General features: G+C 50.1%; 2 protein-coding genes across 8 annotated transcripts; both read right to left on the bottom strand.

Annotated features, from left to right (window-relative positions):
- Positions 1-14,510: 14,510 nt before the first annotated feature.
- Positions 14,511-25,370, bottom strand: MRPS23 (mitochondrial ribosomal protein S23). The gene is made up of 5 exons (XM_054460168.2): positions 25,227-25,370; positions 24,501-24,671; positions 16,215-16,292; positions 15,958-16,084; positions 14,511-14,960 (listed from the first exon to the last, which is right to left on the bottom strand). The coding sequence occupies exons 1-5, from the start codon at positions 25,268-25,270 to the stop codon at positions 14,808-14,810; spliced, it is 573 nt and encodes a 190-aa protein (XP_054316143.1). The 5' UTR covers positions 25,271-25,370; the 3' UTR covers positions 14,511-14,807.
- An 11,414-nt stretch (positions 25,371-36,784) lies between these two features.
- On the bottom strand, positions 36,785-60,931 carry CUEDC1 (CUE domain containing 1). Of its 7 annotated transcripts, XM_063657167.1 has the most exons (11): positions 56,816-56,957; positions 55,048-55,175; positions 51,326-51,374; positions 48,751-48,877; positions 47,825-48,017; positions 46,449-46,532; positions 44,285-44,356; positions 43,326-43,419; positions 42,532-42,590; positions 41,649-41,719; positions 36,785-38,477 (listed from the first exon to the last, which is right to left on the bottom strand). In XM_063657167.1, the coding sequence occupies exons 1-10, from the start codon at positions 56,929-56,931 to the stop codon at positions 41,652-41,654; spliced, it is 990 nt and encodes a 329-aa protein (XP_063513237.1). In that variant the 5' UTR covers positions 56,932-56,957; the 3' UTR covers positions 36,785-38,477; positions 41,649-41,651. The 7 variants fall into 7 exon arrangements, with proteins under 7 accessions (XP_063513237.1, XP_063513235.1, XP_054316141.2 ...); XM_063657165.1 differs by lacking the exons at positions 51,326-51,374; positions 56,816-56,957 and adding an exon at positions 60,599-60,931 and having other exon boundaries at positions 36,785-38,550; XM_054460166.2 differs by lacking the exons at positions 51,326-51,374; positions 56,816-56,957 and adding an exon at positions 60,599-60,931.
- Positions 60,932-70,271: the final 9,340 nt, after the last annotated feature.

The raw sequence follows: 70,271 nt of genomic DNA, 5'->3' as shown, positions 1-70,271 counted from the left end.
TCCTAATTGTATGCCCTGGCTCAGAGGGACTCTTCCTTGCACACATGTACAAAGAACAGGGATAATAATGTTCCCTGCAACATCCTAGAGACAGCAAAAAAAACAAAAAAACTGGAAACAACTGAAACCTCCAAGAGGAAAATAAATATATAACAATAATAGCCAACTCTCTTTTTAAAAAATCACTTTTTGTTTTTGAGACAGGGTCTCAGCTCTGTCACCCAGTCTTTAGTGCAGTGACACAATCATAGCTCACTGCAGTTTGAGGGATCTTCCCAAGTAGCTGAGACTACAGGTGTCCATCACCACACCAGGCTAATCATTTTGTTGTTGTTGTTGTTGTTGTTTTTATTTATTTATTTTTTTATTTATTTTGAGACGGAGTTTTGTTCTTGTTGCCCAGGCTGGAGTGCAATGGCATGATCTCGGCTCGCCACAACCTCCATCTCCTGGGTTCAAGCGATTCTCCTGCCTCAGCCTCCCACGTAGTTGGGATTACAGGCATCCGCCACCATGCCCGGCTAATTTTTGTATTTTTAGTAGAGACAGAGTTTCAACATGTTGGCCAGGCTGGTCTCAAACTCCTGACTTCAGGTGATCCACCCGCCTTGGCCTCCCAAAGTGCTGGGATTCCAGGCGTAAGACACCATGCCCAGCCAAAAATCACTTCTAATGTTTATTTTTTAATTATGAAAATAACTCTTTTTAATTTATTTGCATAGTGTTTTTATTCTACTACATACATAAAAATAGAAGCTACAGGTGAATTAAGTTTATTAATGTGGTCTTGAAACATCTTCCTGTTCAGTCTGACATGTCTGAATCCCTTTCAGACTCAGTGTCATTGATGTCTGTGCTTTTCTACATACCTTCCTGTTCTGTTCCATGAAGGACATTAGTGATATGGCATTTTTTAAAAGAATGTTCCATTAATGCTTATGAGACCAAGTCTTACACTACATACCAGGAATATTTTCAATGCTTTTCACCTATTAAATCATTTATTTTCACCTCTATTAGGTAGGTGGTATCATTAGCCCCACTTTACAGATGAAGAAACAGAGACAAGAAGAGGAGGTTAAGTCACTTGCCCAAGGTCACAGAACTAGTAAGTGGCAGGGCTGGGGTTTGAACCAAGGCAGCCTGGCCCCAGAGCCATACTCTTAAAGCCTACGTATTCATACATCTAGTCTTAGAATAGAATATTATACAGCAGTGAAAATGAATTAACTAGAGTTACATGTGGCAAAACAGGTGAGTTTCAAAAGAAAACTCTTGAGTAAACAGATCAAATTACAGAGGGATATACGCAGTATAAAGCCACTTTTATAATATTTTAAAATGTGTAAAACAATACTGTATGTTTATTATAGATGCATATGTTTGCAGAAAAAATTATTATTTTTTAAATGGGGAAGATAAACACCAAGTCCAGGAAAATATCCACCACGAGAGTAGGGACAAAGAAGAAAGGGATCAGGAATGGATACAAGAGGCTCATGTCTTAACCTGGGTGATGGGTATGTAGATATTTGTTGTATAGTCTCTGTAATTTTTGAATGCCTGAAATATTTCATAATAATCAAAAACAATGCCATCTCCTACTCCAGAGCTGCATGCAACTGTAAATTAAGCTCTGAATTTCCCCACAGCCAAAGCTAAGAGGGAAACTAAGACACCAAATCTGCCAAGACCACAGAAGCAAACCACCCCAGTTGTTCAAAAGCAGCACAGTTTTTTTTTTCCTTAAGCTAAAACGTGAAAGATATTTATCCCACGGGTCTTCGTAGAGGAAAAAATGGTCAATAACATTCCTACAGAAAAAAACAAAAGTATGCCTCATACAAACATTTCCTAGCATCCCTCGATGCATTGTAATGGCTTAATGTCAAAGCAGGCTTCAGAAGAAGCGGCTCAGCTGGGCGAGGTGGCTCACACCTGTAATCTCAGCACTTTGGGAGGTCAGGCAGGAGGATTGCTTGAGCCCAGGAGTTCAAGACCAGGCTGGGCAACAAAGAAAGACCCCATTTGTACAAAAAAAATTGAAAAATGAGACAGGGTCTCGTAAACCTGTAGTAGTCCCAGCTATTCAGGAGGCTGAGGCAGGAGGATTGCTTGAGCCTGGGAAGTTGAGGCTACAGTGAGCTTTGATCATGCCACTGCACTCCAGCCTGGGTGACAGAGCAAGACCCTGTCTCCAAAAGAAAAAATAAAAGTAATTAAATTTTAAAAAAGAAGAAGCTGCTCTATAAGGGGAACTGTCTTTATTGCCAGCTTCTGGGACATTTCCAGAGAGGACAGACCTTCATGAGCAAGAGGGAAGCAGGCCGACTTGGCCACGGTAGCCTGGGGACTGACACAGCCTTAACTCTGGGAAGGACCCTCCTTCAGACTCCTGCTCAGGGGCCTGGGACCCGTAGCTGCAGACAAGCCATCAAGATATCCTACAGTCCTGGGATCTGAAAGCATTCACCCTTTGTTTAGTTCTTCTCATGATCACTCAGACTTCTTGGACCCTGAGACCATCCAGCTGTCTGTTCAAACCATTGGCTCTTACCTTCATCTTACAATGGAGGGAGCCAGCTAGGCGCGGTGGCTCACACCTGTAATCCCAGCACTTTGGGAGGCCGAGGCGGCGGATCACCTGAGGTCGGGAGTTTGAGACCAGCCTAACCAACACGGAGAAACCCCATCTCTACTAAATATACAAAATGAGCCGGGCCTGGTGGCATATGCCTGTAATCCCAGCTGCTCGGGAGGCTGAGGCAGGAGAATTGCTTGAACCCAGGAGGCAGAGGTTTCAGTGAGCCGGGATCGAGCCATTGCACTCCAGCCTGGGCAACGAGAGTGAAACTCCATCTCAAAAACAAAAAAAGCTGATTATTTAGAGATGTAAAGGTACCCACCAGACGCACTAAAAACAGAAATGGTTAAAACTAGTTGGCCCCAAGAACAGGCCTGAGGTTGGAGGGGTGGAGAGCCTGTTCAGAAAATTGTGGGGAAATTTGAAAATGGACTGAGTATGAGGAAATCTTCAAAAACTGGCTGTTAAATACCATGTTGCTGGGTTTGATAATGGTATTGTATTGATATAAGAAAGGGTCTTATTTTCCAGAGAAGCAGGCTGAAGCCTTGGGTGAGAGAGGTTTCGTGGGAACTTGCTTTAAAATACCTCAGAAAAGCTGGAAGCTGTTGCTCATGCCTGTAATCCCAGCACTTTGGGAGGCCAAAGTGGAGGGATTGCTTGAGCCCGGGAGTTCGAGACCGGCCTGAACAACATGGTGAGATCCTGTCTCTACAAAAACTCAAAAAATGAGGCGGACGGATCCCTTGAGCCCAGGAGGTTGAGGCTGCAATGAGCCATGATTGCACCACTTGCCCTCCCGCCTGAGTGACAAAGCAAAACCCTGCCTCAAAAAAACAACAACAAAAACTCTTCAGAAAAAATATAGATAAGCAAAAATAGCAAAATATTAATAATGGTTTAGTTTACATGATAAACATATGGAGGATCTTTATATGATTCTCTCTCTTTTTTTTTTTTTTTTTTTTTTTGAGATGGAGTCTTGCTCTGTCGCCCAGGCTAGAGTACTGAGGCGCAATCTCGGCTCACTGCAACCTCCACCTCCCGGGTTCAAGCAATTCTCCTGTCTCAGCCTCCCGAGTAGCTGGGATTACAGGTGCACGCTGCCATGTCTGGCTAACTTTTTGTATTTTAGTAGAAACAGGGTTTCACCATATTGCCCTGGCTGGTTTTGAACTCCTGAGCTCAGGCAGTCCACCCGCCTCGGCCTCCCAAAGTGCTGGGATTACAGGCATGAGCCACCACACCCAGCCAATTCTCTCTACTTTTATGAATGCTTCCATAATCAAATTTTAAAAGTGGGTTTGTTTTGTTTTGTTTGAGACAGGGTCTTGCTCTGTCAGTCAGCTTGGGGTGCAGTGGCATGATCATAGATCGAGGTTTCAGTGAAACCTCGAACTCCTGGCCTCAGGGGATCCTCCCACTTCAGCCTCTGGAGTAGCTGGGACTACAGGCACACACTACCACGCATAGCTGGCTAATTTTTTAAAAATTTTTTGTAGAGATGGGGGTCTCACTATGATGCCCAGGCTAGTCCTGAACGCCTGGCCTTAAGTGATCTGCCTACCTTGGTATCCCTAAGTGTTGGGATTACAGGCATGAGCCAACATGCCCAGCCTGAAAAGATTTTAAAGAAGTATTTAATAAATCTTGGAAGGTGCTGATTCTGCTCATCTTGGAGCTCCGCTTGGACCCATGGACCTAAAGAACAGGATTTCAGGGATCTTGTAGCTCAACCCCCTCATCTTACAAATGGCTAAAAAGGTTTGAAGACTTACCAAAGTCATACAGCCAACGAGTGGATGAGCTGGGGCCAGGCTGGGGTCTCCAGGAGCCTTACCCAGTGTCCATCTACTGTCTCATGTCTGCCTTATTTTTGGACAAAAGGAGCTATTTTTAAATGTCAATAAGCAACTGGGGTACACTCAGTTCTTTTTTTCTTAAGGCAGACATTGCCTGTGGGTCATTGGGTTCTCATACGTAAAAAACCCCTGACTATACCCGGAAAGTTTTATTCTCTTCAACATAAGAGTAAAGTATATTCAAGTCCTTTAGATCTTAGAGCCACTCCTTTGGGGGTTGGCAAAGCATGTGTCAGTCGAGCAATAAACATCTGTCATCTAGAGCTCATTAATATTAATTACAAGTGGCCAGTGGCTCAGGGGACCTCAGTACTACAGATGAGATTTTCCTAAATTTGACCTTCTTAGACTTTACAGGTGTTTAAACTGGTTCTTTTAAGAAGCCAGTCTATGGCCAGGCACAGTGGCGTATGCCTGTAATCCCAGCACTTTTGGAGGCCGAGGAGGGTGGATCACTTGAGGTCCGGAGTTCGAGACCAGCCTGGCCAACATGGTGAAACCCCGTCTCTATTAAAAATACAAAAATTAGCTGGGTGTGGTGGCACATGCCTGTAGTCCCAGCTACTCAGGAGGCTGAGGCAGGAGAATCACTTGAACCCAGGAGGTGGAGGTTGCAGTAAGCCAAGATCATGTCACTGCACTCCAGCCTGGGCTACAGAGCAAGACTCCATCTCAAAAAAAAAAAAAAAAAAAAAAAGAAGGCCGAGGGCAGTGGCTCATGCCTGTAATCCCAGAACTTTGGGAGACCGAGGCTGGCGGATCACCTGAGTTCGGGAGTTCAAGACCAGCCTGACCAACATGGTGAAACCCCGTCTCTACTAAAAATACAAAAATTAGCCAGGCGTGGTGGCAGCCACCTGTAATCCCAACTACTGGGGAGGCTGAGACTGGAGAATCACTTGAACCCGGGAGGCAGAGTTTGCAGTGACTGGAGATCACACCAGTGTACTCCAGGCTGGGTGACAACATTGAAACTCGGTCTCAAAAATAAATAAATAAAAATTTAAATTAAAAAAAAAGCCAGTCTAGGCCCATTTCAGTAATCAAAAGGGAAGAAATAAACAGTCCCAAGTATCAGAGGTTAGGTTGCCCAATAAGCCAGGAGGGGCCTGGCCAGAATGCTACAGGACTGTGGGACATTCTGGTGCCTTCTGTCTGCCTGGAGCTTGGGTTGCCAGATCCTCCTCCTTAGCTGGCCCATCTCCCACAGCCCTTTTCTCTTCTCTCACATACAAAAGTAGGAAAGTTGGGGATGGGGCAAAGTTGCCAAAGACAAGCTTTACCTTCTCGTATTTAAATTGGAATTTTTCTGGGATTAAGCCCACTACCTCTTGTTCTAACCTTGGGGGCCCTCGGAGGGTGGGTAGGCAGAGAAACCAGATGTGGCTCAGGCACACTCACTGAGGTGACCTGGATCCCGGGCACTGAGCCTTCCCTTTTCCCATCTGAAAATGGAGCCCCTGCCCATGCTATGGGAGTCAGCCTGTGGCTGCTGGCAGTAGTGGCAAAGCCATCCCCTTGTCCCTGACGTCACACTCAAGGGGGCTGGAAGCCTTGAGGAGCCAGCCAAGTGACATCTATACCAGCCTGGTTCTCAGCGGGAAGCCAGACCCAAGAAGGCAATGGGCTCCGGGAGGGCAGAGGAGGTCACCTGAGCTGCAGAGAAGGGGCAGGGCCATTTCGCCCCACTGGGCGGGAGCCAGCAGGGGCTGATGATAAAGCTCAGGACCTCCTCATATGCACTGAATATTCCAGAGATAACCCTGAGCACGCCTAGGGTTTCCACTGAGCACCCGGGAAAGGAGAAGCTTTGAAGAACAATCCTGCATTTCCTGCAGAATTTTCTAGAAGGCAGAGACTAGAAAGCTGAACTTTTCTACTAGTTGTCCCTCATCCTGCCACACTCCCTCTCTGGAGGCCCTCATCTTGGAATCTACACTGCTTCTGGGTTGAAGGCCAGTAGCATCACCACCAGCCCCACAGCCATGTTCTTCTTTCCTGCATCTTTATTTTGTGTTAACAGTAGAAGGCTTGAGAGTTTACAGAGTTCTGCACACCAGCATCTTGTTTGGGTTTTGCACCCCAAAACATACTTGGTGCTAATATTATTTTCCCCGTGTTAAAAATAGGGAAATCATTCATTTGTTCACTTGACAAATATACTTCCAAAAATCTATTAGGTTCCAGATTCTCTCCTGGGGCTGGATGCGGCTCAAAATGGTCAAGTGATTTCTCCAAAGCCATGGCCACAAAGGAGTGCCAGCAACAGGATTTGAATCCAGTCCTTTTGACTGAGACTTAGAGAGGAAAGAGGTCAGAGCCCTTCCCCTGTAACCCACCTGGGTGGCACCCTTAGCTCTGTGCTCCTCTGGCCTCACATCCCAGGTAATTCAAGGCAGAGGGGCCCACTATACACTGGCAGACCACCAGGGTGAAATAGAATGGGAGGGTAGGAAAGTCAAGGATAGATATTTCTGGTCCTCTAGGCCTCACCCTCACCCTGCTCACCATTTCTGCCCTGGCACCCACTGCCTCCCCATGCCCTTCATAGGGAGAAGCTCCAGAAGGGGTTTCAGAAACTCCTCCCTAATTGCTGACTAGCCCCAGGTCCCCAAAACAATGGCTCTGATGTTGGACCTATTTTCCCTGGCTGGACCTCTAGGTAGTGACCCTCTGGATTTCCTCCATAATCTGGGGTAAAGAGGGTGGAGAAAGAAAGCAGAAAAGTGTGCTGAAAGGAAGGCGGTGGGGGGGAGTGCAGGCGGGCAGCAAGGAGGCAGAAAAGGGCGGGGCATGGTGGCTCATGCCTATAATCCCAGCACTTTGGGAGGCCAAGGCGGGAGAGTCGCTTGAGGCCAGGAATTTGAGACCAGCCTGAGCAACATAGGATAGAGACCCTATCTCTACAAAAAAATTAAAAATAAAAAATTAGCTTGGCATAGTGGCATGCACCTGTAGCCCTAGCTACCTGGGAGGCTGAGGCAGGAGAACCGCTTGAGCCCAGGAGGTTGAGGCTGAAGTGAGCTATGATTGCACCACTGCACCCCAGCCTGAGTGACAGAGCAAGACTTTGTCCCTATTTTTAAAAAAAGGAAGCAGGAAAAAAGAAACAGAACGAGTGTCATTGAGTGTCATTTAAAATGTTGGTTTCTACACACACGCTTGCCCACATGCATACACAATCCAAGAAGTTACTAAATAAATGCACATTTTCCAGTGAAACCTACCAGCATGGGATAAGTTCCAAAAGTGGATAGTTCCCAAGATGTTCTCTAGTTTCCTCCTTTGTTGTTATTGTAGTTGTTTTTTAATTTGATTCATTTACTTGGTGCTAGAAGTTTGGAAGGAGATAAAGGACAGAGTAACTACTGGGGGTAGGGGATAGAGAAAGCTGTGTTTAGACGAATGGCTGAGTGAAAGAGGACACAATACCGCTTCTCGTTTCTTCTCGGTGTTAATCTAGCGCATGTTAATTCCTCCCCACCCAGTGGGAATCGACAGTGGCTGAAAGCCTTCTAGGCTTTGACAGCAAAGACGGAGTACTCGCCAAGAACTTTGTTCACGTTGTCATTCAGTCCTCACAGCAACTCAGTGAGATAGACGTTATTACCCTTGTTTTACAGATAAGGAAACTGAGGCTCAGACGGTTCACTAACTCCCCTAATGTCACCAGACAAAGCAACAGATCAGGGTTTCAAACCCAGGTCTGTTCTCCAAGGCCTGGGTTTTTTCCGCTGCTCCGCCTCCCTGCCTGCACTGTTCTCTCTCCCGCTGTCCTCCACAGCAAATTCGCAGATGTGTCATTGACTGCAGAAGGTTAGGAAACACTGCTCTGGGCAGAGTCTCCAGGGGCTCAGCTCAGTAAGCTCCTTCCTCTCCAGCTCCTATTATGGTGCAAACAGTGCCGCTTCCCCGGCAGGCCTTTGTCATTTGTCCCGCGGCCTGTCCCCTCCCATCTCTACCCCATCCCAGTAGCACCCCAGGACCTCAGCTTCCTAAATTTCAGCCAGAACATTATTTTACAAGGACACTCTTCAACCTTGAAAGGCAAGGTACCCCGAGGCAAGGAAATGAAATGACTGTAGTTGAACAGCATGAGAGTGCAGCGCCATCTAGTGGTGCTGAAACTGACAAGTCCCTGGCGGTGACATTTTCAAATAATCAATATCTCATTATTAACCATAATCACAACCTGATGTTTACTTTTGAAGAAACGTTCAGCAGCAAGGGATGCACATGCACTTTTCTGCATGTTTCAGAGGCCTGCGATCCTAAATGCCACAATGACTATTAAACGGTGTCCTGCCCATGAGCAAACAGGAGAGATTGATTGTGTATCTTTTTCATCCAAGCTGCTCACCAAAAACAAAGCTCAGTTGAAGCCAGTGACCTTTCACTAACTGCTGGAAGGAAAATGCTTGATAAATAATAAATAGACCACTACTGGATCTTGCTTAGAACTATCTTTTAATTAAAAGAACTGAGCAGCTAGAAGGTCCGGTGACTGACATTTATTTCAGTTGCAGTCCAGGAAAAGCATTCATTGAGGGTAAAATGATACTTGAAATGTATTTTCGTTGTCAGCTAGTATTCCCCAAAAACCCTGTCTGTAGACTGTATGGATGGAGGGTGGTGGTGGTGGCTGGCAGTAGCAACATTTTGTAGGGAACATAACACTTAACTTCCTGCCTTCTCTGCCTTCCCCTAGCAACCTTTTCTTTTTCGTGCTGCAGCAATAACCACTTGTCTGGTTCAGCATCACCACAGAAACTGCTTCAGTGCTGGGCTCATCCAATCAGAGACCCGCCTGCCACATTGAGCGCTACCCTAGGAGTGACAGGAAAGCCATTTCCCGTCTTTTCCACAGGAGGGCAGGTGCCCTTCCTCTGCCAGCCAAGGTGACCTCGACCAAGTTGCTCACTGAACCTGCTCAGCCATCCCTCATCTCGCCCAGCATGGTCAAAGGCTCAGAACGCATGACTAACTTAGCCCGAGTCAGGCTCCCACCTTTCGGCTATTCTGGAATTGAGCTCAGGAACATAGAGACCAGGAAGAAAACAGCCTCAGCCTTCCCCATCCCCTCCTCCACTCGCCTTTGCTTGCTCCTAGCTCCAGTCTTCTGGCTGAGGCCGTGCCAGCTTGCGTTGACTACCAGCACCACATCGTGTTCTCTGCCCTAACTCCCATGTACTCAGGAAAACTGCCAGCCCATTCTGAGTCAGGCTTGGTCGCAGATGAAAGCTGAGGATGGATGAGGCCCAACTCCAGGTGCCACGTCTGGATTCCCCGGAGCAGAGGCAGGCACCAGTGCCAGCCTCAGAGAAAATCTTACTGTCCCACTTGAGTGACTTTGTTTAAAAAAAGAAATCTGCTGAAGGTTTTTAAGTGGCACGCCATCATTTATTTACGGAGAAAGGTATCACTTTAACAAAATCAGGAATCCTTCGGGGGCAGATTATTCTGTAATACCACTTTCATTATCAGAGAACTCTCGATACAAAGTGTTCTACAAAACTACAAGAAGAATCAGGCCAGCCTTTTAAGGACATCATCAAAAATCAGGGCTACCCAATAAAGGCAGAGGCAGAGCTCTATAAAATTTGGTGAATCCAGGACCACTTAAACAAGTCTGGACATATAGATGATGGAAGACATGGGACGTGAATTTCTTTTGCTGGCTTTCTCATTCCTCCTATTCTATCACTTAAAGCATTTACCTGCCAGCCCCCAACATCCCAGGTCTCTCTCCACTACCCTTGGAGAGCTCATTTCTTCTCCTGGCTCCAAATCTTGCCCCTGTAGACACCTATCCCTTATCTCTGTCTGCCACTTAGACATAGCACCATCACCTTCAACTTAGTAGGTTGAGAACTGAAGCTCTCTCCCGGGAGAGCACCAGTTCCACGTCACCAACTGGGTGTTAGTGATGCTGCTAAGTTTTCTAGTCACTCAGGTTTGTGACCTTGGGCTTGCTGCCTCCTTTTTGGTCCCTCTGACGTGTCTCCTCTTTCCTCCTTCCCTACCCACTCCTCCATCCCATTCTTTTTATCACTCCTAGGCAAACCCTTCTTTGACCTCAAACCGCTTTCACTACATTCTTTCTTTCCCTGCTCAAACCTTCCCATACCCAACTGGCTCCTCCATGTAGTTGTCAAGGCCACCATGATCTTATCTCATCCTATCAGTTCAAATGGTCTTTTCCACTACTGCTCAAAATAGTAATAAAACCACCTGCCACACATTACAAATGAGCTTTGCACTCATTATCTCAATTAATCCTCACAAAGCTAACTGGAAGCCAAAAAGGCAAACATTGTCCATATTTTACAGGCTGAAATACTGTGACAGGCACAGGGTCACACAGTAAAAACTGCCTGGAGTATCCAGATCTAGAACCCAAATCTTCATTACTTGTCTGGTGCAAACTTCACTGTAACCTGGATATATGCCTTCCTCGCCTTGGATTCAGCAAACCCATAGGAAGGTCTGCTCCTGACAGGCTGTTTAATGTTTCAATGGGTTAAAAGAATAAGAATTTCTACCCTCCTTTATACTACCTATTTTTTTTATTTATTTTTTTTTTTTTTGAGACGGCATCTCCTCTGTCGCCCAGGTTGGGGTGCTGTAGCATGATCTCAGCTCACTGTAACCTCCACCTCCTGGGTTCAAGCGATTCTCCTGCCTCAGCCTGCCGAGTAGTTGGGATTACAGGAGGCTGCCACCACACCCGGCTAACTTTTGTATTTTTAGTAGAGACGGGGTTTCATCGTGTTGCCCAGGCTGGTCTCAAACTCCTGACTTCAGGTGATCTCCCCATCTTGGCTTCCCAAAGTGCTGGGATTACATGCGCCACCATGCCCACCCTATACTCTTAATAGGTAAAGAATCTTTACTACTTGAAGGCCACAGTAAATGAGGCAGGAGTACAAACAGCAGGCCAGGCAGACCAACAGCAGTGAAGCACCTTATGAACACAATCTGCAGGGGGTTCAGTAAGGGACTTGGTATTATGTAGTTTCTGAGCACAGACAGCGTTTGGAAACGGCACGGAAGGTTCAATTCCTACAGACCATGGTAGAAGGGAGGGTGTTCCTGCCCAAAGAAACTGCATGTACATGTCCATCCCACTGCCTTTCCAGGCTCTCATGCAGTATTCCTAGACAAATCCAGAACTGATTCCTTGCCCTTGAACCTCTACTGTACTTTTATATCAAAGTTTAAAAGGATTCCTGTTCATCTTGCTGTTTCACAAGTCACTCTTGTAGCCCCAACTCGATTTTAAGCTTTTTTTTTTTTTTTTTTTTTTTTTGAGACAGGGTCTTGCTCTGTCGCCCAAGCTGGAGTGCAATGGCACGATCTCGGCTCAACTGCAGCCTCTGCCTCCTGGGTTCCAGCAATTCTCCTGCCTCAGCCTCCCGGGTAGCTGGTGTTATAGGCACACGCCCCCATGCCCAGCTAATTTTTTTGTATTTTTAGTAAAGACGGGGGTTTCACTATGTTGGCCAGGCTGGTCTGGAACTCCTGACCTCAGGTGATCCGCCCACCTTGGCCTCCCAAAGTGCTGGGATTACAGGCGTGAGCCATGGAGCCCGGCCTGATTTTAAGCTCTTTAAAGCCAAGAATGCGGTCATGCTTCCATTCTCTCCAAAACATGATGGGGATCTGATGACAGCTTTTGCCCAAACTGTGGAAACAGCTCTGAGTTTCCAAAGTAAGCTTCATATCTTTCACTATGTTTTGATCACTAAGACTTAACCTAAAGAAGTCAATGAGTGACAGCAGCTTTTTCCCCATCCAGATATTTGCTATACAAGGGATGGTCTTTCCCTTCTGGTCCAGAGTCCCAGTCTGGTTTAACAAGATCAGAATGTGTAGGGGACTGCATTCTCATACATTGCTATGAGAGTATAGTTAAGCACAATTTCTATGGACAAAAATATCAAAACTCAAAATGATCTGCTCCTTGATCCAGCACCCCGTAACTCTAGCAGCCCATTTGCAACACAGTAAAACAACATTTTCTTCAATCGGACACTGATTAAATCACAGTGGATCTCTGAGACATATTAACTAGAAAAGCAAGGTACAGAACAGTATGCATAGTGTCCTGTCCATGCCCAAAATATTTCTGGAAGAGCACACAAGGAAATGGTGATAGTGGTGGCCTCAGGGAAGGGAAAAAGGGTGGCTGGGGAACAGGGGTGGGAGACTAGCTTTTTACTGTTAAGTTTTGAACCATGTGCATGTATAATTTTTTTAAAGAATTATGCAACAAATAACTTCTTTAAAAGTCTTCAGCCCCAGTACGGTGGCTCAGGCCTGTAATCCCAGCACTTTGGGTGGCTGAGGCAGGAGGATCGCTTGAGGCCAGGAGTTTGAGACCACGCCAGCCTGGGCAACATAGCAAGACTCCATCTCTACCAAAAAAAAAAAAAAATGTTAAAGAGCCAGGCATGGTGGCACATGCCTGTAGCCCTAGCTATTCGGGAGGTGAGCCAGGATGGCTTCAGCCCAGGAGTTAAGACTGCAGCAGGGTATGCACCACTGCACCCAGCCTGGGTGACACAGTGAGACCCCCATCTCCTAAAACAAAATTAAAAAAAAAAATTAAGGCCAGGCATGGTGGCTCACACCCGGAATCCCAGCATTTTGGGAGGTTGAGGCGGGTGGATCACTTGAGGCCAGCAGTTTGAGATCAGCCTGGGCAACATGGTAAAACCCCGTCTCTACTAAAAATACAAAAATTAGCCGGGCGTCATGGTATACACCTGTAATCCCAGCTACTTGGGAGGCTGAGGCAGAAGAACTGCTTGAACCTGGGAGGCGGAGGTTGCAGTGGGCCAAGATGGCTCCACTGTACTCCAGCCTGGGAGACAGAGTGATACTCCATCGCAAAAAAAAAAAAAAATTAAAAATCTACAGAGGAGGAAAACAAACAAAAATGGGACATCAATCCAGACATGAAAAAAACATTTTTTAAGTCTTCATCATTGTGGCAAAAAAAACCTGCCCTTAAAAACCCAGAAACCTAAGGTTTAAAGAGATGAGTGACCCCTCAATTGTTCCTCTGAGAAAAGACTGTGTCTTTCACCTGCTTTTTAAGTCCTCTTCCCAAGGTCTGGCCCGATGTTTGGTCTCAATGGTTATGTAATGTCTTTGAATGGATGAAATTTACTTCCCTACCGAAAAGTAAAGCATTCTCTAAATGCAAGCAATTGTGAAACAGTGATAAAGGTCGAGGGGGAAGCAGCACGGCTGAGAGCTGCTTTTGCCTCACGTATTCATTCACCTGCATGAACCAAGCACCCACGTGCATGGATGTGTACCATATACAGACTGTGAGATGTGGACCTGCCTCACAGTGTACCAGGAGGGATGAGACCATACACAAAGAACCACTGGGTAGAAAATCTACACGAGTTTTAAAATAGGGAATCTCTGAAGCAGCTTACTACTAACAGCTGAAAACCACTGGCTTGACCACATATACAAAGGCTGCAATCTCAAGAGGGATATTTCATGTATTTAGTAAAACCTGGGGAAACGAGGAAGGCAGGGCAGTTGATAAGGACTTGTAGGCACACTTTGGCCCCAGGGAGGCAGGTGGATGCTGGTGGAGAGCATCACCTAAATTAGCTGCCTCCTTTCTTGGCAATCCTGTTATCTACACCATATGAATCCAGTCTTTAGCTGGATATAACCATTCATTCACTCATTCATTCAACAAGTATTTACTGAACAGCCTAGTGTGTGCAGGCCTATGTTAACTGTCTCCAGCACACTCAATCCATGACATTAAAGTTACAGTTTTGGCCTTTGTGCATCAGCAATGACAGGTCCTCACTCTTACCACAAAGCGCAAGTCAGCTTGGACTCTCAAGTGGAGAGATAATCGTTCTATAGCAAGAAGTACAAAGATTCTCTACAGACAAAACCAGCTAGCCAAGGTTCCACACCATGTGTACATGTAGAAGTCTGATGGATCAGAAGAAATATGTACCCGGGAATCAGATGTAGCCAGCCCACACACTAACAAACATCAAAGCAAGCCTAGTCAGATTGAGTCCCATTTGAACAATCTTTATAAAGGTTTCTTCATGTTATTTACAATTCAAAGTAAATTTGCTTTATAAGCAGCTAGGGAATTCTTTATTTAGTAATGTCCTAACATAAAAGTTCACATAACTGCTTCTGTCAAACCATGATACTGAGCTTTATGACAACCCAGAAATAACTAAGAGAAGGCAAACATAATACCTTAGAGATCAAGAAACATTTACACAGTTCAACTGTTTAAAAATAGCTCAACATTCAGCCAGTGAGTAGAGTGTGAATGCCAGCATACATAGTATACAGGTCCTTCAGGGAGGCGAGAGACCTTTCGACTGGTCTGCAGGTGCCTCCAAATGCTGGTCCTGTGGAACTTCTTTCTGAGTCTCATTTTCTTCCAACGCAGTCTGTGGTCTGACATTCAAGTGTTCGGATTTCCAGGAAACGTGACTACCTCCGTGTTGCTTAAAAGACCAGATGTAAGTATCACACAGATGTTATCATTTTCACTCAATTAATTGGCTAAAGATATATAACTAGGCACATTCTGTCACTGAGTGAAAAACTTAGCACTGATATCTCAGATCCAATTCTACTATAACAAATAGTAAACATAATTTTAAAAAGTTTACAGGGCCGGGCGTGGTGGCTCACGCCTGTAATCCCAGCACTTTGGGAGGCTGAGGTGGGCGGATCACGAGGTCAGGAGATCGAGACCATCCTGGCTAACACGGTGAAACCCCGTCTCTTCTAAAAATACAAAAAATTAGCTAAGCGTGGTGGCGGGCGCCTGTGGTCCCAGCTACTCGGGAGGCTGAGGCAGGAGAATGGCGTGAACCCGGGAGGCAGAGCTTGCAGTGAGCCAAGATCGCACCACTGCACTCCAGCCTGGGCGACAGAGCGAGACTCCGTCTCAAAAAAAAAAAAAAAAAAAAATGTCTATAGAACCACAATTTCAAAAGCCCTAATGACAACTCACTTGTTTCAAGTAGCAATCATTACCACAAAATTCTAGTGTATTCAGTGTAATAGTATTTGACCTGGAGTTTAAGAACATAAGCCAAGGTTAGGGAAAGAAAACCAAGTCTCTCTTTAACTTCCATCAGATTGGCAACTCTGGTCAACCCTCTGCATCTACAGGTTCCACATATGCAGATTCAACAAACCACGGATCAAAAATATTTTAACAATAAATAAATAAAATAAAAAACATAAGTTTTTAAAAGTAGAGTATAACTACTTATATAGCATTTACATTGTGTTATGTATTATAAATGATTTAGAGATGATTAAAGTATATGGGAGGATATGTGTAGGTTATATGCAAAAACTACAGCACTTTATAAAAGGGATTTCAGCATCTGTGAATATTGGTATCTGCAGGGGCCCTAGCACCAATCCCCTGTGCATACTGAGGGACAACTATAAACCCAATAACAATTTTAACAATGAAATACTCACAGTCCTTGCTTCGCCTACTCGTCTTAAAATGACACCTTCGGCCAATAAAGCCTTCCCTGTTTCCACAAATAACTTCTCTTCATCTGTTTCTCCAAGTTTCTGTAGCTCAGCGTACTTCTCCACAAACCTGTAATTCCAAGCAGTCACATTTTAGGTCTGTTTATAAGCATTGTTAAGACGCTGTTACACAGTATCAAATGGATAACGAAATCCTTAAAAAATAATATGAATAGCCTAGGACTTATAACATGGCTTACCGTTGACAGGTAGACTTGAAGTTTGGATTGAATAGATCAAAAGCTCTTTGACCAGACCCATACACTGAATAAAACTTCCTAGAAAATGCAAACAACATAATATAAATCTCCGATTATAGACTGTGGATGAGAATGGAATAAAAGAAATAAAGAATAAGTGCTAGGCGCTGAGGAGTTAAGTACAGTACAACCCACATAGCCTAAGCTGAACAGTTTTGTTTTTTTAGATAAGTAATGCACACATGCACATGGTAAATATACCAAATAGCACAAAAGGGTGGCCAATGAAAAGTAACACTCCCTCCCACTTCTGCACCCCAGCCCCCTAGTTGCTTCCTTCCCAGGAAACAACACTAACAAATTTCTTGTATATCCATCCAGAAATATTCCACTAATATACTAGCATATATGCACTATCATTCCCTGTCCCCAGCCACATTTTTAACCCAAAGAATAGTAAACCTTGCTCTACATCTTGCCTTTTTAAAAACTGAGGTAAGGCTAGGTGCAGTGGCTCATACCTGTAATCCCAGCACTTTGGGAGGCTGAGGCAGGCAGATTACTTGAGACTGGGAGTTCAACATGGTGAAATCCCATCTCTACTAAAAATACAAAGAAATTAGCAGGCATAGTGGCATATGCCTGTAGTCACAGCTACTTGGGAGGGTTAGGTGGGAGAATCACTTGAACCCAGGAGGCGGAGGTTGCAGTAAGTGGAGAGCACGCCACTGCCCTCCAACCTGGGTGACAGAATGAGACTCCGTCTCAAAAAATAATAACAAAATAAAAATAAATAATAAAAACTGACGTAAAATTCACACATCATAAAATTAACTTTTTTTTTTCCAAAGAGACAGGGTCTCACTGTGTCACCCACGCAGGTAGCGGTGCTGTGATCATAGCTCACTGCAGCCTCAAACTCCTGGGCTCAAGCAATCCTCTTGCCTCAGCCTCCTGAGTAGCTGGAACTACAGGTTCACAGCACCACCATGCCTGGCTAAGTTTTAAATTTTTTGTAGAGATGCAGTCTCACTATGTTGCCCAGGCTGGTCTTGAACTGCTAGCCTCAACAGATCCTCCCACCTTGGCTTCCAAAAATGCTGGGCTTACAGGCATGAGCCATTGTCCCCAGCCCACATTTAACATTTTTCACTGTGCAATTAAGTGACATGTAGAAAACTCACAAAGCTGTGCAACTAGCACCTCTATCTAGTTCCAAAACATTTTCATCATCCCCAAAGGAGGCACTGTATCTGAGCAGTCACTCCCCATTTCTCCTCCCTACATCTTGCCTTATCAGTGCATGGAGATTGTTTCCAGTCCTTTACTACTCTAAACCACGCTGCAATCATTATCTCTATTTATAATTTTAGTGCACCACGTAAATAAGTCTGTGGCATAAATTCACAAATGTGGTACTACTGGATCAAGGTATGTGCATTTGTAATTAAGCCTTTCAAATTGCCAAAATGCTTTCCCAAGTGGCTGTACCAATTTACATTCACATAGGTAATATATGAGTGCCTATCTCCCCACACCCTGACCAAATGACATTCTCCAGCTGAGCATAGAGGCTCACGCATATAATCCCACCTGCTTGGGAAGCTGAGGCATGAGGATCTTTTGAGGCCAGGAGCTCACCACCAGCTTGGGCAACATGGTGAGACCTGAGACCCTGTCTCTGAAAAAAAAAAAAAACAAAAAAAAAAAACATACACACACACACACACACACGAGCCAGGTGCAGTGGCTCACACCTGTAATCCCAGCGAAAAAATATATATATATATTTAGACCAGGCGTGGTGGCTGATGCCTGTAATCCCAGCACTTTGGGAGGCCAAGGCAGGAGGATCACTTGAGGCCAGGAGTTCAAGACCAGCCTGGGCAATATAGTGGGACACCATCTCTACAAAAAAATTAAAAATTAGCCAGGAATGGTGGCATACACCTGTAGTCCCAGCTACTCAGGAGGCTGAGGTGGGAGGATCACTTGAGCCCAGGAGGTCAAGGCTGCAGTAAGCCATGATAGGCGCCACTGCATCCCAGTCTGGGTGAGATCCTGCCTCAAAAAAAAAAAATACACAAACACACACACACGTTCTCCAACTTTTTGATCTTAACCAACCTGATAGGTAAGAAACCAGAACTCTTTATAGTTTTAATTTGCTTTTCTTTTGAAAGAGACTGAACATCTTTTCAAGTTTAAAAGCAAACTGAATTTCCTTTTCTGTGAACTGTCCAAGTTCTTTGTCCGCTTTTCTATGTGGTGGTTGCTATGGACTAAATGTGTCCCACCAAAATTAGAATGTTGAAATCCTAATCCCCAATGTGATGGTATTTAGAGATGGAGCCTTTGGGAGGTAATCAGGTCATGGTAATCAGCCCTCATGATGGGATTAGTGCCCCTATAAGAGACAGAAGAGAGCTTGCTTCCACTCTCTGCTCCCCTCAATTCGAGGAATCAGGAAGACAGTCCTCCCCAGAACCTGACCCTGCTGGCACCCTGATCTCAGACTTCCCAGCCTCCGGAACTATGAGAAAGAAATTTCATTTGTTTATAAGCCACCTGGTCTATGGTAATTTGTTACACAGTAGTCTCTTTCTTAATGATTTCTAAGCAAACTTTGTAGCCATATACATAGAAAATTAGTCCTTTGTCATAACATTGCAAAGATCTTTCCCAGTTTGTTGGCTGTCTTTTGATTTTGCTTACGGTACTTTTTTATACAGAAAATTTTAATATTTTCTTTTTATGGTTTCTGAGTTTTATATCATGCTTAAAAAGACCTTTATCACTCAGATTTTTTTTTAATTCTCCCATGTTTTCTTCCAGTACTGTTATGATCTCACTTTTTACACTTAGGTTTTAATACATCTTTTTTGTTTGTTTTATTTATTTTGTTGTAAGTTCCTTTTTCTTTTTCTTTTTTTTAAGAGATGGGGTCTTGCCATGTTGCCAGGCTGTTGTGAGCACAGTGGCTATTCACAGGTACAATCACAGTGTACTACAACCTTGAACTCCTAGACTCCAATGGTCCTCCTTCCTCAGCCTCCCAAGTAGCTGGAACTACAGGCATGCACAACCACTCTATAAGCTTTTTTAAATATCAAAAACACCAAAAAAAAAAGAGGGCCACAAAGATAAAGGTTCAATAAATTATATAAATACAAGATAATATTTTGGCATTAATAGAAATAATTTTTATATGTTCTGACAATAGTAAAAAATTAAAAAATAAAAAAAGAATTTAAAGAAATAATATTTAACAGGATGGGCATGGTGGCTCATGCCTGTAATCCCAGCACTTTGGGAGGCCGAGGTGGGTGAATCACTGGAGGTCAGGAGTTCAAGACCAGCCTGGCCAACATGGTGAAACCCCGTCTTCCTGAAAATACAAAAAAAAAAAAAAAAATTAGCCGGGCGTGGTGACACAAGCCTGTAATCCCAGCTACTCGGGAGGCTGAGGAGGAGAACTGCTTGAACCCGGGAGGTGGAGGCTGCAGTGAGCTGAGATTGAACCACTGCACTCCAGCCTGGGAGACAGAGACAGAGCAAGACTCCATCTCAAAAAAAAAAAAAGTTAATATTTAACAAGAGGGACAAGTAAACTATTCTACATTCTCCAATCATTTATCATCCAGTTCCAATGCTACCTACAGCAGAAGCACAAATGATTTTTTTTAATTTTTATTTATTTATTTATTTCTGAGATGGAGTCTCGCTCTGTCACCCAGGCTGGAGTGAAGTGGTGCAATCTCGGCTCACTGCCACCTCCACCTCCTGGGTTAAAGCGATCCTCCCACCTCAGCCTCCAGACTAGCTGGGACTACAGGTGCATGCTACCACGCCTGGCTCATTTTTGCATTTTCAGTAGAGATGGGGTTTCACCATATTGCTCAGGCTGGTTTCGAACTCCTGACCTCAAGTGATCCACCCGCCTCAGCCTCCTGAAGTGCCACGATTACAAGTGAGAGCAAAGCACAAATGATTTTAATGTATCAGTGAACCACAAAGTGCATGCAATGGGTCTGAGAAGAAAGGTGCTGAAAAAGCATTTAATCTCCTCAAAGATCTCATGTCGTATGCCGAAAATTTCCAAGCAGAGCAAGAACATACCTGTTCTGCTACTTTAAAAGAGTGTTGGTGTTGGGGGTCCCGGGGGAAAAGCCTGGGCCCCAATTCAGAACATAATGACCTTATAAATTCCATTTTCTAGCAGCCTGAAATAACAGTAAGAATAAGGGATGTGTATCAAAGTCAATTAGGCACACTCGTCGGTCTAAATATTTAAGAGAAAAAGGAACTAGACAAATTCAAGGTACTAAAAGCTAATTAACATCAGTATTCAAGGGGAGGGGATTTGTCAGTAAACTCCCAGTGAGAGATTTACCACTTACTTAGATCTTACATAAATGTATAGAGATGCTAAATGTGGCCATAGAAGTGGTTTCTAGCCCACTGTTCCTGAAATCGTTTCAGAAAACTAATAAAACTCTGATGGCCATTCTCCAAACAGTCCCAGTCCTGGCCCTCCACCATTCCTCTCCAAGGAATTTTCTTTCGTTTCTCTCTACCAGCCTCGTAGTTCATCTGTTCATTAATCCATTAGCTTCTTCATTCAAGAGACAATTAATAAGCAACTTATATGCCACACACTGGGCTAGGCACTGAAGTTACAAGAATGAATTTGACAATGCCTGGCCCATGACAGTGCTTAATGAATGTTTGTTATTCAATAAAGACAGGGCATTTGGAATGTAGAGCTATTAAAGACAGGCTAAGGCCACAACAGGGGCAGTATGAACAAAATTCAGGGCACACAAAAGGGGAAACATGAAAACAGAAAAGGAGTCCCAAAAGAGTGTGACATCTTTTTTTTTTTTTTTGTATTAAAAAAATAGAGAACTTTAAAGATATTTTTAAGAATGTTGCTAGGAGGCCGGGCACGGTGGCTCACACCTGTAATCCCAGCACTTTGGGAGGCAAGGTGGGCGGATCATGAGGTCAGGAGTTCGAGATCAGCCTGACCAACATGGTGAAACCCCATAGCTACTAAAAATCCAAAAATTAACCAGGCATGGTGGCGTGGCCTGTAATCCCAGCTACTCAGGAGGCTGAGGCAGGAGAACTGCTTGAACCCGGGAGGTGGAGGTTGCATGGGGCTGAAATTATACCACTGCACTCCAGCCTGGGTGACATAGCAAGACTCCATCTCAAAAAAAAAAAAAAAAAAAAAAGAGAATGTTGCTAGGAAACCATTAGGAGCACATTTTCTGTGACTATTTAAGTTTTGGAAAAAAGAGAGTAGAGAAGCCAAGCGCGGTGGCTCATGCCTGTAATCCCAGCACTTTAAGAGGCCAAGGTGGGTGGATCACGAGGTCAGGAGATCAAGACCATCCTGGCTAACACAGTGAAACCCCATCTCTACTAAAAATACAAAAAATTAGCCGGGCGTGGTGGCAGGCGCCTATAGTCCCAGCTACTGGGGAGGCTGAGACAGGAGAATAACATGAACCCAGGAGTCGGGGCTTGCAGTGAACCAAGATCGCGCCACTGCCCTCCAGCCGGGGCGACAGAGCGAGACTCCATCTCAAAAAAAAGAAACAGAGAGTGAAGGAGGGAAGAAGATTAAAGAATGAATATTTCTACTAGTTTCAACCCCTCATCTGCACTTTGAAAGATAACTCAGAAAAAGAGAGTTGAGTTTACTGAAAAAGACTTTTCTAAACCCTCTAAGCCTAAAGGCAATGAAGCCAGCAAAAAGAAAAAATGGGTAGATTTGAATACGTAAAATACCTCAGTGCCTAGCACAATGTTTAGTGCAATGCTTACCATGTAGAAGGCACCAAAAAAATTAGTGGAATGAAATAACGAACTTCTATAAATTAAACAAGCATTATTAATAACAAGTAACATATAAATAAATGTCTGGAGTGTATGTCAAAGACTTAGTATCTTCAATTCTATAAAGAACTCTTACTGATCAATAATAACAATTATTAAAATAGGTAAAGAATACAGATATTTCAAAAATAAATTCAAATGGCCAATAATCATGAAAGTAGAGAAACTTGTCAAAAGAAACAGAAATTAAAATCTCTAGACACAATTACTGGTTTTTTTTCCCCCAAGATAGAGTCTTGCTCTGTCGCCCAGGCTGGAGTACAGTGGCATCATTTCAGCTCACTGCAACCTCCGCCTCCCGGGTTCAAGCTATTCTCCTGCCTCAGCCTCCCAAGTAACTGGTATTACATGCGCGGGCCACCACACCCAGCTAATTTTTTTATTTTTAGTAGAGACGGGGTTTCATTATGTTGGCCAGGCTGGTTTCAAACTCCTAACCTCGTGATCCACCCGTCTCGGCTTCCCAAAGTGCTGGGATTATTATTTTAAAACTACCTAGATCAGCCGGGCGCAGTGGCTCACGCCTGTAATCCCAGCACTTTGGGAGGCCGAGGCAGGCAGATCACGAGGTCAGGAGATTGAGACGATACTGGCTAACATGGTGAAACCCTGTCTCTACTAAAAATACAAAAAATTAGACGGGCGTGGTGGCGGGCGCCTGTAGTCCCAGCTACTCAAGAGGCTGAGGCAGAAGAATGGCGTGAACCCGGGAGGCAGAGCTTGCAGTGAGCCGAGATCGCGCCACTGCACTCCAGCCTGGGCGACAGAGTGAGATTCCGTCTCAAAAAAAAAAAAAAAAAAAAAAAACTTAGATCAGAAAAAAAAAAAAATTTTTTTTTTTTTTTTTTGGAGACATAGTCTCCCTCTGTTGCCCAGGCTGGAGTGCAGTGGTGCAATCTCAGCTCACTGCAACCTCCACCTTCTAGGTTCAAGCGATTCTCCCACCTCAGCATCCAGAGTAGCTGGGACTACAGGCACCCACCACCACGCCCGGCTAATTTTTGGTATTTTAGTCTAGACAGGGTTTCACCATATTGCCCAAAGTGGTCTCGAACTCCTGAGCTCAGGCAATCTGCCCACCTCAGCCTCCCAAAGTGCTAGGATTACAGGCGTGGGCCACCGTGCCTGGCCCAGAAAAAAAAAATTCTTAAATAATCATTATCAATACTGACAAGGACAAAGTAAGAACTCTCAGAAACTGCTAATCAGAGTGTAAACTAAGACAACTACTTTTTTTTTGGTAGAGACAAGTCCTGCCATGTTGCCCAGGCTGGTCTCAAACTCCTGGGCACAAGCTATCCTCCCTTACGCCTCCCAAAGCACTAGGATTACAGGCACAAGCCACCACATCCATCCTGTGATTTGTTCTTTATGCTTTCTTCGTGTATCTAAATTTTCTACAAGTAGCATGTGTTGCTTTTATAATAAAAGAGGAAGTATTCTTGCCACTGAGCTTAAGAAAAAGAAAAAAAAAGAGAAAAGGGATGCTAAAAAAAAATAAAGAACACATGATTTTCCTTCAAATTCCTAGTGACTGTCTCTCTCTATTGCCCAGGCTGGAGTGCAGTGGTGGGATCTCGGCTCACTGCAACCTCCACCTCCTAGGTTCAAGCAATTCTCCTGTCTCAGCCTTCCGAGTAGCTGGGACTACAAGCACCCACCACCACGCCCGGCTAATTTTTGTATTTTTAGTAGAGACGGGGTTTCACCATATTGGTCTGACTGGTCTCGAACTCCTGACTTCAGGTGATCCGCCCGCCTTGGCCTCCCAAAGTGTTGGGATTACAGGCGTGAGCCACCGCGCCCGGCCTCTCTTAGACTTTTAAGCATTCTTTCATCTGAGTGGCTTCAAAGATCCGGACTACTAGATCCATAGACCATGTTCCTCCTATCTCCCTCCACTCCTGGAGAAGGCAGGCATAATGATCACCGTAAGCTTGGAGTCAGAGACGTGATTCCCAGATCTGCCACCCTCCTATGTATTTAGTAATTACAAGAAGTTAGCTAATTTCCTTGAGCTTCGCAGTCTCCTTGAATAAAATGGAAACAAGAATACCTTCCTTACAAGTTAGAGTAAGGCCTTTAGAGAATGAGATAATGCTTGCAAAGAGCTTAGTACAGTGCCTGGCCCAAAGCAGATGCCCAGAAACATGCAGCTATAATTGCAATGATCTTTCGGTTGCTGGGCTCCAGATTCCACTTTTCAGAACTTCAGTTTCACTATGGGGAAAGGGTGCTGACTCCCTAATTTGGCTAGATAAGCCTTCTCCACAGGGCAAACCCCTGACTCAATTTCGTATTTGAATTCCCAGACTGCTACCGAAACCTTCCCTTCTGAAGTTCTGTTGCCTCCTGTCCACTACAGGGCTGAGCACTCACGCTCTAATCCGATCCTCGTGGTACCAGATGTCCTGGATGGGAGCTTTGGCTTTGCCATATCGCAGTCGGGGCCTTTGGAAGACGGGCTCCCTCAGCGGGGGAAAGGCGTTATATACGTCAAACCACAGGGGCTTCTCCTTTAGCACCTCAGCCCGAATCAGGTCCCGAGTCCTTAGGGAGGGAACAGAACGAAACTGGGTCACTTGCAGTAGCCTGCCAAAGCCCCTGAATCAGTCTAGCACAGCTTGGGACATTAAAGGTATTATGCGGTCTGCAACACAGAACGGGGGAGGACTCCTCCCCACCTACAGGGAAGGTCTGTCCACATCCCAAACCAAACTAACAACGCTCAGGGGTTAAAATCCCTCTATCTTCTTTTGTGCGTCCCACCCACGTTCGGTCACGGGAAAATGCAAAAGCGGTCTTGCATGACCTGATAAGGAAGGCCCATCAGGCTCTTCCTCCCTTCCTCTTCCTAGAGACCTCCACTCGGGGAGAGGCAGCTGCAATAATCCTTAACATGACACATAAATTCAAGGAAAGGCATCCTCAGGCACAACTATTCGGAGCCAGGAGAAAACATGAGGGAGGGCCTCACCCAGCTCAGCCCCCGCACCCTGCAATACGCCTCGCCCTGCTCAGGTCCGCCCCAAGGAAGAGCGTGACCGGCTGAGAACCCCAGCCTGGGGGAGGCACCCTCAGCCCACCGCGGCTCGGAGCACACACCGCGAGAAGATGCTCCCTACGGTTTCCAGCCGGCTGCCTGCCATGATCTGCGCCTGGGACCGAGCGTGACTAGATGCTACCGGAACCGGAAGCGGCTGATCCGGGTAAAGGGCGCATAAGTTGCTGGCCGAGCCAAGGATCGCTGTGCTTTCACCGTGGCCCCTGCGGGAGAGCGGCGCAGGCAGAAGCAAGTGATAGGCCGAACGGGCGCGCTCCGAGGTTGCTAGCCAGGTTCAGGCAGGAGCACTCGATAGCCGAGCCAAAAGGGCGGGAGCGAGCCAAAGCCGGACAGAAGTAATAAATGACCGAGCTGTGGGAGGGATTCATCATGGTGGTTGCTTTACTCTCTCTCGCCTTGTTGAGCCAACTCCTCTGAAAAGGTGGGGACGCGCGGAGGAGAAGTAGTGGGGCAGAGCGGGGGTGAGGCGCAGCCTACGGTCCTGGGGGAGCCAACAAGGGCCGAGATTTGAGGTCACCAGCTCTAGGCCCATGCTGAGCCTAATGTTGTTTAGAGTCACAGACTACGCAGAAGAAAACCAAGGCCGGGGAGGGGCCGTCACTTGCCCAGCGTCGTGCTAGATCTCGGGCCTCCGCCTCTGGCTGTGTAGTGCTCCCCACTAAGCCCCTCATCTCCGGAGTGCCACCTGCATCCACGCTAACTAGGATGCTGGCTGCAACTCCCGCGGCCGGCGTCGCGGGCTGCCTCCTCCTTGGAACTCGAAAAGTGAAAGTGTCCGGAACAAACAGACGCCGAGAAGGAAACGAAAAAATCTGGAGAAAGTCATCTCTCAGTGTTAAACTGTAAAATAATATAAACTGTGTGTAGCATATGCTTTGACCCAGTAATCATATTTCGGGGAAAGAACCCGTTAGAAATTAAAGCATCAATTCATGAGGATGTTTGCGCAAGGATCATCGTTGCAGCATTGTTTGTAGTGGGAAAAAAAAAATCCATCAGATGAGAAATAGCTGGAAAATTATTGTTCATACTTTCTTTGGAACCCTATGCAGCTATTAAAATGAATGAGCTAGATCCACATGTATTTACCTAGGTTAACGTACATGACTTATGTTTAAATGAAAAATGAAGTGGCAAAGAAACATGTTTAGTGGAATCTCAACTTGTTAGAAAAAAAGAAAAAGAAACACCTCTATATATGTTTGTGTTTGAGGATAGAAATTCTGCAGAAGGACACCCAAGGCTGTGAACATTGGATATCTCGGAGTGAAATTGCAGGCAGGGAAGGGAGAATTTTTTCTTCCTTTACACATGCTTCAGAGTTTGACTTGTAAAGAGATTGTATTCATATTTGAACTTTTAATCCAATGAATGTTTTGAATCACACACAATGTCTCCTGGGAGCCTAGTCAAGTCATCCTAGAGTCCTCCCACTCTGAGGCTGGTGAAGGGGAGGAAGGGACTGTTTGATGAGTAGTTACTACTTGTGTGTGTTATCTTACTGAATCCACATACCTTCCCATAAGGTAGCTATTAACATCCTCATTATAGATGAGAAAGCAAGGCCTCAGGAGGTTAAATAATTTGTCTGATAAGCAACTGATAGAGCCAGCCTTGGGGGGGATGGGGCAGCCAGGGCCCTTTCCAGGACCTCAATGCCGCCTAAGCTATGCCTAAAGCTCGAGGCTGGTAGGCTCAAGAGTCCAGCAGAACGCCACTCCCCACCTGCCCCCCCAACACACACACACACACACACATACCCACACACACACCCACACACCAGGGATCCAGTGATTTGAGGCCCAGGGCTAACCTGAGGTGGATTTCACTGCTGCCTCCAGACCCTCTGGAACAGAGAAGAGAGAGCACAGCTCTGGCCCCAGGCCAAGTGTAAAGGCTCTAGTCTCCCAGCTCTCAGGAGGTCTAAAAGACCTTGCTCTGGGGAGAGTAAACATGCTCCCAGCTAAATATAGTCTTCCCAGGCCTCATAACAACTTTCTAATTCCGTCCCAGCCAGCACTATCTGCAAGCCCAGATTACAGGCACACTTCTCCCACCAGGAACTGCTACTGTAGGTTAGTGCAGTCACTGCAGCTAAAGAGTTAAAGGGTTTATTCCAAGATCAAGGAGGGGAACCAAAGACGCAAACCCTCAGTAGGGGAAGAACTGCAAGGCAGAAATGTTCTCTCTAATCTTGAGGTGCTCCCTTCCTCTTCCAAGCCTTTGAAGTTTCCTTTTCCAGCCTGCTTCTGTGACTGAGAGCAGAATATTGGTGGGCAGACTGGGGGTACTTTGGGGATAACAGCCTTCTGAGGCTGCACAAGAAGTACACACCCAAGAAACATTCATTCATAATACAGGAGCGAGCTGTTGGGCAGCAGGGGGCAGGCAGAATGGACATTTGAGGCTGTCTTCTTGAGTAGGGACCACAGCCGCCCAAGGCTGTGAGGGGCTGGGGCACTTACACCATGCACCACTGTGCCGCGGGAGGTACCAAGGAACCTCAAGTGTCTCATTCAGCTGTTAAACCACCTGCTGACACAGGTAATGTCCTGATAATCTTACAGATAAGGAAGTGGTGCTTGTAAACTCCCAAAGGCCATGTTCCTTCCACTACAACACCACTCGGCCTCATATTAATCCGTCTCATTGTAGATGTGCCCACTAATTGCGTCACTCTGAGCAAGTTATGTAACTTTTCGAGCCTCTGTTTCTCCAACTGTTAAAATGTGGAGCTGGGCTCAGTGGCTCATGCTTGTAATCGCAACATTTTGGGAGGCCAATGTGGGAGGATTGCTTAAGCCAGGAGTTCAAAACCAGCCTGGGCAAAATTAGCCAGGTGTGGTGGCGCATGCCTGTAGTCCCAGCTACTCAGGGGACTGAGGTGGGAGGATGGCTTGAGCCCAGGAGTTCAAGGCTGCAGTGAGCCATGATCACACCACTGCACTCCAGCCTGGTCAACAGAGCTGAGACCCTGTCTCAATAATAATAATAATATGGATGGCAGTGTCAACTATCTTCGTGGCTTGTTGCAAAAGTAAAAGAGATCATTCATGTAAAGCACTAATCACAGCACCTGGGACATAGTGAGTGCCTGTGAGCAGCAACACGCCTGATGGCTGTAACAGCATCACTATTGCTGTTGTGCTGTGTCATCCACCCATTGCCACCTGGACTGCAGCATTTTGATAATATTTCATAGATTGCCTTACTGTTTTACTTTCTTGTTAGATGATCCATTCATTCCAGAAGCATGTAAACACCTACCTGACTATTCTGAGTCTTAGAGACTCCAACGGTCCAGTAGGGAAGACAGAGAGGTAATACATAAATATTAAGTTATGTGCTGAATAGCTTGTTGATTGTATGAAGTTTGCTAGGCCTGCCCTAACACCACTTGCACACAGAGTGGGTGGCTTAAACACAAATTTATTTTCTTCCTATTCTGGAGGCCAGAAGTCCAAGATCAAGGTGTCTGCAAGTTTAGTGTATTCTGCACATGGCTAGTTTCTCCTTGCCTTGGAGACAGCTTTCTTCTCCCACGTCTTCACATGGTGTTTCCTCTGTGTGGGAAGGTTTTGTCCTAATCTCTTCTTAAGAGGACATCAGTCTTTTTGGATTAGGGCCCACCCTACTGACTTCATTTTAACTCAATTACCTCTTTAAAGACTACCTCCTATTATAGTCACATTCTGAGGTACTGGGAGTTAGAATCTCAACATATGATTTTCGGGGAGACACAGCTCAGCCCCTAACATTGATCAGTAAGTGCTGAATAGTTCCCATTTGCCCAAGCAGTTCCACTCCACCATCTGCCGTCCTTCGCCCTGCTCTGTGCCTTGGGAGGCTGGCTTCTGTGGCCTGCATCCACCAGCTCCTTGCCCTCTGCTTCTGGCTGGATTCCAGTTGGCACTGCCAACGGGCTCCCTCCTGGAACATAAAGTTCTAGAACATAAAATCACAGCTCTCTCACCAGGTTCCAGCCACCGTCCCTCTCCTGCCCCTTCAAGCCTAGACATAGTTGGCAAGCTGTGCCCCTCTGTTATTAGCCATGGGGTCTAGGCCATCCCTTGTGGCTTCCCATCACTCTGCCCACATCTTTGTGACAATGCCCGTATTTAAATAATGCGTGGAGATCAGGCGTGGTGGCTCACGCCTGTAATCCCAACACTTTGGGAGGCCGAGGCGGGTGGATCACTTGAGGTCAGGAGTTCGAGACCAGCCTGGCCAACATGGCAAAACCTCGTCTCTACTAAAAATAATATAAAAAACAAAAAATAAAAATAAAAATAATTAGGTAGGTGTCATGGCACACGCCTGTAATCCCAGCTACTTGGGAGGCTGAGGCAGGAGAATCACTTGAACCCAGGAAGCGGAGGTTGCAGTGAGCTGAGATTGCACCACTGCACTCCACCCTGGGTAACAGAGTAAGACTCCGTCTCAAAAATAAATAAATAAATAGTGTGTGGGAATTTGTCAGACAAAATGAGGGAGAGCATCATCCCCAATAGTGGAACAACTTTGGTAAGTGAAACTCCCAGCATATTGATGAAATCATGAATGCTGCTACTCACCTATGACAGACAGCTAAAATCAGGGAGCAATTAGCTTTAAAGGGAGGAAAGCAATACAGTATATTCAATACACAGTTTAAGAATTATATCAGGCCAGCTGTGGAGGATCATGTCTGTAATCCCAGCACTTTGGGAGGCCAAGGCAGGAGGATGACTTGAGGCCAGGAGTTTGAGACTAGCCTGGCCAACATAGCGAGACCTTGTCTCTACAAAAAAAAAAAAAAAAGAAAAAAGAAAAGAAGAGAAAGAAAAAAGTTAGCCAGTGCAGTGGCACAAGCTGGTAGTGCTAGCTACTCATGAGCCTGAGACAGGAGGATTGCTTGCGCCCAGGAGTTCGCGGCTGCAGTGAACTATGATCGTGCCACTGCACCCCAACCTGGGTGACAAAGTGAGACCTTTTCTCTAAAAAAAGACAGAGAGGATTATATCAGGATCCGTTAAAAAAAAAAAAAAGAATTGTAGGCTTCCTGAGTCTGAGGACCAGGAGGATGAATGGCAGGGAGGGCTATTAAAGGAGGAGACAGCCAGGCGCGGCTGCTTACGCCTGTAATCCCAGCACTTTGGAAGGCCGGGGTGGGAGGATCACTTGAGGTCAGGAGTTCGAGACCAGCCTGGCCAACATGATGAAACCCCATCTCTACTACAAATACAAAAATTAGCCAGCCATGGTGGTGGGCACCTGCAATCCTAGCTACTCGGGAGGTTGAGCCAAGAGAATTGCTTGAACCCAGGAGATGGAGGTTGCAATGAACTGAGATCGTGCCACTGCATTCCAGTCGGGGTGACAGAGCAAGACTCCATCTCAAAAAAAAAAAAAAAAAAAAGGAGGGAGGCAGAGTGCCTTCTCTTTCCTTCCGGCTGTTGGGCTTGTGCCCCTCTCCTGAGAGCTCCCCTTCAGACCCCATTCCTAGGCTTCAAGGAACTGTCAAGAATCAGTTCGGGTGGAAAAAGCTTTTCAGCCCCCAGCACACACTCAGTAAGATCGGGTGAGTGCCCAGACCTGCTCCCTCCCTTCCTATGCTTATCTCTTTCAGGGCTCTGTGTCATAACTCTGTTTACCTGTCTGAGTCTGGCTACAGGGGCCTTTTTGAGAGCAGGAACTAGGACTTTTAGCTCTGCCTCCCCACACCCGGCCTGGTGCTTGGCCCACAGCTCTCAGAGTTTTCCAGTGAACAGCATGGATAAATAAAGCCAAGTTAGGACAAATGAGGATGCTATCATCTCAGCCTTCCCTTCACTGCCTGTCCATACCCAGCCCTCCCTCTCTCCCAGGCCCAGCTTTCCTTTGAGGCCTTCCCCAGATACACAGATAGGGAGAGAGCTGCAGGTGAATGGAAATAATCCCCTACCTCACCATTCACTGCACATCATGAGCATTTCCAGTCTGGCTGTCCTCTGTGCCTCACTGACAGATCTCTTTTACAGTCCTCTGGGCCTCAGCTTCATTTGTAAAGTGGGGATAATCATAGCACCTAGCAGAGAGTTTGTAGTGAGGCACCAATGGGTTCATACCTGCTAAGTGTTTAAAACAGTGCCCAGTATATGGTAACTACTCAATAAATACAAGTGATGGCAATTTCGGACTATGTTTTAGAGCAACAGTGTCCTTCAATTAAATCTCACCTGAGGCTGGCTTCCATGACTCACGCTTGTAATCCAGCACTTTGGGAGGCTGAGTTGGAAGGATCGATTGAGCCCAGGAGTTTGAGAGCAGCCTGAGCAATACAGAGAGACCTTGTATCTATTAAAAATAAAAAAATTAGCCAGGTGTGGTAGTATGTGCCTGTAGTCCCAACTACTCGGGAGGCTGAGGTGGGAGGATCGCTTGAGCCCTGGAAGTCGAGGCTGCAGTGGGCTATGATTGTGGCACTGCACTCCAGCCTGGGTGACAGAGCTGAGACTCTCTCAAAAAAAAAAAAAAACCTCACCTAACAACATACAAGCTACTATTTTCCTTTCCTCTTGCCTTTCCTTTTTTTTAGATGGAATCTTGCTGTGTCACCCAAGCTGGAGTGCAGCGGTTGGATGGAATCTCGCTCTGTCACCCAAGATGGAGTGCAGTGGCGCAATCTCGGCTCACTGCAACCTCCACCTCCTGGGTTCAAGTGATTCTCCTGCCTCAGCCTCTTGAGTAGCTGGGATTACAGGTGCTCGCCCCCACGCCCAGCTAATTTTTGTATTTTTAGTAGAGACCGGGTTTCCCCATGTTGGCCAGGCTGGTCTCGAATTCCTGACCTCAAGTGATCCACCCACCTCGGCCTCCCAAAGTGCTAGGATTTACAGGCATGAGCCACCGCACCCAGCCTACAAACTATTTTCATTTAGCTACCCATTCTTTTCTTCACCAAACCTGGGCTTACCCCCAGGAAGAATCCAGTTCAGGAAGAGAACTAAGTACTTTGTGCCCTGGGAGGCCTATGTCACTGTGACCAGGGAAAAAAGGGCCAGCTGGGCCTGGAGCAAGAAGCTGGCCTTTTATTGTTGGAATTCAAGGCCAGTTGCAATCACTCTGTGGGGTTTTGCAGCCCACCAAACCCCTTGAAGGCATACATTTCAGGGCCAGTGTGGGCCCCTCTCTTCCTGGGGAAGCCACAGCAACTCAATCTTTAATATGCACATGAATTTGCTGTGGATCTTGGAAAATGCAGTGTGACTCAGTAGGTCTGGGTCTGCATTTCTAGCGGCCTTCCAGGTTGATGCCAATGCTGCGAATCTGCAGTTGGGATAACCAACCCACCCAAATATGCCCACGACTTTCCCAGTTTTGACACTGAAAGTTCTGCATCCAGGGAAACCAGGACAGTTGGTCGCTGTATCCAAAGACCACACTTTGAATGGCAAGGTCAAAGCAAGGAAGCATGTGCTGTTTGTACTGAGTTTCACAGTTCCTCCCACTGGAGTCCCTGGAATAATCTTCTTGTCCTGATAAAGAACTGTGACTCTTTACTCTCTAGAAAGGACACCTGACTCCAAGCCTCAGCTCTTCAGGGTAGATGCTGGTTTTGGGGGGCCTGAAGCTTATCTAATCTTAGTGGCTCTCTTAAGAAAAAATTTGGCCAGGCACAGTGGCTCACGGCCTGTAATCCCAGCACTTTGGGAGGCTGAGGTGGGCGGATCACTTGAGGTCAGGAGATCAAGACCAGCCTGGCCAACATGGTGAAACCCCGTCTCTACTAAAAATACAAAAATTTAGCTGGGCGTGGTGGTGGGTGCCTGTAATCCCAGCTACTCAGGACACTGAGGCAGGAGAATCACTTGAACCCGGAAGGCGGGGGTTGCAGTGAGCTGAGATCACACTGTTGCACTCCAGCCTGGGCAACAAGAGTGAAACTCCATCTCAAAAAAACAAAAAGAAAAGAAAAAATTTAAAATATCTTTGTTTTGCAAATTTTAGAAAACATATAACCATGTGAACAGAGTAAATTTCCCTCTGTCTCTTTGGCCTAAGGGCAAACAGGTGCTCACATCTTGCTTCTGGGAAAATGGTGCTGGGTGTCTCAGTGGCCAGTGACTGCCACTTCTGCAAGATGACCACCAGGTGGCAGTCGATTTACACAGCCCCCTTCACATGCCCGCCCTCTCCCGCCTGGCCACCTCCAGAAATTTCCAACTCTTCCTCCAGCTGGTGCAGCCCATTAATCCAACAAATTAATCTATGCTGTGATAATGGGCATAAGGAGTTCATGTGCTTCTCTCTCAATAGCATATTTGCCATTTAATGGAAATGCTAAGAGATTGTTTTTAAAACCAGATAAAGAATGCTAATGGAGGCGTTCCAGGCACTCTGTTGGATCACGGATCACTGTGGTGATGTTTTTGAGCAAGTGGGCCCTTTCTGTGCTCCACAGATTGCATCTGTGCAGAGGTGCTGCATCTTAACCCCATCCCCCTGCATCCCAACCCGACCCCACCATGCTTAGTGTTTAGGTATCATCTCGGGAGCTCAGCTGCCTGGGTTCATATGCAGGTACTACCACCTCTTACTGAGGGTAGATGTTGAGTAAGGACTTTAACATCTCTTTATGAAATGCAAGTAGTAACACTGATTTCATATACTTGTTATGAAGGGTTCGGTAAAGTACGCTAGGAGTGTCTGGCACACAATAAACACTCGATAAAGAGCTACCATCTTCATACCACACCTTGCCTGCCTCCTTCATTCTTCAGAGCAAATTCTCCTGTTTTCCCCCCAGACCCTATCTCCAACCAGTTGCTTCAATAAAACAAAGGCAGGATTGAGACCCCAGCATGGTAATAACCAGGCCAATTCTTGTGGACACAGCGTTTTCCAGACCCATGATTGCCTTTCAAGTTGGAGCTGATCCCTGAGGACATCAAAGCATCATCAAGATAGGGAAGGGGCCCTGGCTGGACCAGACTTCAGATAGTCCAGCTCTGCATTTTTGCAGAGGATAAATCTGCAAGTATCACCTTGTGGATACCAGGAGCTCAGCACTTGTAGATGAGCAAGCAGCGTGAGGGTAGGTGGCTAAGGCAGTCATCTGGTCCAGCCTGTCCCTGCCCTCGGACCCATAGCCATCTTTAACCAGGAATCAGGGCTCCAGCAGAGGCTTCATCTCCTGCACTCCTTGTTAGACCTGGTAAGCATTCTCCCTCTCTTTCTCTCTCTGATTATAATCATCTCCAGTATCATCTACATTAACAGGCAAAATGGTGTAAGAGTCTCAAACTTGCTGCATATTAGAAGCACCTGGGATTTTACAATCTGATTCTCAGGCTAAATCCCAAACCAACTAAATCAGAATCTCTGGGAATGAGACTCACACATCAGAAATGATTCTAATGTACAGCAAGTTTGAGAACCAGTGTTCTAGAGCAGTATTTCTCTAGCTTTAATGTGCATAGAAGTCACCTGAAGAGCTTGTTAAAATGCGAATTCTGGTCCAGTGAGGCTGGGGCAGAGCCTGAGATTCTGTTTCTAACAAGCTCCTAGGTAATAATGAATGTTGCTGGTCCACAGACCAAGCTGTGAGTAGTCAGATTGTGGAACTGTGGTTCTCAAATTTGAGCATGTATCAGAATGATCTGAAGGGCTTGCTGAAAGGCACGCCAGTTTCAGATTCAGATCTGGAATGGGGCCTGATAAGATGCATTCCTAACAAGCTCCCAGGGAATGGCGATGCTGCTGGTCCACGGAGCACACTTTGAGCAGCAGGGGTGTAGAGGAGGCAACACAAGTTTTGGAGTCAGGCAGCCCTCGGCCTCCTTTTCTGGCCTCATGACATTCTAGCTCTGTGATCTTGGATAAGTTACTTAACCTCTCTGAACTGTAATTATACTAACTGTAAAGTGATCGTTATTGGGCAAGATCAAATGGGCTAAAACACCTAACACATTGCCAAGTGGGCTGGTCCTCAAGCTTGATGGCAAATTTAATTACCTTGGGAGCTTTTTTAAAACAAACAAACAAACAAAAACCCATAGTTGATTTAATTGGTCTAGGGTACTGAACATCAGGACTTTTTTTCTGTAATAGAGATGAGGTCTTGCTCTGTCACCCAGGCTGGAGTGCGGAGGCTCAATTATAGCTCACTGTAATGTCAAATTCCTGACCTCAAACAATCCTCCCACTTTGGCCTCCCAAAGTGCTGGGATTACAGGCATGAACCACAAGGGCTGGCCAGGATCTATTTTTTTCATTGAGACAGGGTCTTGCTCTGTCACCCAGGCTGGAGTGCAGTGGCATGATCACAGCTCACTGCAGCCTCGACCTCCTGGGCTCAAACGATCCTCCCACCTCAGCTTCCCGTGTAGCTGGGATTACACATGTGTGCCACCAACCCAGCTTTTTTTTTTTTTTTTTTTTGGTAGAGATGCAGGAGGTTGGGGGATGGGTCTCACTTCGTTGCCCAGGCTGGTCTTGAACTCCTGGGCTCAAGCGATCCTGCTGCCTCGACCTGTCAAAGTGCTGGCATTCTAAGTGTAAGCCACTGAGCCTGGTCTTGGCCAGGATTTTTTTTAAAGCTACTCAAGTAATTCTGTGCAGCCAGTGCTAGGTACTGGCCTGGTACCATGGTTCCCAAACTGTAGTGTGCATCAGAATCACAGGTTGCTGGGTTGCACCCCCAGAGTTTCTGACTCAGTAGGTCTCGGATGGGACTGAGAATTGGCATTTGGAACAGCTTCCCAGGCAATGAATACCATGCAGAGAACCAGGGCTGGAGGACAATCCTGGTTTGCTCAGGACAGCTCATGTGGAGCGTCACCCTGTCCCAGGTGTGCCACTTTACAAGCCCCCCGGGTCTGACTGGGAGTGGGGCCAGACCCTGATGGGTGGAGAGGCCCCTGCAGGGAGTGTAGGAGGTACAGGAGTTGTCAGGGAAGAGAGAGGGTGAGGTCACTGAGCTGAAACATGGCATCAGCGGCAAGAGAAGCAGCCTTGGCAACAGTGACCCGGAGCCCAGGAGTAAGATGTGTGGTTGGAAGCCCTCGGAGGCCGTTGGCTCAACACAAGGAAAAACTTCGACCTTGAGAACTGCCCTGTCTGGAAACGGTACCAGCTTCCTCTTCTGGCAGCAAGGGCCTGTCCCTGTGGCAGAGGGCGGGGTAGTCCTGCTGAGCTGGAGGAGGAGGAAAGAGAGATGTATCAACTGGGGCGATCTCTGAGTTCCCTTTGAAGTCTGAAATTGCACTTCCCTGCAACCTCCAGTCTGCCTTTAATCCAGAAGCTGTTTATTTAGGGAGGTGGCCGTCTGGAGCTTTCTCAACAGACTGGCTTTCCCCATGGTGTTTCCCTTGCCTATCAGCAAGCGGTTTACTGTCCTGGGCCAAACAGGAAGGCGACAGCGCTAGACACAGCCGGCAGGTCCGCAAGGTTGCGGTGCAGCGGTGCTGCAGGTGTCACCTCGAGAGTGCAGTCGGAGAGCGCTGCGGGTGAATGGGCCAGGCAAGGCAGGGGTACCCTAGGCATGCGACGCGGGGCTCCTGGGGACAAACCCTGCCCCAGGCCGGGAGGGAGGAGGGAGCAGGAGGGTCCAGCCCACGCCGCTGGCCACATCAGAGCACCAAGAGAACACCAACTCTTTATTACAGGAATTCCTATGAAACAGCTCCAAGAAAAAACCCACACATAGGAGGAAAAAAAATAACAAAGCAACACTCACAGACGTGGGGCTGGGGCTTCCCCCACAGTGCGCCCGGTCCTGGCGCGGGGAAGGCTCAAGAGACCGTCGGGAACTCGAGCTGGGGGACCGAGGCACTCCTCGGAGACCTCCCCCTCCCTCCACGGCCCCAGGCCTGGCGCGGGGAGCAGCGGAGGGGGCGGCCGCTCCTCGGCAGGGCCCCCTGAGCCAGCGTCCCGGCCCCGCGTGCGTTTCCAAACTTGGTCACGCTCGGCGGCGGCGGCGGCGCGTCCCGGCCCTCCCCAGCGAGGGAAAGCTCGGCGTTGCGAGTCCGGGCAGGGTGGGCGGGACGAGGTGCGATCGCCGGCTCGCCTTCGCTACGCCCTTGTGATCTTGGGGCCACGGAGGCCACCAGGGCCCGGCCAAGGATCGGATGCCACTCCCAACCTCCCAAAGCCGCGCCGAAGCCTCGTGCCTGCCCAGGCTTCCCGGCTCTCCGGAAGATCTGCGCGCTCCCATGTCCAGGGCGGGGCCACGGGCTGGGCAGCCTCCCTCCCCGTGGCAGTGGTCAGTGCCGTGTAAGCGTTCCTAGAATCAGAGTTCTCCTCCTCAGATCACCCGCCCTTCTCAGTGGCACCCAGCAAGCCCTTCTGCCCTAGGCGCTCCCACCCAGGCTGGCGGCCTTTCCGCTTTGCTCTTTAGCCCTGCACCTGCTCAAAGGGGTCACTCCAGGGCCCACCGCTGCCCACCCTCGGACAGCAGGGCTTCCAGTCCAGCTGGGGAGTCAGAGCCCCTGTGAGCCCCTACTGTGGTGTGACTCCAGAACTGGCTTTTGTCTGCTGCCAAATTAAAGACCCTGCCTCCCCAGAATCCTCCAGCTCCGGGGTGGCCACCCTCCCCATCCCTGCTGGGTGATGGGGAGCTGCTGGGAGTGAGCCCATCCCTAACAGCAGCAGCCTGATGAGGCCAGACGGGGCAGTCGACAGATGCTCTTTGCAGTAGCCCATAGCTCCTCAGAGTTCCTGGGGTACCGGCCAGGGACCTCCCACCCAGGCTGGGTGCAGAGCTTGTGTGCTGGGCCAGCAGCCCCGGGGGAAGGCTGAGATAGGAGGCCATGGAAGGGAGGGGCACAAGTGCCCGGAGGGAGCTGAGGAAGGGGGACCAGAAGGGAGCTGAGGAAGGGGGGTCAGGCAGAGTCTGTGACAGGAGAGATAGGGAACGGAGGGAGGCAGGGACTCCACTTTCAGGCCAAAGAGCCTCTGGTGGGGTCATCTTGCCCTTTTCCATATTCCAACTTTTATCTGCTTTCTGGATTTTTTTTTTTTTTAAGGGAGGTTGGTTCCTGCATTTCCACTCTTTGACCATAGGAACGCCTGGCTACAAAAGGGGCTGTAATTGGCTGCTGCCTATAGGGGCCCCAGGTCCTTCCTCCAATTGCAAGGCAGCAACTCCGAAGTTCTAAGTCCCATGGAAAGTGGCAGTGGTTGGGCTGGACTGTGGCTGGAGGATCACTGGGCCTCGGTTCTCAAGCACCATCTGTCCGGCTGCAGCTGGGCCCTTCAGCTGGGGGCCAGTGTTGCTTTCCAGCTGCCCCCACCGGGTCAGATCATCTCTGGCAAGGAAGAGCTGCTGGCATCTGGTAGGGGAAAAAAGGGGATGGGAGGAGTCTTTTTCAAAGGAGCCCAATGGTCTTTCCTGGTCACTGGTTCCTGGAGAGACAGTTTTGGGAGAAGTTACTAAAGACGTAAGCCCTCTCCTTTCTCCAGGGACTCGAGGTCAACCATAGAACTCTGCCTGGGTCATCCCCCCATTCAAATTCCTAGAACCATTCCAGCTTGCCCAGCTGCAGGGATTCTGGCAGCAGGAGATGGAGTGGAGGAATGGAATCCCCGGGTGAAGCAGCTGTAGGGGAGGGCTTCAAGGTAGGAGGGTACCTGGCCCATTCTAAGATATCATAGCTCAGGGGAGCTAGGCCACAGAGACCTGTAGGTGGAGAAAAGTAAACTGGGGGCAGAACTTGGTAGGACTCAGACACCAGGCTGAAGAGTTCCTAAGACTTTACTCAGAAGACTCATTCAGGACGGGCGCGGTGGCTCACGCCTGTAATCTCAGCACTTTGGGAGGCTGAGGAGCGCCGAGGTCAGGGGTTCAAGACCAGCCTAACCAGCATGGTGAAACCCCGTCTCTACTAAAAATACAAAAACTAGCCGGGCGGGGTGGCACATGCCTGTAATCCCAGCTACTCGGGAGGCTGAGGCAGGAGAATGGCTTGAACTTGGGAGGGGGAAGTTGCAGTGAGCGGAGATAGCACCACTGCACTCCAGCCTGGGCAACAGAGCGAGACTCCGTCTCAAAAAAAGAAAAAGAAAAAAAAAGATTCATTCAAAAAGCACATGAGAAATGGAACTAAAGTGGTGTTTTGGTGGTGGGATCATCAGAGTAGGTAGGGGCTGTGAAGAGAACAGGGCTGTGACCTAGGTGATGAGCATCTATCAGGGTGGTAATGGAAGGAATAGAAAAGAGAATGAAAGGGGGCAGTCAGGAGGAGAGACTGAGTTGCCATCCAAGGCTGAAAAGAAAATCTTGGGTGCAGCTGGGGACACGAAGCAGCTCTGGAAGCCTAACTGCGATGGAGATTCAGATGTAGGAGCCAGATGCGCAGAAGTGTTGCTGGTGCTATAAAAGAGGGCGGAGGCACTGCCAGAGTGGGCAGTGAGAAGACTTCAAAGAGGGTCAAGGGCAGAGCAACAAGGAGAGCCAGTATTTAGGGAGTGGGCAGAGCAACAGGAGCCGGGAGAGAGGAAGGAGAACCAGGCTTCCTGGGGTCACAGGAGCCAAGGGAGGGCAGCTTCAGGGGAGATCAGAGGAGCGCGTGTGGAAGAGCACCAGAAGAATGCAGAAGACGCTAAGGCCCTGAGCTGCTGGGTGACCTCCGAGTCAATCCGGGTGATGGGAGGGGCTGTCAGCCTGCAGTGGATGAAGGAGGATGGCAAGAAAGACTCAAGGACCCTTGGTGTTTAAGGGGAGGAGGAGGAGGATGTCAACTTGCAGAAGGAGCTGGAAAGGGACAAGCTGGAAGTCCTAGGACAGAAATAAATGATGAGGTGCGGGTACAGTGGCTCACACCTGTAATCCTAGCACTTTGGGAGGTCCAGGTGGGCAGGTCACCTGGGGTCAGATGTTCAAAACCAGCCTGGCCAACACGGCAAAAATCCATCTCTACTAAAAATACAAAAACAAATTAGCCAGGCACGATAGTGGGTGCCTATAATCCCAGCTACTCGGGAGGCTGAGGCAGGAGAATCACTTGAACCTGAGAGGTGAAGGTTGCAATAAGCCAAGATTGTGCCACTGCACTCCAGCCTGGGCAACAGAGCGAGACTCTGCCTCAAAATAAATAAATGAATGAATGAATGAATGATGAGCAAGGTTCTGATGTAGGGGTGGTTTGGACAGGACCCATTTTCCCTGGGGACCAGTAGGAAGGAGAAGCGCGTGGAGACGGTAGCAGCGTGGGGTGACAGTGGAGGCGATTCCCTGGCAAGCTCTATCTGGGCATTCCAGGACAGTGGGAAGTGGGCTGCGGCTCTGTGTTTGAGGAAAGCCTGAGGGGAATGGAAGGGGCTGCAGTGCCTGGTGGGAGATGATGTAGGGAGTCAGGTGGAGCGGGTGTGGGGGCCAACTGCCCAGGCAGAGGGGAAAGGGCACTTGTATTTACTTGTTCCCGGTTTCCCTCCGTTGTGACTATCCTGAGGCAAGCGAGTATTTCTCCATGGTCTGACACAGGGCCATACCTGCCACACCATCAACTCAAGAAAGCCTTATAGATGCTGCCCACTGGGACCAGACCAGTGGCTGGGGAAGGCTGGGCAGCTTCCCCTCTCCCATGGTAAAGGGGGGCTGGAAAAGGGACAGCTGTCTTGGCCAACTCCTGGAGGAGGCCTTGGTATTTTCTCTTTCTCCCCAAGAGGGTGCACAGGAAGTGAGGAGGAGAAATGGCTTGGAGGCCTGGGGCTTCAGCCAGAAACCGCTGCCTCAGGAGGGTTTCTTCATCCTGGTTTGGCAGATCCCAGCCCACCCAACCCAAGCAGAGGGCTGGAGAGAGCTGTGTGTGTGCACAGCCGGGTTGAGACCACCTCAGTTTTTCTTTTGTCTTTTTTTTTTTTTTTTTTTTGAGATGAAGTTTCACTCTTGTCGCCCAGGCTGGCGTGCAATGGCGCGATCTCAGCTCACTGCCACCTCCGCCTCCCAGATTCAAGTGATTCTCCTGCCTCAGCCTCCCAAGTAGCTGGGATTACAGGCGCTTGCCACCACGCCAGGCTAATTTTTGTATTTTTAGCAGAGACAGGGTTTCACCATGTTGGCCAGGCTGGTCTCGAACTCCTGACCTCAGGTGATCCACCCACCTTGGCCTCCCAAAGTGCTGGGATTACAGGCATGGGACACCGTGCCCAGCCAGTTTTTCTTAAATCGTCCTCTCAGTGTGCTATGTGTGTCCTGGACTGTCTTCTCAACTGGACTGTAAACTCTTCAAGGTCAAAGCTGATTTTGTTTCCTGTTCTCAGCATCTGTCATAGGCAGGTGTGCTTATCTTTTGTCAAATGAATAAATAACCAAAAAAGACATGCAATCAACTAGTTCCCACGCCCGTGTCCCTGCCGCAACTATGAGGGAAGACACGTGGGGCCTGTGCTACCCAGTTGCCTGACCCCAGCGCCTCTGGACACCTGGGAGGACACATGGGGTGCAGAGTGTGGGGGGCCCTGGCCTTGGGCAGTCCCTGGGTAGCTATGGCTCCAGGCCTTACCTCTTACTGTCCTTCTCGCAGGCCTTCCTCCACCTTGGGCGCCTCCTGATGCCTGCCCCGGAAGTCTTCATCTGAAAAGGAGAGGGAAGCTGCCTCATCCTCTACCCTGCAGGGCCTCGCTCAGGCACGGCCCCCAGACTGGGCAAGAGAGCTGACCCGACTCTCTCTGCCCCCTTCATTTGGGACCCATGCAGATCCCCCCAGGTGGAAGATGCATGGGTCCAGGGAGAGAGGCAGCAGGACACTCAGGTGCTGGCCAGGGTCCACCACTGAGCTCTGAGACCTTGGACAAGTTCTCCCCTCGTCTTTGGGCCTCAATTTCCTCATCTATAAAATGGGATGGAAAAGCTGGACTATCTAGATGACCTCCGAGGCCCTTCCAGTCCTTGTTTCTAGATGCCTCCTGACCCTCGGATGTGGCATGGGGATCAGGGTTCAGCTGCGGGCCCAGTAGGGTCTGAGGCAGAGTCTTCTGGCCCACGTGGCCTTTGGAAGGGACTGGGTGAAAGCTGAGAAGCCTCTGGGCCCACAGACTGAAGCTGCCCAGTGCTTGGTTCTCAGGCCAAGGGTCCCCCATGGGGGCACGCCTGTCTGCCACCTCACACCCAAAAGAATATTCCCCAGAAACAGTACCTGGCACTTCATGCTACAGGCACACATCTAGGTGGAAGTAGGGCTAGGGCCCCCTTTCAAGGGTTGCAGGAAGCGGGGAGGCAATGTCGACCAAGTCAGGGGGATCCATTTCTTTGGGTCACCAGCCCACCAACCCTCAGTGTGTTCCTCCAGGGGACAGGGCGGGTGCTCCCATGAAACACCCAGGAACTCCGCTGGGAGATCACCGATCATAGAGAAGTTGGAGCTTACAACTCCCCTCCAGCCTCACCACACGCGTGGCCCTCCACATCATCCAGGAGGTTGGCTGTTGACGCGGCAGCCCCCAGTCTGCCAGGCCATTCAGGAAAACCGTCCCAGGGATGAGGGAACACTGCCCTAGTCCTCCCAGTCCCACTGACTCTCTGCCCCACCCCTCAAAGCTCTGGAGGTATCTGATACACCCACCTGACCCCCCACACCCTTAGTACTGTCCCCCAGGCTCCTTTTCCTGAGGTCAGTGGTGTGGCCAGGCCCTGACACTCTCACCCAGCTTACATCTCTGGGGATGGAGAAACAGCTTCCTCCCTGTTTCCCTCTGGCTGCTGAGCCTCTGCTATCTTAGGCCCTGTTTGAGAAGCATGAATAGGAGTTCGGATAAAAATGTGGAAAGCCGTATTTCTACTCGAGGAAGGGAGGGCCAACATGCTTGGAGTGAGGAGGACTCGTGCACCAGTTCAACTAGAGAAATGAGGGGAAGATTTGATTTTGATGGAAGAACCACTTTTTCTCCCAAGAAGTACATGACCTCAGACCATAAAAAAAAGTTAATAGGACAACTTCTGGGCCTACAGAAGGGAGATAGGAGCTGCTGCCCTGCTCCCTAGGCCTGGTCTCTAGTTGGCAACGAGAGACGGGCAGTGGGCTGGTGGCCAAGCTCATGGAGGAGAGGGGAGGAGGAAGGGAAGGCCACAGAGCCTGGTTCCACTCCCAGGGGAGGGCACAGCTGCAGGGAGTCCAGAAGGGGTCTTGCTCCGTGGCCCTTGGCTTCCACCACCCCCACCAGTGCCAGGCTGGAAAGGATACGACTGATGCTTCAACAAGTGTTTCCTCTTTGACTTCCTCATTTTGGTCTTCTCTGAGAAGGCTCGGGCAAGTTCAAACAGTTTCCTCCGGGTGGCTGGGGGCAGAGAGACCTGTGAGTCATTTTCTTAGCAGCCAGCACACCAGATGGCCTCCTCCCAGGTGTGGGAAAGGCCAGGGGAGGACCAAGGCCCCCGGAGTGGGAGCAGGGGGCAGGCAAGGGTGGGAGCTGGGGAGGGAGAGGTGACAGGAATCGCAGACCCCTGAGGACACCACCCCAGGAGCAAGAGGCTGCATCCTGGGTCAGCCTGCAGGGGCAGCACAGGACACCCTGAGCCAGGCCCAGGGACCGCAGGCGGCTCAAGATCCGAGTATTCCCTCCCCAGCTGCAACACACTGCAACGCATCTTGGCTCACTTTCCCGCCGCCACTGCCTTCCCGCCCCTCCCCTAGCCACCTCCAAAGTTGGTTCTGGGATTTCCATGACTAATCCGAGATTTTCCCTGAAATGGAGCCTGAAAGGATCGCAGCCTCATTCACACATGGCTGTGGGTCTGTGCGGCGGGGAGGTGAGGGGGAGGGAAGGGGGCATTCAAGGCTGGTAGGACTTTGTGGAAAAGAGGTCCCCCACCCCCACAGAGGCTTAACAAGGGCCTCTCTGTGCAGTCAGCTCCGGCCAAACCTCAAGCCACAGAGAACGTGAACATGAGGATTGCGGTGAGGGCATGTGTGGCACGTTATTTTTCTGCAGACATCTGGCTCAAGAGGATTTAAAACTTAATTTGTATCTAGACTCAGCTGTAGAGGGAAGTGAGGCAGGAAGGCTGAAGGAGCCAGCCTGCGATGAAAATGACCAAGAGTCAGCTGCATTACACATGCTGAGGGGCTCCCTCACTCCTGGGAGGCCACAGGGCCTGTCTCAGAAAAGCTGGGGAGGGAAGCGGGGCCTGAGCGGGACTCACACTTTCCCATGTGTTTCAGCTTGTCCCTGAATAAGGCATCTTCAGACACAGCGGGGTTGGCGTCGCCAGTTCCTGGAAGGAGACACCTGCTGAAGGCCAGCCAGTGTGGCCAGCCATGGCCGCTGTCCCAGCCCTACCCACCCATCTGAGGATAAATGCAAAGAAAGAGCAGGCTTCTTCCCTGGCCAGGAGGGAGTTTAAAGCAAGGAGGATATGGAGTTCCAGGAGCTCCTCTTTCCCTTTGTGGGCTTTGTTTCCCCATCTATAAAAATGGGGAGGGTTCAGCGGTCTACTGTGTGTGCGGACAGCCAGCTTGTGTGTGCTCCCAACTGTCCACGCCTCTGACCAACTCCATGTTTCATGACATCACCTTGGTAGCTTGGGAGTATTTCCACCATGGAGGTCACCAAGCACTACATATCAGGCTCCCGCTGCACCCAGAGTTGGCTGTGAAACATTCACTAGCACACCAGGGGCCTCCTGCACCCCGACATTCATGTGACAGTCAAATGAGGTGCTGGCTCAGAGCTGGCATTCACCTATAGCAAGTCCCTTGTCCTTCCTGCCAGGTAAGCCCATCCATTGCTCCCTCCCAGCCACAGGGTTTCTGGCTATTAGACAATGAGTAGGAATAGAACGGGACTAGTCCTGGAGTCAGAACCCCACTGGCCACCCAGAGTCTCCCGGGCTCGCTCAGCATCCACTTGGGTCTTTTGCTGCCTTTCTGAAGCCCCTGCTCTCTATCCTGCAATTTGATTAATCCCCAGTCACCTTGCCTGCTAAGTCCCCTTTGAGTCATTCTGATCCATCTCAGCAGCCCCGATATCTCTAGTTAATTCAGGATCAAGGACAAGAGGCTCCTGCTTAAAACTCCCAGCTGCACATCTGCTGAGCCCTAAGCTCCCAGCCTGCTGCTTATGAGTCAGTTCCACAGGATTTTCTCCCTTCAAGCTGGGATCAGCTCAGCTCCCCATCCCTCTGCTCCTCCACCCCCAACTCCACTGCATGATGCAAGGTCTATTCCAGGCAAGAGCCTTTCTCTGAGGTGGGCAGCTTGCGTACGTGTGGGGCGGGGGGCACTGACTGATGAGGGGCCACTGTTCGCACACAGGCACCAGGTCATCGTTCCCAGCTGTGGCTCAACACAGTAGTCTGTGCATCCCAGGAGCACTGCTGCCCCCTCACCCCCATCCAACCCTCCTTCAGCCATTAGAGCTTCTGAGCAGAAGGGCCTGGCCCTCTTTACAGGCAATTCTTACTTCCCACCACCTTGTACACAAAGCTAGAAATTCCTCTTCCTCCAACACCTAGGGCAGGGCCCAACAGATGGCAGATATTCTCCAGCTATGTCATGAATGAATGAGTAAACTCCCCAGATTAATCCTGCCCTCCTTTTTTTCCATGCATTTGCTAAAATCAGTAAGTCCTCAGCTTTGCTAGTTTGTTCTACCTGTTTTCTGGGCATTTCTCTTTACAAGACCATAAGCTTCCCCAGGACACAGACCAAGACTTATTAGTCTCTGAGTCCCACCACGGGGCATTTTGGGGTCCTTTTCTTCTTCTTTTTTTTTTGGAGACAGGGTCTCACTCTGTCACCCAAGCTGGAGTGCAGTGGCATAATCACAGCTCACTGCAGCCTCAACCTCCTGGGCTCAAGTGATCCTCCCACCTCAGCCTCCTGAGTAGCTGGGACTACAAGCACATGCCAATATGCCCAGCTAATTTTTAGTACTTTTTTGGTAGAGACAGGGGGTCTCATTTTGTTGCCCAGGCTGGTCTTGAACTCTTGGGCTGAAGCAATCCACTCGCCTCGGCCTCTCAAAGTGTTGGGATTACAGGCGTGAGCCACCACACCTGGCCATGTGTCGTTGACTAGCCTACACTCGAGGCATAGGTTGAGAGTTCAGCCAGCCTATGTTACTTGATCACAACCGTGGGCTCTGAAGCCCAGCAGTGGCTGGATTGGAAAGACCCCAGAGCTGCTAAATGGAGTGGATATGGAGGTGGGGGCAGAGGTGGCCCCGCCAGCCTGCTGAGGAAGCCCAGGCCCCCTCCCACAATCTGTTTTTTCACCCTCCTCTCAAAACTCCAAATATGCAAAGCAAAGTTGGGTGTGAGCCCCCCCCCATGCCTCTAGGTTTTCTTCCCCAGAAGGCAAAGTTACCTGGGACAGGAGAGGGAAAGCCAAAGTCGTTTCCGACAGCCACACTGCTGGATTTAGACTTCTGGGATTCGTATTTCAATCGATCTGGAAAAGGACCACATTCACAGGTCAGGGAGGTTAGCTCCTGGACTCCCAGGGTCAGGCTGGGCTGGGACACGGTAGTTTGCTAGAGGCTAAGTCCCCAGAATCACACATGAGCATACACGGGCACCCAAAATATGAGTGCACACATCCACCAGCTCTCAAAGAACCAGCAGTAAAAGAAACTACCGCCTGACAGCCATCTCAAATGTCAGAATTAAAAGAACTCAGAGAGACTGTAGAGTCCAAACCCCCTCATTTAAAAAGAAAGGCACGGCCAGGGATGGTGGCTCATGCCTGTAATTCTAGCACACTGGAAGGCTAAGGCAGGCAGATCACCTGAGGTCAGGAGTTCGAGACCAGCCTGGCCAACATGGTGAAACCCCGTCTCTACTAAAAATACAAAAATCAGCCAGGTATGGTGGCGTGTGCCTATAATCCCAACTACTTGAAAGACTGAGGCAGGAGAAACACTTGAACCTGGGAGGCGGAGGTTGCAGTGAGCCGAGATTGAGCCACTGCACTTCAACCTGGGTGACAAGAGCGAGACTATGTCTCAAAAAATAAAAAATAAATGGAAAGGCCCTGAGGCTTCCAGCACCTTTGCTGCAGAGCTGGGGCTAAACTTGGGCCTCAGCCCAGCCTTCTCCCTCCACAACTTGCTCCTCCCCCACCAACACACCATCAGTGACACACACAAGCTCTCACGCTGTGGCCGTCACAGGGACAGAGCTCCACAGCCCTCTCGTCTCCTTTACCCCAAACGCATTCCCACCCTGCAGGGGAAAGGCAGCCAGGCTGGGGAGCAGGGTCTCCAACCCAGACACAACCCAAATACCTGCAAGTTCCAGAGCCCCTGCTCTAAGGTCTTCCATTCAAGAGCCTCCCCCGCCCTGGCGTTCATGAACCCAGTCGTTCTGTTTCCGGAGCTCCAGACACATCACGCCTGCCTTGGGGCTGGGGCTCTGTGAGGAGGGGCAGTGCTCTTCTCCCTGCTACCTTGTGCCAAGGCCAGTGCCTGGCACAGAGCAGATGTGCAAAGGGAAGAAGGCCTAAGAGTGCACACCCTTCTTCCTCTGAGTCCCGAGGGAGAAAGGGGTGGGCTGGTGACCCAGGTCCCCATAGGCAGAATTCTGAGGCTCCCACGGGATAACTTGGTGGGAGTCATGCCTCAGTAGAACAGAAAGCACCTGGCCCCCTCAGCCCCCAGCTCAGTGTTTTCCTGAGCCCCAAGGCTAAAGCCAGCATCACCTCCCTTCTTCAGCCATGAAGAAGTGGCTGCAGGCACTGCCCACCTCTCTCCAGAGCGAGGAGGAAGTCGCGGTTCCGTTGCAGCTCCTTCATGAACTCCTCGTTCTGCAGGAAAAGCGCGATCCTCTCGTCCTCCAGGTACTGCTTCCAGCGGCTCTCCTGGTCTCGGGGCCCTGGCCCAGCCATGGCAGGCGGACCTCCCTCTCCACTCCCAGGCTTGGGGCCCCCAGCGTTACCCTGAGGAGGAGAGCGAGCATGTTGAATGTGTACACACAAGGGTACATGTTGCACACACGTCCACATCCCTCTGGTTGCACACACGCCCTGTCCAACATCCTCCAGCCCTCACCTGAGGCTCACACCTCCTAATGGAACCTGGTTGCGAGCCAAAATCCAACAGACAGGTCAGAGCCATTGCTGTAGGGGACACAGCAGTAGCCTAAAAACTATTTTTCCTCCACGCCACGGACCACCTCATACCTTCATCTACCACCTGAACAGTCCTGAAAAGAAATCTGCAAACTGTGGAACAGCCTATATGTCAATTCCCAAACTCAACCCTCTCCCTGAACCAGCAGCCTCAGGGTGGACCTGCCCTGCTGGGGGCACCTTGGGGCATGCCAACTCTAGCAAGAAGCAGCCTCTGGCCCTTTCCCAAGGGAGGAAAGGGGGTGCTCTGGCCCTTCACCATTGGCCACCCCATGCCCGCCTCTCTCCAGCCTGAGGTGACTGCTGCAGCAGACAGCATCCTTAGGCTGTCACCTTCCCTGGATAGAACAGGAAACCTCCAGGCCCAGGGAGGAAGTGAGGCTTTCAGTTCAGCATTCCTGCCCTATGAACCCAGGGCAACAGAAATAGCTCAGCCTGGGTTTAAACATCAGGAAGTAAAACTGGCTGGCACAAATTGTGTGGGCAAAGAGAGATGCTGGACAAGCAGGTGGGAGTGGAAGGCGGGGGCGGCCCCCATTACCTGTATGCTGTCCAGCTGCTGGGGCAGGATGCGGAGAAAGTCATCCGGGAGGTTGCCCAGCAGTGGTGGGTTCCAGTTCCGATAGCGTCTCTGGCTTGTCGGGGCTCCAGAGCCCAGCACGTCGATACTAGGGGATGGGAGGTGACAGGGAAGAGGGAGTCATTAAGCCCAACCCCAGGTCTCCTGGCCCCATCACACCAGGTCCTCAGGCAGGTGGGATCCTGCTCAGTGATTCCCATGGCCTCCACTGCCTCCAGAACAAAGGCCCGTCACTCTGTCTCATCACTGGAGATGTCTCCACCAGCCTCAGCAAACTCCCCAGCCACTCATGCTCTCCACTCACTCAGTGCCCTTCCAGGTCTCTGGACCTACAGAGCTGTCTGTCCATGGTGCACATATGGAACTCTGTGGATTTAGCCACAGATGTTTACGAATGCCCCCTAAAGACAGCAGGGATCGTATCCTTTCATGCTTCTATCCTAGCACCTACACAGTGCCAGGCTCATGGTGCTGAGTGACAGGTATGGTCCAAAGGAACAGACACATAAGCCACCAACAGCACAGCCTGCTGCATGTTGGTTGGCTGAGGAAGGGGCAGGGGCATATGGGGACGCCAGGATCCCTACAGAGGGTAAAGCAGATCTGAGCTCCAGTTGTGGCTCAACCACCAGCCGGCAGGGTAGTCTTAGGTGGGCCCCTGTTCCCTCTAGGGCTCGGTTTCCTTATCTAGAAACTGCTGCCTCCCTGCCCAGGTGCTGGGGAGCCCCTCAGGAGGCCGTGTCCTGAGCAGTGTTCTGAAAAGGTGCGTGGAGATGTGAGTGTGGAAGGGATCTCGCTCTCAGGGTGCTCTGGGGCCGCTCTTTCCAGGCCCGTGGTGTGTGTGGCAGGAGCTCTGTGCCATGGCAGAGCCAACAGCTGGGTAAGGCAGTAGAGGAAGAGGGGGTGGCACACACCCTCCCTGACCCCCAGGCTCCCGCCCTACCGCCTTGGGCCTGAAGGCAGCTCGGAGCCCGGCCAGGAGCTCCCCACAGCTCCATGGCAGCCTGCAGCGTGGCAACCGCAGGACACGTGTTCCGCTGAATCAGGGAAACGGCACACTGAGAAGGCAGCCGAGGGCCGGGCGGTGGGGGCCGCTCTCGCTCTCGGGCCTGGCTTTGATTTTGGTCTTCAGCTCTAGGAATCCCGCCCGCCCCCTCACTGGAGGGGAGCTTTTCCGGGCTGCCGCTGACTATGGAAATAACTTCCTTTCCTTTTCTATTTTGGGCGGGTGGCCGGCGGCGGGGGCGAGGGGAAGGGGCGGGGGCGGCAGCAGACGGGATAACCAGCTGCTAAGTGCCTGGTGGGAGCTCAGCTCTTGCAGACTGGAGCCAAGGGAACCCCAGCACGCCTCGTCCACCCTCTCGCTGCACAGACACAGGGGGAGAGGGAATGGTCTGGAGAGCAGCTTGCATCACAACCCGGGACTCCCATTCCTAGGCCAAATTTTTTTCTACATCACTGCCACCTTCTGTCACTGTTGGAGGCTTCATTTTTCTCCAAAGGCCAGAGATGGGGAGAGAGGAAGCCTTATCTCTCAGGGACTCGCAGACCACCCCAGGCTACAGCAGGGAGGGACCCTCGCCAGGGTTATTACCCGTTCTTGGGGTCTCAGGGTCTTCATCTGGGACATGGGTGCCCACCCCCAACTTAACCACACCTCGGAGCCACCCAGGAAAGCAGCAGAAGGAGAACCTCAGAGGTGCATCTGGACCCCTCTAGCCATGAAGACTCCAAGTGGAGAAGGGGACAAGTTGGAGGAGGCCCCTGTTCTCAGCTGAGTTTCCTTGCTGCTGGGCCTGTGGTCCTGAAGGAAGGCCAGGCCCAGCCCCCTCCCGGCCCCTTGGCTGGCACTGGTAGAGATGAGGTCAGCCCACAGCTGCGTGAGCCAGGGGGCCCTGAGCACAGGCAGCCCAGGCAACTCCATTGTGGTCGGAAAGGAATGTCAGAAATGAGCTGAGACGCAAATAAAAAAAAAACTTCCAAGGCTGTAATTTTAACGGAAAAACAGCAGGCGGCCTGTGTGGAAGGGTCCCCGGGGTTTCAGAGACTTTCTTTCAGACAGATGGAGGGAAGGACAGACTGGGGGAGGGGAAGGAGAGAGAAGCTGGGGAGGATTTCCCAGCCCAGAGCCTCTGCCTCTGGACCCCAAAACTGCAACTTCAAGCCCCATCGGACCCCCAGGTTTACCCATGGAACATCAGACCTGATGGAAAGAGATTTCAGAGACAGGACTTTCAGGTAAAATTTTTGGTAAGAACTGGACATTGAGGTCCAGAGGGGGTTCAAGCCATGTCCCAGGACACACACATCATCCAGGCAAAACCTGGGCCCAGGGATTGTGACATTTGAAACATGCTCCCCGGGGTGGCCCTGCCTCTCTGTGCCCTAGCAGGCCAATACCCACGCTCCCAAACTCTGCCCCATCTGCAGGTTCTCGGCACCCCAGTGACTGGAGGTAGCAGAAGGGGGCCAGGCCATTCCCCCACTCAAATCTGATCTCCCTCAGCAGCCAAAGGAAGATTCCTAAAACACGAACCTGATCGTGTCGCTCTCCAGGTTAAGGCCCTTGAATGGCTCCCCGCTGGCTGCAAGAGAAGATGGAAGCTCCCTGGAGGGCCACAGGGCCTTTGATCTGCTTGCCTCTCCAGCCTCACCCGCCGTTACATACTTCCAGGAGGTCCCCAGATGAGTCCTCTTTCCTGCCTCCAGGCCTCTGCAAGTGCTCCTTCATTTGCCTGAGCGCCTCCCTGTCCTCTGCTTCTCCACATTACTGCTAACGTGGCCTTCAGGTCACAGCCTGGACATCAGTTTCTCCTGGCAGCCTTCCCTGCCCCCGTGTCTTCGGCTTCCCTAGACCCTGATCTCCTTGGCAGTGTGTGGGCAAACAGGCAGCACCGTATTCACCTCCACATCACACACACAGCTCAGCACATGGTTCACACACATGGTTCAGGAGTGCCATATTCACCTCCACATCACACACACAGCTCAGCACATGGTTCACACACATGGTTCAGGAGTGCCGTATTCACCTCCACATCACACACACAGCTCAGCACATGGTTCACACACATGGTTCAGGAGTGCCATATTCACCTCCACATCACACACACGGCTCAGCACATGGTTCACACACATGGTTCAGGAGTGCCATATCCACCTCCACATCACACACACAGCTCAGCACATGGTTCACACACATGGTTCAGGAGTGCCATATTCACCACCTCATCATACACACGGCTCAGCACCCGCATACGGCAGGCAACTCAGTAAATGCTGGAGATGAATGTCCTGGATGGAGGGACTGGACAAGGCACTGGAGATGGCCTAGAGGCCCAGGTCTAGCAGAGCCATCCTGGGGCAAAGGGACCTGTGCCTCTACTGAACACCGGCCTCTGGGGGAAGCCTCACCCCTGGTCTCAATGTTCAATGTTAGAGCTAAACTCAGAGGCCAACCATTGTAGCTGGGGGACAGGAAGGAGCAGTAAACCACTGATTATAGGTCTGGTCTATACCTGGGTCTGTGCAAAGTGCTCCACGCACATCTCATTCAATCCTCCTAACAGTGCTAAGGTGGAAATTACTATTCCTGTTTCAGGTGAGGCAAACGAAGCTCAGAGAGGTTAAGCAATGAGCCAAAGGCCACATTGCAAAGGTGCCTGAAGAATTCTAAGCTAGGCAGCTGAAGGAAGGGGTGGGGAGAACAGACCGCTTTTGTCTGACTCCACAAGTCGAGTTCTCCTCAGTGCATCCACTCCCAGCCCAGCAAAGCCTTCATTTCCTGAGTTAGGCTCCAGAACCTTAAGCAAGAGCAGTAACTTGTCTAAAGCCCACAGGGTCTCCTGAGCCTTGGTCTAGTGCTGAGGTTACCTTGCCCCCAAGTGGGGCTCCCATCACCACCCTGGTCCCCACCCACAGCAGGCTGAACACCCAGCCAGAGTATGGAGAGAGGATGTGGCATGGATATCCATACCACATTTATACTGGGATTTTCAGCCAAGCATAATGGTATGCCCTGTAGTCCCAGCTATTTGGGAGGCTGAGGCGAGAGGACTGCTAGAGCCCAGGAGTTCAGATTCACCATGGGCAACATAGTGAGACCCTGTTTCTATTTAAAGAAAAAAAAATTCTTTCTCTTATGGCCTCAGTTTTCCCTTCTGAAAAATAGGTGGAACCACTCTGCCTAGCAGAAACTGAACTTTTTGCAAAAGTGTATTGGAATATTAAAAAAAAAAAAAAAGTGGGGGTGGGGATAGGCCCGGTGGCTTACATCTGCAATCCCAGCACTTTGAGAGGCCAAGGTGGGCGAATCACCTGAGATCAGGAGTTCGAGACCAGCCTGGCAACATGGTGAAACCCTGTCTCTACTAAAAATACAAGAGTTAGCCGGGGGTGGTGGCACACATCTGTAATCCCAGCTACTCGGGAGGCTGAGGCAGGAGAATCGCCTGAACCTGGGAGGCGGAGGTTGCAGTGAACAGAGATAATGCCAGTGCACTCCAGCCTGGATGACAGAGTGAGACTCCGACTCAAAAAAAAAAAAAAAAAAAAAAGTCAAAGAAAGGAAAATCATTGAGCCCGGGGCTCTGTGATCCATCCCAGGCTGCAAGTCCTGCCTAGGTCTCACCCAGACCCACCCACTCATTCCCCACCTCCCACTCCAGTACAGCCTGCCAGCTCCTGGTACCACTCGTGACAAAGATCCCAGCTCTGTTCCTGTCCCTGACTCAAAACACTTCCCTCCCTCCTCCCCTCAGTAACTTTCTAGGACTCTATGAGCTCCGTAAGCTGCAATCACAGAGATTTTTCTCATTCGGGAGGTGACAGGACACAGCAGTGAAGAGTGATTAGCTTTAAGTCAGAATGACCTGGATTCCAACTCCAGCTTAGTCTTGGGGAAGTTATGAAATCTCTCAAGGCTCAGTTTCCTCGTCCATAAATAGGGGTGATGACAACAGTGCCCGCCTCTGCATTAAATGTGATGGTGTAGGTAAAGAACCTGCTCCGTTTCTGGCATTGGAAGGGTGCTTAGTCAATGCTAGCTATACTTGTATGATAACAGAGTTCACCACTGCTCTGGGGCTGTTCTGGGGAGAAGGGAAGATCTAACCGGGGCAGGTGCCCTGTCTCATCATCTCCCCACCCCCTCACCACTCCAGGCCTGAGCCATTCTAAGAAACAGCAGCTCTAGGGCAAAGAGGCCATACCACAGCTCTAGCAGCCCCAGTACAAATGTGGAGCCCAGAAAAACAAGCACCCCAGAGACCCATGGGATCTTATTGGCAACTAGCTTGATTATTTATTTATTTATTTATTTATTTATTTATTGAGACAGAGTCTCACTCTGTCACCCAGGCTGGAGTGCAGTGGCACCATCTTGGCTCACTGCAACCTCCGCCTCCGGGGTTCAAGCGGTTCTCCTGCCTCAGCCTCCCAAGTAGATGGAATTACAGGCATGCGCCACCACCCCTGGCTAATCTTTGTATTTTTACTAGAGACGGGGTTTCACCATGTTGGCCAGGCTGGTCTTGAACTCCTGACCTCAAGTGATCCACCCACCTTAGCCTCCCAAAGTGCTGGGATTACAGATGTGAGCCACTGTGCCCAGCCTAGCTTCATTTTAAGCTTCCAAATTACAGAGTCTCTAACCTGGAAGAAGTTTCCAGGGACCTTGCAGTCTACCTCCCTGCCTCCAGTTATCAAACTACCGTAATGAAAGAGACTTGCTCTCATTGCTTAAAAGTCCTCACAATATCCCTAGCCCAAGGATGGCAGCTAGCCATTCCATCAATTACTGATGACTGGCTGGGAATGCTGTGTTCTGTGTTAAGGAGGATCTGAGGCTCTGTCTTGACTCAGCAGGAAAGAGCACAGTGATGAATCAGACATGTTTGCTGTGGGCTTGGGAGGGGAAGTGTCAATACACATTCCCTGTTTGTCATTCCTACTCTGGCATCTCCCTTGACTATAAGCTCCCAGAAAGCAGAGGCCAAGCTTTACTTAACTCTGTGTCCCATATGGTACGAGACACACCGCCTAGCCTAGAGTAGGAATTTAGGAAATGTTTGCTCTTGCAATCCTTACATTTTGCAAGTTCTCCTTGGTATCTAGCTAAAATGTCTCTTGCTGCAGTAGAAGCCTGTTCTTTGAGAATATACTGAGGGGTCCAGCCAAGTTTTCTGTTGTTTGTACACAGCCCCAGCCACTGATCCTCTTCCCTACCACCCTGTGCTTTGAAACATGACAGATTCTCACCGGGGAGGCGGAGTCGGGGGAGCCAGAGGGTAGGGCCGGTCGAACACGTGCATGTGGTAGGCTGGCGGGGAGTACACAGGCGGGGGCTCTTCATCCGAGCTATCGGGTTCCAAAGTCCTTTCCAAGATCTAAATCAGAGGCAACAGAGAAAGAAATATTAATCATCCCTCCTTGAATTTAAATACCATTCAGACAAAATCAAGTGTGGGAGGGCAGATATAATAAAGGAACTCTGTGTGTTGCTAGTGGGAGTGTAAATCAATACAGTCACCACTTTAGAAAACTGCCTTTTTGAAAAAGCTAAACACATGGCTACCTCTGACCCTCCAGTTCTGGCAGCTCCACAGACATCAAAGTATATGTCCCCAAAAGAATGTTCACAGCAGCATTCTCCCTCCATGTACAGTTCAAATACAGGCAGAAACAAACACACAGTGGTAAGGGTCAGGGCGGTGTGCCCTCTGTGGAGCGGGTAAGGGTGGGAACAGACACCAGGGGCACTCCAGGTTCTGGGGATGATGGTTATTGAGCTGGTGCTGATAATGTGGAATATTCGCACTGTGAAACTCCACTGAGCTGCACGCGTGTGACTCATGTGCTCCTGTACCCACGCTATTCTTTGATAACATCATTCATACCTTCTCTCAAAGTACCTCCACGTCTCTGATCTCATCTTAACCTCGAACAACCTGGCGCTGTAGGATATGGCTCATTACCCCATTTGACACAGAAGGAAACTGAGGCCGAGGCTAAATGACATGGCAAAAGCCACACGCTTTTTAGAACTGAGTCTTCAACTCGGACCACAAGGGTCCCTCCTTCAGGCACACTGGCTGCACACTCAGGTTGGACTCTCAGGGCGGAGAGTAGCAAGGGGAGTGCCCGGGATGCCTGCTCTCCTTCCCAAGCTCTTGTCTTTATCCAGGAGCCAAGAAGAGGGCCAGGGAGAGGCCAAGCACTGGGCAAAGTCTGGGGTCCTGCTCCACTGACCCACCTAGATTCTTCCCCAGAAGCCCAGAGAGGAGTTTGGGGCAGCTAAACACATGGCTACCTCTGACCCTCCAGTTCTGGCACACTCTGCAGACATCAAAGTATATGTTCTCCTGCCTCAGCCTCCCAAGTAGATGGAATTACAGGCGTGCGCCACCACCCTGGCTAATCTTTGTATTTTTAGTAGAGATGGGGTTTCACCATGTTGGCCAGGCTGGTCTTGAACTCCTGACCTCAAGTGATCCACCATAGGAGGCGGCCCCTGACTGGGTGATCCCTCACCACACAGCCCAACCTGGCCTACACCTTTGCCTCCCACTCACTCCCCACAACTCTGTTCCCACCTCCTCCAAGATCAAAGAACATGGGAGGAGCTCAGAGGCTGTGAATCTCAGGTGCCCCAGAGCCCCCAGACCTCAAGTGAGTTTGCAGAAGTCACCATAATAATGCTGCATGTATAAGCCTGGGCTGGGCCAGGCTGCACTGGTACATCTCTGCTCTGAGACCAGCCATGCCCAGCACACACAGCCTCCCAGGGGCACCTGGTGGGTAGGGAAGTGAGCCTGTGCATGTGAGCACACATACGCACATACACACACGCACACACATGCACACATGCACTCTGCAGTGCTCTGCGTATACATAGCTAGCTCAACCCAAGGAGGCCTCCCGCCCTGGAATGCACTAACGTTCTTTCCTTTGAGGCTGAAAGTATTTAAACAGATGCTTTTGCAGGAAAGGAAGAATGTAGCGCTTGGCAGGCCACTGCTCTGCTTACCCCAAATTTCCACAAGAAAGGAAAAAAGAGAGAGAACACTGCAAGCGCTGCTCCTGTTCCCGGGCGAATCTCTGGTGCCTGGCACAGGACAGTGACCCAGCAGGTACCTGGTGCATTCTGAGAACTTGCTACTGCTGTCCCCCAGCCCAGGCACCCTGTTTCCCAGACCCCTCTTCTCTGAGGGATAGGGCTCTGGGCTGCGGCCTTGAGGCCAGCAGTGGTGGGTCTCAGTGGCTGGCCTGGGCTGTTCCCACTGATGTGGGTCAGAGTGAGGTGGGTGAGGAGGGGAGGAGAGCTCAGTAGAAACTGTCCCCTAAAGGAAGCTGCTTGAGGTTTCCTCTGACGGTGGCCAGCGGCAGTCAGCCCCCCAGACTCAGGACAATCAGGCCTCCCCAGCCACACCAGGAGGCCCCCTCCTGCTCCTCTGTGCAGCCTCCCAGAGCAGCAAGACCAGACAGACATTCATCAGAGCCTCCTGGAGAGGACTTGGGAAACACAGAGAAGGCAGGCGGCTGGCCAGGCAAGCTCCAGAATGCAGGGCCCGAGTCCCAAGGAGAGTAACCCCAGCAGAGCTGCTGGCCTCCCTGGCCTCTCCCTCCCACTGCCATCAGCCACAAAGAGGTTGTTCTTCTGGCTCTAAAGGTGCTGAAGTTTTTGGGCTCTGCAGCCTCCTGGCTTAACTCATTGTGGGTGATGGTTGCCTGCCAGGTGCTCCAGGGGGCAGGGTCTAGGCCATTTATCTGACAGGAGATATTTCTCCATGGCAAGGATACCCCTCGGGCCAGCCCACCACCCATCAGCCCCCAGAAAGGGTTTTTTTTCCAGTCAGCAGTTATTGTCATTCCAGCTGTGGCTCATAAATTTTCCGAAGCACTTTCCGCTGGCTCAGGAGCTGCCTGCCTATGGGCCCAGGCAGAGTTCCAAAGGTGGGGGGTTGGGGAGACTGCCAAGGGAGGGGAGGGGTACCAGGAGGGGGCTCAATTTGGAAAGCAAGATTCTTAGAAAAACAGAAGTGCACACACAGCAAGGACCTACCTAGGGGGTGGCGAAGCCTTGCAGAGGTCTATAGGACTGTGGGGGCCATGGACAAAGGAGAAAATACTACCCTACCTGCCAGACTGTCAGGGCAAATCAGACTGCAGAAAGGGTCAGAGCTTGCAGAGAGCTTTCTTTCCAGTTCACACTTAAAGCATATACAGTTGACTCTCGAATAACAAGAGTTTGAACTGCATGGGTCCACTTATATGCAGATTTTCTTCCACCTCCACCACCCCGAGACAGCAAGACCAACCCCTCCTGTCCCTCCTCCTCAGCCGACTCAATGTGAGAAGATGAGGATGAAGCCCTTTACGATGATCTACTTCCACTTAATGAACAGAAAATATATATTGTCTTGCTTATGATTTTCTTAACATTTTCTTTTCTCTAGCTTACTTTATTGTAGGAATACAGTATATGATACATACAACACACAAAATATATGTTAATCGACTGTTTATGTTAACAGTTAAGGCTTGAGGTCAACAATAGGCTATTAGCAGTCAATTTCTGGGGAAATCAAAAGTTATATTAAAAAGTGGATTTTTGACTGCACGGGGAGGATTCACTGCCCCAACCCCTGCATTGTTCAATGGTCACCTGTATCTGCAGACACACACATACATACGCATACTCTCTCTCTCTCTCCTTCTTTCTACAAAGAGGATCCATATTTTCCAATATTCCTTCCACCACCTACTCCAAGTAGATCAAAGGAGTGGTCTCCCAAGGAGAGAGACAATAGAAAACTGTACAAAGACAGCAGCAACATGTATTCATTCAACAAACACTCCCCGAATGCTTGCTATGTGCGTGGATTGTCCTGGGTGCTGCAGATGACACAGGGATGAGCCAGATGTCTTTGCCAACAGAGCTTCTCCACCTCCAGGGGGAGTCTCAGCAGCACCCACTAAGGAGGAAAAGCAAGGAGACTTCGCCCTGCAGGATGGCTGATGAACAAGGGTAATAATAATGCCACAGCACAAAGTTTGTGAGGATTAGAAGAGATGACACATCAGGCCAGGTGTAGTGGCTCATGCCTGTAATCCCAATACTTTGGGAGGCCGAGGCAGGCAGATCACCTGAGGTCAGGAGTTCGAGACCAGCCTGGCCAACATGGTGAAACTCCGTCTCTACTAAAACTACAAAATTAGCCGGTCATGGTGGCACATGCATGTAGTCCCAGCTACTCGAGAGGCTGAGGCAGGAGAATCGCTTGAACCTGGGAGGTGGAGGTTGCAGTAAGCCAAGATCGCGCCATTGTACTCCAGTCTGGGCAACAGAGCAAGACTCTGTCTCAAAAAAACTAAAAAAAAAAAAAAAAAAAAGAAGAGATGATGATACACCTAAAGCACTTAAGATGATGCCTGGCACTGGTCGGAACTCTAAATAAAGAGTGGAGTTAAATCCTGCTGGGTCCTGGTCTTGTCCATGGCTGCATGTCCCAGATGGCCCTGTGGACAACACCCCTCTGATTAACAGGCTCTGTGTGCCTCACCCTTCTGCACCAAGCACCTCAGGCTCTGCTGATACTGGGGGGCCAGATGTCCACTGAACTCGGGTGGGACTGGGAAGCACTCACAACCTCCAGCAGGTGGGTACTGATGCAGTACGTAGGTCCCCTCTCTCCAGCCACTTCCCTGAAGAGACTGCTTGGCTATGGCTCACTACTGTTTCCATCAGGCCACAGTCAGAGGGATTTAACTGGCAAGTCTGATTCCTCACTCCTTTTCCGTGGCTATGCTCCCAGGACACAGCCGCATTCTTTTTCTTTTTTTTTTTTTTTTTTTTGAGACAGCCTTGTTCTGTCACCCAGGCTGGAGTGCAGTGGCATGATCTTGGCTCACTGCAACCTCCGCCTCCCGGGTTCAGGCGATTCTCCTGCCTCAGCCTCCCGAGTAGCTGGGACTACAGGTGCGCACCATCACGCCCGACTAATTTTTGTATTTTTAGTAGAGATGGGGTTTCACCATATTGGCCAGGCCGGTCTCGAACTCCTGACCTCGTGATCCGCCCGCCTCGGCCTCCCAAAGTGCTGGGATTACAGGCACGAGCCACCTCGCCCGGCCCCAGCCACACTCTTTTTCTCAGCGTCAGGGCTTTGTCAACCTCATTGACTTCCTCTCACTCTAGGACCCTGACAGATGGTCCTGCTGCCAGTTCCCTAGCCAGTCAGGCACTATTTCACCTCCCAGCCTCTGCACAAGCTGTTCCCTTTGCCTGCACACCCTTCCCCCCGGCTTCACTCTTTCTTTGGGTCTCAGCTTAGGGTTTCGGCTTAGCCATCGCTTCCTCTGGGAAGCCACTCCTTTCTGCTGCTTCCACGTCTCCATCGAGCACTTACCACTCTGGCCGTCAGTACCCGACTCGCGCTTCTAGTCCACATTGGACTGTGAGCTCCAGGAGAGCAGAAATTTGGTCTGACTTGGCCACTGGCGGACTCTACGCCTGGAAGTGGAGTTCAGTATGTTGGGGTGGCGCCCAGGCACCTGCATTTTTAACAAGCACCTTGATTCTGATGCCTCCTGACTCAGGGTCTATTGCCACATCTCGCACACCACTGAGTGGGTGCTCAGTGTTTGTTGAATGACTGCATGATTTCTGCCCATAAAATAAGGTGACTGACGGATGGTACTTTTCCCTAGGGGAAGTAAGGCTGCTTTCTAATTAGAACCCAGACAGCGGAGTAACCCAGGTCCTCTTAGGTTCCAATGGTGGTTGGAATTACCCAGACCGCGCCCCTACCTCCGGGGGGATGCTGTCCTCCGAGTCGGAGCTGTCCTCATAGACGCCGCCGCCACCACCGCACTCCAGATTCATCTGCAGCAGCTGGTCGATGGTGGCGTCCACAGCGCCGCTGTTGGCGCGCAGCACGCATTCGATGATGTCGTAATCCATGTTGGGGAACATGGTCTTGAAGTCGTCCATGGCCTGGTTGAACTCCAGGCGGCGCACCTGGCGGGCAGGCCGGCTGTTGTTGAGCTCCTGGGGGGCGGCCGTGCCTCCCCCGCCCCCGCGCGCCCCGGCGGTGCCACCCCCGCCGCTGCCGCTGCTGCTCCGGCGGAACAGGCTGGTCATTTTGCGGAGCCGCTTGGGGAAAATGTTTCTAGCCGGCCGCAAAGCCCCTTCCCCAGGGTCTTTCCGCCGTCAGCCGCTCGCTTGCCCTGCGGTCTCGGGCAGCTCACTCCTGCGCCTCCTCCTCCCGGGGTGGCCAGGCAGCAATGGGCTGCCGAGGGCTCCCGGTTAGGAGAGTACGGGCGCGGGGCCCCAGGCGGCCCTTGGAGAGCGGTCCTCGCAGGGCGGTGGCATGCGGGACCGGGCCGTGCTGGGGCTGGGCGGCCGGTCATCCACACCCCCAGTGCATCCTGGCACCGGCTTCACGGATGGTCCCACCTGAAACCGAAAGAGATGGAGTCAGGGCCGAGGCTAACAAAACATGAGCTCAGGGTGGCGGCCAAGGGCTATTAAGAAATGAGGGCAGGGAGGCGCGAACCCTACCACGGGCAAGGGAGGCTTGCTTCTTCCTCCTGCTTTCTCCCCAGCTTCAATAATGAAACCCCCACAGTTCTTTGCTAGCACAGGACAGCTACCAGTTAGCAAGGGCTTCCTCCGACCCAGGTACCATCCTAAGTGCTCTATGTGGGCCAACTCATGACAATAGTGTAAGGTATGTACTAGTATCCCCATGTTGCAGATGGGAAAAGTGAGGTATAGACGCTGAGTTAGTGGAGGAGCCAGGATATGAATCTGGGACATATGGCCCCCAAGCCACTGGTCTCTACCATTACACTGCCAAAGACCCCTGAAGACCTGAGTGAGGCAGGAGGGGCTCTTTAAAGATGTCCTGCCTCTCTGATCTCTAGTCCCTTTTCTCCTCATCTTCCCACATCACTGCCCCAACATCATGGTCCCACCACCAGGGCAGGCATCTTGTGCAGAGCTCCATCGAACCCGGGGGACAGCAGTGTTGTGAAACGGGACCCTCCAGTGTCACCGGGAGCTTCCAGCCTGAGAGAGGAAACAGGATTCCATCCTTGCAGAGCCTCGGGCTAATAGGGGAGGCCCAGTTCCCACGCTTGGAAAACTCATGTCAGGCCCTAAAACTCAGTCCACTCCCCTGAGAAGCACCAGCCCAAAAGAGAGATGCAGAGAGATGCAAGGCCATTGTCAACTCCTGGACTTCATTTTCCTTACCCCCATGTCAGGCTGACATGTTTTATTTATATCACAGACACGTTTGTTCTTATGGAACACTCAGTGTCCTTACATATTTTTAAAAATTCTACAAGTTTTTCCTCAAAGTTGTCTTGAAAAACCATATACATCATAAATTGTTCTTTTTTTTTTTTTTGAGACGGAGTCTCGCTCTGTCACCTAGGCTGGAGTGCAGTGGCGCGATCTTGGCTCACTGCAAACTCCGCCTCCAGGTTCACGCCATTCTCCTGCCTCAGCCTCCCGAGTAGCTGGGACTACAGGCACCCGCCACCACACCCGGCTAATTTTTTTTTTCTGTATTTTTAGTAGAGACAGGGTTTCACCACGTTAGCCAGGATGGTCTCGATCTCCTGATCTCGTGATCCGCCCGCCTCGGCCTCCCAAAGTGCTGGGATTACAGGCATTAGCCACCATGCCCGGCCATAAATTCTGTTCTTATCGCCATCAAGCCCAGTTCCCCTGCCCCAGCCAATGTGTGTCCCTCAGCCCCCAGGGTCAGCACAGTGTCCTGACAACATGTATAGCTGGAACTGAAAATCAAGCACAATGAGGGACCTTAATCTGCCACAGAAGACTGCCCGGCCCACTCAAACCCAGGCGTGTAAATCACTGCCAAGGTTGCATTTCTGTTAGCACAGACCACTGGGAATGGGAATGGAACGCGCCTAAAACACCAACTTCTGACAGTGGCAGCTTTATTTTAAGGGACAATTCCATCAAATAATATCCTTGAGTTTGATGAAACAGGTGCAAACTTGTTTTTACTTTTCTAGGACTTGGAGTCACAATCTTAACAGCTGATATAGAAATGTTCTTTTTTTTTTTTTTTTTTTTTTTTTTAGTCTTGCTTTGTCACCCAGGCTGGAGTGCAGTGCTGTGATCTTGGTTCACTGCAACCTCTGCCTCTCAGGTTCAAGCAATTCTCCTACCTCAGCCTCTCGAGTAGCTGGGACTACAGGTACATGCCACCACACCTGGCTTTTTTTTTTTTTTTTTTGTATTTTTAATACAGATGGGGTTTTGCCATGTTGGTCAGGCTGTTCTCAAACTCCTGACGTCAGGTGAGCTGCCCACCTTGGTCTCCCAAAGTGCTGGGATTACAGGCATGAGTTTCAACACCTGGCCAAGATGTTTTTGTGAGCACATCAACCCCTGAGAAAATCTGTTCACACTCTAGTGTGTCTACATCTCGATTTTTTCCTTCTTTTTTTTTTTTTTTTTGAGAGAGTCTGGCTCTAGCCCAGGCTGGAGTACAGTGGCGTGATCTTGGCTCACCGCAACCTCCACCTTCCAGGTTCAAGCAATTCTTCCATCTCAGCCTCCTGAGTAGCTGGGACTACAGGCACGCGCCACCACGCCTGGGGCTAATTTTTGTATTTTTAATGGAAACGGGGTTTTACCATGTTGGCCAAGCTGTTCTCAACCTCTTGGCCTCAAGTGATCCACCTGCCTCGGCCTCCCAAAGCGCTGGGATTACAGGCGTGAGCCACTGCGCCTGGCATTATTTTTTCTTTGCATATACCACCATAAATGAATTTACTTTACTAAAACGTAATCAAACCATAAATTCTATGCAACTAGTTTTTTCCACATAATAAGATATTGTGGCCATCTTCCCATGTCAGAATACGTAGGGCTACGCCATCATTTTTAGTGCCTGAGTAGCATTCTGTTGACTGAGCGAAGCATGATTTATAATCCAACTCCCTCTACCCCATCTTCTCCCAGATGAGCAAGTCAGAGCCCAGAGACGCCCAAGCCATTTCACAAGGAGACACAGAGGGGTAACTTCAAATGATCAGTCCAAGAGTTTTGCTGTGAGAAGGAACATAGGAAGGTAGCCAAGTATGACGTGGCTTCCCATAGCTGGCTTTAGAGACCCCAACACCCCTACACCCACATCTCCCACCAACCCACACACATCAGAAGAGTATGCAGCTTCGCCTCGGCCAAAATGCCCTCCGAGGCAGGGCTCCACCCTGACAGCTGCCTTTGTCCTGGGCTCTGGGGACCTGCCCTCAAGCCTCTAACACAGATCTCAGGGCCAGGAGGCCCCAGAAGCTGATGCCTTGGGCTACTGTTTGCTGCCCTAGTGTCATCACACACAGAGGTCAGTGACTTGTGTTAAGGCCTTCTGGAATAAAGCCATCAGCTCTCTGCCCCTCCGGTAATTTACTAAGAGAGACGGAGGGACCCGGGTCTCACTCTGCCAAAGGCAATCCCTCGGAGAAAGATGACCTGGGCCACCCCCAGGGGAGGAAGAAGGAAGATGGCAAGACCGACATTTTCCCCATTAGCAGCCCTCTGGACAGCTCCCTCGGGTTCTGGGCCCGAGTGTTGAGAAGCTCCAGAAGCCTTCTTGCACTCTTGCCACTTATAGGAAGCACGCACTGGTTCAGTCAGGGCCTCCGCACTCCCCAACTGTGGGGCCTCAGACAAGTCTCCCATCCTCTCTGCGGCCCTATGCCCTCATCTGGAGGTACCCCTTAGGATGTTTCAATGGGAATGAAATAAGGTAATCCTCAGCACACTGCCTAGAACGTGGCTATGCTGCATTCGAGTTATCACTGCCCCAGGAGGCTGGTAAAGAGCCAGGAGCGGTGGGTAAACTGGTCAAGCTGCCCCCGCAGGGGGATGGGGTAGGGAGATTCTACGGGGGTCTTCCCCAGCACCTGGATGTCAATCCCTGGAATTCTTTCAGCCCTCTGTAAGGAAATATTGATCCTCATGGCCCCAGGGGAGGCTGGGCTGGCCTGGGCAACTGGAGACACAGCAGCTCAAGCAGCCGCTTCCATTTGGCCCAAGTGCAAAGCTTTGAAAGCATCCTTGTGGGGACCACAAAATGTAAAGGACTGACAACTCCAGCCCAGCCCCACACCCTGCCTCACATTACAGGTGAAGAGCCTGAGACCCAAGTCTAGGAGGGAGTTGCCCGAGGACACACAGCGAGTAAAGGCAAAGTCTAGATTTTTCTATCAAAGGGTGGTTCTGTGGATGAGGAGAGTGGCTCAGAAACAGTAATGGGAAACACAAGGAAGCAGTAATGGGAAGCATTTTGGTTAACAGAAGTACCATTTCCACAGGACTCTATAAGGTCTCAGAGACTCCCAGGCTGCCTATAGTTAGAACCAGGTGGACTATAGAGATCCCCAATTCTCAGAGCACTGTCCCTCTCTCCCCCTGGCTAAGCTCAGGGCAGAGTCTGAGGCCATGGCTGTGGTGTGCCTGGGAGCAGGGTCAGAGTTGTCCATGCCAGGCTGCCTTTTGCAACTAGCACTGCTCAAATGAAAAGCAGTTTAAAATACGCGAAAGGATTAAAGCAAGTAGGCGACAGGTTTACAAGCCTGTGCGAGGTGCTTTCACATTTAATCTTTATTAAAACTCCATGAGACAGGTGTTGCTGTCTCCATTTCATAGCTGTGGGAACCAGTTCAGAGAGGTTAGGTAAATTGCCCAAAGTCACACAGCCAGTATGTGGAGAGGCCAGAATTAGGAACCCACTTCCTAAGAGGCAAAAAATGCCAAGTAAGGCTCACAGGGCTATGAGCCAAGGAGCATAAGAAATTCAGCCATGTGTGCCCCAGGCTCAGGAGACTGGGCACAGCCCAGAGGACATTTCAGCAGAGGAAACATGACCCAGACAGCATGGTAGCAAGGTCTCTTGGCTCTGCTCCAGAGCTGACTCTGTGACCTTGGAGAAACCATACCACCTCTCAGAACCCCAGCTGCTGAGCACTGGCAGGGAAACAGAGGGACATAACCCCTGACTGGCTTCTGAAAAAGGAAGAAAACAACCCACTGGGCTCATCAGACCTCTCGGAGGCTGACTCAAAGGCTCCCCTGAACTCATGGTTGTGGATGACCTGGGGACTGGGAAGCAGAAACCCCACACCTGTCCTCCTCCAGGTCCCAGGGAGCCAGGATCAGAGTGGCCCTCCACCTCCCCTGTGAAGGAATCCAGGCCTGGCAGGGGCGGCAAACAGCCAACCTCCTCTCCTAGCATGAGCACGCAGCCAAGGCCTGAGTCACTTGCCCACCACGGAGGTGGGCAAGCTGCCCCAGTGCAGTTCATCTGGCCTTGCCCAAGGTCGTCCCAGCCAGCCTGCCGCCTGGTACATCAGGGCCAGCGAGGGTCTGCATGGGGGCTGTGAGAGCTGGGGAGCCAGAGTCCTGGGTGCACTTTCTGACCTTAGTAAGGCTGTGTGACTTGGGGAAATTGTTTCATTTCTTTGAATCTCAGCTCCCTCATTTGTAGACATAGGGAAGGAGTATTAATAGAACGTACACAGGTACCTGGCACATAATAAGCACCAGTGACACAGGCTGCTGTGGCTTGGGGCACAGGCCTGGGACCTTTTCCCAGGCTAGACTCACTCCTTGAGCAATCTCATCCAGCCCCATGATTTGGAATACCATCTGCATACTGAACACTGGCTCTCATGTGCTCCGACCTCTCCCATGGGCACTTCCCTCAACTCCACATCATATAGCCTTCTTGCTGCCTCCACTTGGACATCCAACAGCAGCTCCAACAACATGGATCCATCTGACCTGTGATTCCCTCCAACTCCAACCTGCTCCTCCCCTGCCTCCTCCATCTCTGTTAATGGCAACTCTCCCTGGCTCCAGCCAAAACCTTTGCAGTCATCTTGGAGTGCTCTCATTCTCTTATACTCTATGTCCAATCTATGGCGAAGCCTGTCTTCCCCGTCTTCCAAATGATTTCTGAATCTGGCCACTCCTTACCACCTCCACAGCTACCACACCCTCCCTAGCTCCCTGCCTCCCACGTGTCGGCCTAGAGACCCCTCATCACAGGGGTCATGCCCTTCCTCTGCTCCACGCCTCCCAATGGCTCCCACGTGCCCAGAATACCCAGAGCTTTACTGTGGCCAACCCACATGGTCCTGCCCATGACACCATGCCGTCAAATGTGCACGCACACATACAGACAGAGCCTCACTCTCTGCGGCCACCTCGATCCTTGCTAGTCCACCAACGAGCCAAGCACACTCCCACCCAGGGGCCTCTGAACTTACTTTTTCCACCAACTGCTATGTTCTGCTCCCACATATCTGCATGGCTCCCTTCCTTTTGGTCCCTACTCAACCATCACCTTGAGGGGGACCAGAGTGGCAAGTCCACCCCCCAACATCCCAGTGTTCCTAACCCTTTAGGCTTCCCTGTCTTCTTCATGAAACAGACCACCTTGAATATTATACATTTGTCACTGATATCTTCTCCACTAGAACGTAAGCTCCGTGAAGGCAGGGGCTTTGCTATACTCACTGTGGTATCCCCAGTGCCCGAATCAGTGCCTGGCATGGTCAATAGACATTTATTAGGCGAATAAGTAAAGAAGGGAAGGAAAGATGGAGGAATGCAGTAACTGTGGATTTCCCTCCCTTTCCTTCCTCCTCTGGCTCACAGCAATGGTGGGAGGGGGCCTTTTCAGTTTCCAAAGCCCTCTCTCCCCTACACACTCATTTACTCCTCACAACAAACCAAGAAGATATATAAGGGAATGTGTTATTATCTCACTTCACAGACAAGGGGTCTGAGGCCAAGGCAGCCCAGTGATGTGGACACAAGGCTGATGGCAGGCTGCCTCTTTCCAAGCCAGTGCCAGCACCAGGGGGCAGGAGGCTGACCCCCTCCTAGATCTGACTTGACCTTCCATTCTGCCCCCTAGGAGGACCAGGGCCCAACCCTGAAAGGTGGGAGTTAGAACAGGAAGCCACAGGTCCCAATTGCCAGCAGCTTCCTGTGTCCCACCCAGAGGTCACTCTTCTGGAAGGACGGTAGGACTCCTCAGACCAGCTCTGTCTCTGCGCACCCCAGGCTCCCTCCTCTGAAAATCACCAAGGAGCAGACCCTACCGCCATCTGTGACTGCCGTGATGCCTACCTGCAGAGGGATTTGCTTCTTGCCTAAGATCTGGGCCCAGCCCAGTGGCACTGCCAAGCCAGGCCACTAGGTGGTGTCCCAGAGCTCAGGCCCGGGCAGCTCCCAGGGAAAGGGCCAGAGTGGCTTTTCTCTCAGAACCCAAGAATGTGCCCCACCCCCACCCTTGGACTGATTAAAAAGGAGAAGAGCCACCCAGTTGCCTCAGGGGTCTTAGTATCCAAGACCTGCAGAGTTGTCAAATCGTTTAGTCCTAGGTGGGAAATCTTTGGCACATGTGCCACCACCTTCTAGCCCTCATCCTTGGCAGACATCACTAATCCATCCAGGTATTACTGTCCTACAGAACACACACAACCTCAGAACCCTCTGCAACACGGCCTCTGTGCAAGCCACGACCAAGTGATTAGAACTGGCATGCAAGACAAGCCACTTGCCAGCACTCTCATTTCCCGTATGGGGAGACGCAGGCCAGGCTCACTCTGTCTCATTAGGAATCCAGGCTGCAAAAGCCAGTGGGGCCAGAATGAGGTCATATGACCCTGGGAGGCTTGTGTAACCATGGTTGAGTCCTGCGGAAACCTCAAGTGGGTAATGGCAGAGGCTGCTGGGCTGGGGCAGCTGCATCCTCGGCCAATTGTCACCTCAGAGCGGGTGGGGTGCAGGGAAATCTGCCTGAGCTTCTTGGCTTCAGAGCTGAAGAGGCCCCAAAAGGGGGCGAAAGGAAGGGGAGAGGAGAGCAAGAGACAGAGGCTCTCAGGGTGGGGGTGTGTGTGTGTGTGTGTGTGTGTGTGTGTGTGTGTGTGTGTGTGTTTCAGGCAGCCCTGACAGAGACGCCTTGTCCTCCTGCCCCTGCACAGGCTTGTTTTCTTCCCAAGCTATTAATGTCGCTGCAGCTTCAAAAGCCGGGTGACCTTTAAACGCTGAGCCTCCTGCTCCTGCCCAAGGCTCAGAAAAGGCTTAATGGAAACTCGACCCAAATGGCCACAGCTGCTGGGGCTGCAACAAAGCCAGCCTCATTCCCGAGGCCCCCAGAGCTGCTGGGCAGCCACACCTGTGCCCACCCCCAGGCAGCCAGGAAGGGCAAAGAGGACCCTCGGGCACAGCCATTGGAGAAAAGAGGCCACTGGACCTTAGGGGAGGAGGAGGAGGAGCAGGGGACAGACAATGCTGTCATGCGCTGCTGTGTTACCTTGGGTACTTCTCTGGACCACTCATCTCTTCTACATCTGTAAAACATGAGAATTTGGCAGGGCGCGGTGGCTCACGCCTGTAATCCCAGAACTTTGGGAGGCCAAGGCAGGTGGATCACGAGATCAGGAGTTCAAGACCAGCCTGGCCAAAATGGTGAAACACCGTCTCTACTAAAAATACAAAAATTAGCCAGGCATGGTGGGAGGCGCCTGTAATTCCAGCTACTCAGGAGGCTGAGGCAGAGAATTGCTTGAACCCAGGAGGTGGAGGTTGCAGTGAGCCAAGATCGTGCCACTGCACTCCAGCCTGGGTGACAGAGCAAGACTCTGTCTCAAAAACAAAACAAAACAAAACCATGAGGATTTGATAAAAGGACTCCTAAACCTCTTTGCCAGGAAGAAGCCCCACTGCCACTCAGAGAAGCAGGACACCTGGTTTCCATGCGCACCCAGCAGAGCTGCCGGCAGGGGTGAGGCTGGGGGCAGCCCCTGCCTTCCAAAGGCTACTCCATGAGCTGTGCAGGCTGGGCATGGCATGACGCCTTGGCCACCCCCACCCCTATCACTTAGATCTGTAAGGGTGGGGCATTCCTTTAAAAATTGTTTTTAATCTTTAAAAATCAGAAGAAAGGCCAGGCTTGGTGGCTCATGCCTATAATCCCAGCACTTTGGGAGGCCGAGGCGGGCAGATCATCTGAGGTCAGGAGTTTGAGACCAGCCTGGCCAACATGGTAAAACCCTGTCTCTACTGAAAATACAAAAATTAGCCCAGCGTGGTGGCATATGCCTGTAATCCCAGCTACTTGGGAGGCTGAGGCACGAGAATCACTTGAACCAGGAGGCAGAGGATGCAGTGAGCCAAGATCACACCACTGTACTCCAGCCTGGGCAACAGAGTGAGACTCTGTCTCAAAAAAAATCAGAAGAAAAAAATACGATTCAAAAAAGATCTTTTCTTTTCTAATTTTTCTCTCTCCTGCCTCAACGCTTGTGGCCAAGTCTGTAGCCAATGGGAGATGTGGGGCAGGGATGAGGGCAAGTGGTTTCAGAGGAGCTGAATGAGGTCCCTTATGGACAAATTGGTCCCAGAGCCTCAGTGCTAAGGA

This window comes from Pongo pygmaeus, chromosome 19 (assembly GCF_028885625.2).
Source record: "Pongo pygmaeus isolate AG05252 chromosome 19, NHGRI_mPonPyg2-v2.0_pri, whole genome shotgun sequence".
Lineage (NCBI taxonomy): Eukaryota > Metazoa > Chordata > Mammalia > Primates > Hominidae > Pongo > Pongo pygmaeus.
Note: the sequence above shows the minus strand (reverse complement) of the source record. Positions and strands in the feature narration are given on the sequence as shown.

Coding starts and splice junctions, on each gene's coding strand:
- MRPS23 (XM_054460168.2), bottom strand. CDS start 25,270: ATGGCAGGCAGCCGGCTGGAAACCGTAGGGAGCATCTTCTCGCG. Junction 16,293..24,500: donor CACGAGGATCGGATTAGAGC/GTGAGTGCTCAG, acceptor TGCATTTTCTAG/GAAGTTTTATTCAGTGTATG. Junction 14,961..15,957: donor GAGTAGGCGAAGCAAGGACT/GTGAGTATTTCA, acceptor TGGTCTTTTAAG/CAACACGGAGGTAGTCACGT.
- CUEDC1 (XM_063657163.1), bottom strand. CDS start 57,277: ATGTCTGTCTGGTCTTGCTGCTCTGGGAGGCTGCACAGAGGAGCAGGA. Junction 46,533..47,824: donor CCTCCTCGCTCTGGAGAGAG/GTGGGCAGTGCC, acceptor GTCCTTTTCCAG/ATCGATTGAAATACGAATCC. Junction 41,720..42,531: donor TGTGGAGGGCCACGCGTGTG/GTGAGGCTGGAG, acceptor TCTCCTTTTCAG/ATGAAGACTTCCGGGGCAGG.